The sequence below is a fragment of the Phalacrocorax carbo genome, chromosome 2, assembly GCF_963921805.1.
Source record: "Phalacrocorax carbo chromosome 2, bPhaCar2.1, whole genome shotgun sequence".
NCBI lineage: Eukaryota > Metazoa > Chordata > Aves > Suliformes > Phalacrocoracidae > Phalacrocorax > Phalacrocorax carbo.
Window position 1 is genome coordinate 42,714,928 of NC_087514.1, and position 67,984 is coordinate 42,782,911.

The window sequence follows — 67,984 nt, forward strand, 5'->3', positions numbered from 1 at the left end:
CAGCATAACCAATCAATATTTAATTTCATATAAGAGTACCTGAAGGGAGGGTAGGTGCAGAGGTGGTTCTGTTATCAGGTTTTACTCATAAGTAACTCAACAACATTTCCCATTTTAATGCATGCCAAATACCTCAAAATGTTCCTGCACACCGTGCCAAAGAAACACAGTCAAGAGCCACATGGTAAAGGCAAGATTTAGGTGTTTGTGGAGTTGGCACATGATGTCAAATCTCACCTGGACAGGAGAGGCTGACACACATGGGTTACCACCCCATAGCCCTTTGCCCACCTGTATCTATTTAGTAAAGCAAATCTATTTCTGTGACCAACAGCTCACCAGAGAGTAGTACAGCTGACATCCATCATAAGTTCAAACATCCCAGTACCAATTTACTGCTGGGTCTGGTGGGAGCATCCTTACACACACAGCTGTGACAGAGCTTCAGTTCATACATGTGGATTAACACTGAGATGGCTCTGCAGTTCTGCTGCCAGTCCTGAGAGCACCAACGTTTCTAAAAACAGGCTGATGTGGGAATACTCTGACACAAAGCAAAATATCATCCCTTACTCAACTATCCCCAAAAGTGCTATTTCAAACCTTAACTCCCCATTCTTGGAGAACACATGCGTGTACTTACTTACTGCCTAGTAAAACCAGGCCTACTGACTATTTTGAATGACTCCATGAGTGAAGATGACCATGTTTGTAGGTGTCCACAGCAGTAGCTTCTTGGGGTCCGTTGTGCCAGCCTCAGGGTTCTTTGGTCTCTTCAAATCCAGCATGTGTTTAAGAACTTTATAGTGCTTAATCCTGGGCTCACAGGAGCCCAGAATACTCCACTTACTATGTTAAGCAACTGACAGTCGGGACCCTGAGTGCCTCTGTTATTCATTTGGAACAAAAGGCTGTGCTTTTCCGGGACTTTATGCTTTGCTAGCCTGGAATTAGCACTTTGCCAGCCCCTAAAGCCCAAATCTGAGCTCATCCAAACTTTGGGAAAGATGGATCTGGCTCTAAGCCCTGTATTTCAAGGCCATCTTTAACCTAGTGTTAGCAAAGAGGGGTTTTTTTATGCTAATTCCCCACTTTCTCGTCAACTAATGGAACAAAAAAGAGGAAAAACTATCTGGGGATATTATTTTCCCTTTCTTTTGGAAATATATAGATGATGAACCAATCAGGCTATGAATGATAAACAACTGCTTTAAATAGATAAGAAGCAAATAGGCAAAGAGACAATAAGGTTATTAAGGGATAATACTGGGAAACTGAGTGACAGATGATTATCTGAACTTCATTTAATTTCAAATTTAGCATTTCTTTTATGTTCACTCCTATAATTTTTATTTTCCCTTTTGTTCACATACACTTTCTGCAGCAAAAAAAAGGGGGATAGGTTCAGAATTTGTCATCATCTAAAGCAAAAATTAAACAACTGGCCAAAAACTTAGTGCTTTGCCACAGGTCTCCAGGGTCACATGCAGAGGCTTTCATGCAGATTGTTACCTCTGTTCTCTGTTCTTGCTTTTCGGACAGAAGCCAGCACTGGCTGATACAGGACTGGTTTAGTGCAGTTGGTAAGTTCTGCCCTGTCTGCCTACCCCTGAGACCTGAGCTGACTCTGTTCCCTGCTGCCCTGGAGCATGGGCAGAGATGACATGTGGCTTTCTACCCCAATCATGCAGGCATCACTTCAGAAACTTTTGTTAAAACAAACATAAAGATAAAAAGTCTCACTTTTTTTTTTAATTAATAAGGAGAAACTTATTTGTGAGGCGTATCGGTTCATTTTGTTGTTCATTTCCCTCAGAACAAACAGGAAATTTGATTAACTGAGATAGTCTTGACTTCATAGGCCTGATGAGTGATGTCCTCTTTTACTCAGGTACATGGGAAGGGCTAAATGCTCTTCTGAACAGTCTTGCTACTTTCTGTGGCACCTGGGGAGATGGAGGGAGAGGACTGGTTGTGCACCAAAATCATCTCATGGAAGGAGCAGCAATGCCCCACTCCTGTGGAAGCTATTTTTAAACTGCTGACCTGCAGCTCGATAGTTCTGTCATATACTGCTCCCAACAGAGCTGACATCAAACCTTCACCAAACTGCACTCGGTCCTCTCTCCTTTTCTCTTGGAGCCCCAAAAACCATCTGGTAGCTTCCATTTTTTTACCCTTTGCTCTAAATCTTACCACCTTAAGCAAAAAGAAATCCTCATCCTCTCTTCTTCTCTATCCACACCTTATTCTATACTGTTTGGCTATTCAGGGATGAGTAACTTACCTCCTCTTTGAATAACGCGTCAGCAATTTTCCTATGCATGGTTTCATTCATTTGGCAGTTTTACAGCTGCTAATGCTACTGTGGATAGCATCCTTTTAAATAATGCCTGAAAATATTGTAATTTTACCATCAGAAAGTAGCAAAGTTATATGGTTCTATTGGTTTGTCCATGAATATGCCATTCCTGAACCAAAAAGGGTCACTAATTAGTTTAAAGTATTTTTTTAATCCCTACTAGAAGGAAAAAAATCTACTTTTTTACTAAATTAAGGCCAACAGTTCCTGCAATAGTATCTCTGATTTTATGTGCACAGGGCACACAAAATGATATAATAAGCAGAACTATAATGCTGATGTTTTTCATCAAAAGAATAATTCAGTATAGAATGACATCAGCATTCTAACTAATATTTCTTCATTGGTTTTAGGCAAAACATCAAAGAAATGTTGTGAGCTGATTTTTCATATATTTAGTTGAGGTCCCCAAGAAACATTTTATGACTTTCCAGATCAGACATTAGCTAGTAGGAAACGTTGGGTAGGAACTGGTAAACTCAAGTCATTGCCCAGTGACATGGAAAACTACTTTTCCTTTGTGGAAAATCCAGACTTTTAATATCCCTTATAGGGATTCAACCAATCAGGCTCTAAAGAACTTCATCAAGGTTTTATTGACATTAACCTAAAAACTCAGGACTTCCTTAATTTGGGGGGGCAGGGGCTGCTGGTTTTTATGCACTCAGCAGAGATATTTTCCTAAACATTATTTGATTTTTTTTTTAAACTGTGTAAATGTTCTCAAATTCAGCTAAATTCTACAGGGCTGTAGACAAATAGTCCCTGTTGTAATACTGAAGAACACGGATAAAAGCAGGAGAGAGAGCCTTTTGGGAACACTGCTGCAAATCAGGGGAAATACATGTATCTTACCACGTGTTTAACTCCATGGATTTACGTACTGAATGAATTCCAACAAAATCCCACCTCTGAAGATAAGGAGATAATACAGACCCTTTCTAGTCATAAGTTTCTTTATCCCAATATATCCTGGGAGTAACATTTATAAGAAAATCCCCTGGCATTTATTTCACTGAAACAGTTTCACAGAGTTAGTTCATGAAAAATACAAAGCGGGCTAAACATAACCTCTTTTGCCTTCTAGAAAGTGTAGTAGTTATGTTCTTTAGGGGACCTTTTTCATTTACACCAAGTTCTTTGGAAATCAGAGCAAGAGAAAGAGAGTTCCCATGTCCTCAAAGTGGAACTGTTGGGTTTCAACTGAAATCCAATTTCAGTCTAGAATTTAATCTGGATTTGAGCTTGTATCTCTCGACAATAAGGAAAATAAATGGACTACCACCCTACAACGATGTCTTTTAGAACCCATCAAGTGAGCACCAAAGTAAAGCAGAACAGCTGCTTCAGCAGTAACAAGATAAAACAAAAAAAAATCTGTTGTGAAGAATACAGCAAACCTAAAAAAAAAAATAAAGAAAAAAAAGCTGATGTGAACAGCCTGCTGTTCATTATCCTCTTGAGAAATATCTTCAGAGCCTCATACAGCCTGAGATATTGAAGAATCAGTAATGCTTTGACATGCCTCTACAGTAGACTGCTTAGGAAAAAAGCACTGTTCTTGCTGCCAGTGAAGCTCGGAATTACATTTCCAATTATTCATTTTGCCTAACAGAGAACAATAAGGTAAAAGCTTATTAGTATAAAGGTTGTGCAGAACTAGTATCTAGTGTAAAACTAAATCACATAACTACCTAATGTGCACTACACTACTATTTGTGCTACAGTGCTATTTGTATCAAATACAGCTCCAGTTGTGCAAAGAAAACCAATCCATCTACTCTCTATAGTTAATTAATATAGAAAAAAGGATAATCTGCACATTTTGGTATGCATTTTACTTTCACCTAAAATGTCTTTGTAAAATAAGCATATGCCTGAGCTGATATGAAAAACAAGTTTGCATTAATTTGTATTTGATAGCTATGTTCTAAAGGATAGAACCAATGTACAGAACAGGAGCACTGCTCATACACATCTTAACGTGGCTGGGAGCAACGGGGATGATGGTGACAGTAGCATAGAGCAGAGGGAAGGTTACTGAGGCTGCATGGTGGGTTTTTGTACACATAAAATGTGTTCAGTGGTCTTTAAAAATACCTCAGCCCAAAACAAGGAAAAGATATGTTCCTAAGCATATATACAGCAAGTATTTCAGAAAGTAGATAAACAGTCATGCTTATATATCGTTAGGTACATGCACAACCTTTTCCCTGAACTCCTAAGACAGTTATTGTATTTCCTTCCAGTATTCACTCCCATTCTTTCTAAAGGCAAATAGAAAAGCCAAAACTAATGAAATCACCCTCATAAATGTAATAAGTGGAAAACTTCACTGTACAAATCCATGGTTCATCCACATCAGGAACATAACACACAGTTCTGATCTCCTCATCTTTAGGAAATACACAGAGCAGAACTGGAAAACTTTCAGAGAAGGGTAGGAAGAGAAATCAAGTTATAGACCGGTTTCTGTGTGAAGAACTGCTTCATAAGCCAATGTGTTTCAGTTTGGGAAAGAGAAGACTCATGGAGAGTACAAGAGAGAGCTGCAAAATCATTAGCGATGTGGAAAGGGTGGATAGGATTCAATACTTCACTGCCTCTTTTCATACCAGAACTACAAATGAAGCTACTAGGAGACAGCTTAAAAAAGGAGATGGGGAAGTTGCTGGTCACACACGTATGGAGTGTTGCATCTGTAGAGCTCCTCAAGACATGACTCTGCGAATGCTAAAAACTGGCAAAGTTTCCGGGGGAGCTGCTCATATGAGAGTAGTCCTGTGCTATGGGACATACAGAAACCAAGCCAGCTCAGGAGGCGCCTGTGCTGAAGTAAGTAAAGGCTAAGAAAATATAAGAGGGAAGCATTACAAATGCTTGGCCTGTTCTTGCACTTTCCTAGACAGTGATGTAACTGGGTACTTATGGACACGGTAGGATACTGGATGTGGAACAAAACAGATTGCTGGTCTAAGCCAGGATGGCTCATTTTATTAGGATGAGAAGGGAGAAGGAATTTTTCAACAGGAGAAAAATATTACAAAATTCGCTTGGTTTATGATCATGAGTTCTTGTGTTTCACATTACCAAAGAGAAAATGCATCAATCTCCACCCAGATTTCTCCTTTTTTTTTTTTTTTCTGCCATCAAAATGTCACTAGTATTCAGGTTAAAGACAATTCTAGTTCAGAAAAGCAGCATTTCACAACTACACCTTGTCTTCAGCTCCCACTGATTTCCAGGGCTCAGCAGTCATGAAATTCTGACTGCAAGATTGCAGAGGTAGGAAGGCAATCAAGTTATGTTCTACAGTTGTACTAGAAAAAGAATAATTATTTTTCCTAGATAAAAAATTGCCACAAAATAGGAGTTACTTCATCAGGAAGCTCTACAAACCTCAGGTTTTTTCTGGCTACCCTCCTTCAAAGAACATGTCATGATCCTGCACATTAACAAGCCCAAGTCCGAGCCTTTCTCAAAACCATTCTCCACAGCTGACTCCTTTCTGTCAAAGGGGCAGCTAAGGAGCACACAGGACTCTGCATGTCCCAGCCTATAAGACAGAAATAACACTTCAGATCAATGAAGTTCATATCCTTCAGGGGTTTAGTTCAATGCAAGGAAGTATTTATAAGCTTTCTGCATTTTTCATCTTTCAATAAATGCTACAAAGATTATATTGTTTAATGTTTAAGTAGTAAAACCTTACTTAAGCCCTTTCAATTTCACAATTGTATGAAAGGATTGTGTGGAGTATTAACTACTTGGAAAAATAAATCATAAATACTCTTGCTAACAAGATAGCCATCAGCTACCTGGATGTAGTGCCAGTGGGTTGGCATAAATTGGAGTTGTCGGTGGGCTGGGGAGAAAGAAACAAGAGAAATAGTCAGGCTCAGTTCTAATTACTTCATTATTAAAATAACTGCAAAGGGAGACCAGTATGAGTCATTTTCTTTGGGGCCAAATTTTTCTTACTTTCAGTCACGTTGAGGAATACCATGCCGCACGCATGGTTCTGCAGAAATCAATGCTATTCTCATCAAATATTATTCAGTGTTAGTCAGAATATCTGCAGATGGCTTGTAGAGTTTGGGAATGAATTTTGAAACTAGCCTGGGATGAGGAAATACATCTTGGCATGAACAGAAGCCTTTTCTCCTTCCAGTCCTGAGATCAGAGCGGGCTGATATCCCTTTGCTATCTTTGCCCCTTCTTTCTAAACTTGCCTGACTTTATCTCCTGACTTTGCATACAATATAGATCATCTGTCACATAGAGCAATCCCTCCTCCTGCCTTGAAAAAGTTATTTTGACACACCTGATTTTAAGAAATTGGAGGGGAGGGGAAGGGGGAAGCTAATCACTTTTTAAGGGAAACTTGATATCTGTAGATTGTTAAGCATTTGGCACTCCTAAGGAGGTTGGAGGGAAAAAAAAATACTGGCGAGTTGATTTAGCATCAAAGTTTGTTGGAGTTCCTGTTTATGCTAGAGACAGGGAGACTACTTCTCCAGGTATGAGCTGAAGTAATTACAGATTCAATAGAAAATCACATAGCATTTACCAATAGGAAAAGGTCAATGTGGCAAAAGAGTTATGTCAAAAAGGTCTGATTTCCTCTTGAAGACAACAACATTGATAGAGATCAGTGCTGGAATGATGTGTCCACTTCTGGGATCGATGTTCTCCTGAGGCATTAGGAAAATAGAGGGACTACAAGAACTATTTCAAAGTTGGAAAAAATCCTTTACTGTGAGACACCAGACAAGACAAATCTTAATAGCTCGTTTGAAAAAGTACATTTAGAAAACATCTGATTACAGTGCATAAATACTGCCCTGGAAAGAAAACATCAGCTAGGAAAGGCTGTGTAATCCTGCAGAAGAAGGATTAGAAGGATCAAGAGATGAATCCTAAGCAAAACTAATTTAAATTAAAAATTAGGCATCACTGCTTAATCGTGTAAAAAGAGGTTAATTACTGGAAAAAGCTATGAAAAGTACCTGATCATTCTCCATCTCTGGGTACCCTTAGAACATGCATCTAAAGCCAAGATGTTGGTGTCATAACAGGGTAATCAGATGGAGTTGAACAACCTATGATAACAAGAGGACAAGACTAGCCTTAATAGCCAATTCTGGCTTAAAATCAGCAGAAAATAACATGATTCAAAATTTAGAAGGCTGAAAAATGTGGTAAAGAATTATTCTGCAGACTGGATGGAATCTGCTCTCACCTAATGCAAGTGTTGCTATTGGAGTACCACAGTACTCAGGAGCAAAATCTTAGACTTAGGAGCAACCTGCTGTACTAATACCACTCAGAAAAAAGCAAGCAAACATGCTTTGGTTATCTTGGTGCTTGAACAAAATGTAAACAAGTTCCCAGATATTTTGCAGCACTCACATTCAGAATAACAAATGAAAAATTAAAGAACTTGCATCTTAAAGTCCTTTCAAAATCCTTTCAGTGATGCATCTGGGCTGATGGATCGTGATGGGATGATGCACACAGAAATGAAAAAGGAGTTTAAATTGAACCTGAGTCTTTCTAAAAACGCAGGAATTGAAGGACAAAATTTAAATAGATAGTTTTACCCACATGTGACAAGACGCACAATGGAAAGTCATTTCACAAACCCCAGATTTAACACTTGAGGTTTCTAATGAGAAATAAAGAGTGGTGGAAAACGGCAAATGAAATGCTGGAAATGTAGGCTGGTATTTATGTCACTTGATAATCAATGACACATATTCTCCATTGTATGCTGCTTTCTTCATTTAAACCCACTACCTTAATTTCTGAAATAAGGAAACTAACACTTCCAATTTAAATGGGCAGTTCTAAGGAGCTCTGCCGGTGAAGTGTCAACCATACAGCAGAACAATTTAATCAAACTTAACCAGTTTTCATCTTTACCTATATGTCAGCAAAACAAAAGTCCTGCAATTTAAATATAGGATTTTGGTTTTCATGCTAAATAGCATAGTTCTTTTTCACAGTGCTAATGTGGTTCATTAAGGCAAAATGGAAAGAGAGCTAAGAAGGCAGCTGAACAAGGCTCCTCTCCTTATGTAAAATTCAATTTTAACAATACATTATATATGCACTATTTTAATGGAATTTACTAAATGGAAGAGCCTCAAGAAGATACTTATTAGACCTTAGCATTGATTTATATGATGATTATCTGAAAATAATATTTTCTATGCTGGTGGCAGCTTGAAATGTCATAAATGTGACCTTTTCGTTATTCCTAAAAGTAATCCTTTCCGATATCAGTGGTAAAAGGACATTAGGTGTTTTTCATCTTCATTTATATTATTCCTCATTAAAGAAATGTTATTTTCACTCTTCATCATATGACAATAAAAAGAGGACGCCTTTGATTTTCAGAGCAGCAGAGGGAGGGCTTGGACTTGAAAGAGAAACCAACATTTCTATTTGGTATTTTGCAATGATAAGGACTTATCAAGTTGGTTTTAGCCACATTTATTTATCAGCTGCAAAGGCTCTGTCTTTTTAAAAGCCAGGTAGTATGAACTCATTCTTGGGTACATGAGATTCAAATAAAAGCATAAGAACTTATTACTTGTTTTATTTCCTCTCTCACTATGAAAGTAATGTTAAATATCTTTATGTATATTGAATAAAGATGATGGTAAAAAGCATTAACAGGACACAGGGATATATGCGCTATTTCTTCAGGGAGCAGTATACAACAGACAGCAACAGATCAAATTCACACGCAGCCGCACCACCTCACCCACGTACCACATTTTGGCAGGAGAAAGTAACTGTAATGTCTGTAACGTTACAACACGGAATTAGATTGGATTTTCTGGCATATTTGGCAGAAACTACTAAAGTCCGTGAAAACTGAACATAGGTTGGATGAAAACTAAAATCCTCGTGATTTAGAGAAGGCAGATACGCTCCTGGGCCATGGAACTCCTCAGAAGAATAACAATGACCGTTCAAAATGCTATAATCTGTTGGTGACTCCTTACTGCCTTGTGCCTGCAAGCTGCTGTGTGCAGGTCATATCACTTGGCCACTGTTTCCTTCTGAGCTTCCTACTAAATTTTTTGGAGTATCCTCTGCCATTTCAGCAGTCCGACTTAGCCAGAAGGTTCCTTGGTGTTGGCTCGTCATTGGCTTGTTTCACTCAGCAGCCTGAGTGAGTTGTGGCTTTTGTACCTTTGTCAGTGGCCCGTTTACTCCAGCACTTCTGTGCGCCAGCAGGGGTGAAGAACTGCTTTCTTCCCTGTGTCTATACATGAGACAGGCAGGGTTATGTTTAAAACTTCCAGGACAACATTTTGTTTAAAGGCCTACACATGATGAATAAACATAGGTTCTCATCCCTTGAAAGTCACCTTTAAAAATAAGAATAATAAACAGAGATTTCTATTATTAGGCAAGACTTACCAAGATAACGTGCTGCCTAGCTTGCTATTGACTCTGAAACCTAGGTTACTTTCCAAAGATTGGTTCCGTATGGACCAATTTGCTATAGAGAAAATTGCTTTTCAGTTTAAGAAGTACATATAACACTATGACATGCCATCTGAAATGGAGGAAAGCTATCCTTTGTGCAAGTAATCCTATCTTACCAAATCTGTCTTCCAATAAACCAAGATGGAGGGAGTGATGGATGAGAAATAATCTACTCCTAAAATAACCTTAGTCTGAGTGAGCCTCTGCAAACTGCAGCTCCAAATTATTTATCAGAGTTTACAGAGTTTGTCTCGGATTTGACAAATGTAGACACAACTTAGGCAAAACTCTGACTGCTTTAACTGAAATCTATAATCACATACATTTATTCTTTGCTTCATCTGTTTTGCATCCTGCTGCCTCGCTGCTGTTTCTGCTAAAACAAAAAAAGCTAATATTTCCATTAAAAATTTGTGTTATGAGAAGTCGGTACTGTCCTTGAATAGTAAAAGGCATCATTGTCTAATCAATGGAAATAAAATTTCATATCCATGATGCTACCAACAGCTTCTTAGACATAGCTCTCTTGTTTTCATAAACAATTCCTGTGACAGGCAGTTAACATTTTCTGATCATTATCTGCTGTTACCTACATTTTAAAAACTTGTTTACCAATTTGATTTGGAAACTTCAAGAAAATGAACTAAATTTTTTTCCCTATCAACACAGAGCATGAGGAGTCATCTGTAATAGAACCACTAAATCTGCCACACGACAGAGTAAAACTCAAGCAACAGAAGGCTATAGCTGACTTTAAAATATATGTAAATACCTATTTAAATATGAAGAATTGTTTCACTGGTTTATACATGTATATTTATATGACAAATATGCAACTGTAATTTAGCTGAACTAATTTTGCAAAGGTCACCCTTGAAAGGTTTAGTAATCTGAAGCAGGTCTTCAGGTGAAGATCATCTCCCCCATATTTTTAGAGGAAATTAGAGAAAATTGACAAAGTAAAACCAGAAAAGTTCAGACTATGTAGGAACACAATGAAGAAGTAAATGGCATATGGAAAAAAATACAACTAGGCTGAGAAGGAAGCTATTTGGGTAACATGGCAGCAGCAGGAAATGGCATAGATGAATGCATTCATCCCCAAACCACATAAAGAGCACTGCCCTCACAGGAATGAGACTGACTAGCTTGGTCAATGCAAGTGCTTCGAGATGCTTGGATGGGAAGTGTATAGATACAAAAAAAACTGAGTGAAACTGTACTGAATTTTAAAAGAAATCAAACTTCTATTGATTCTTTCAAGATAAATTTGGCTTTGCCAATAGCAACAGAATTAACAAGGCTTATCTTCAGTATATAGATATTTATGGACTTACAGATACATTCTCACTGAAATATACTGTGCGTTAAAACATCAAAATAGGAGGTGGAGTGACCTTCCCTAAACATCCTTATTGCACTGATATACTGTTCCCCATTGCATAATTAAATCAACTGGGTGAAACTAAATCAAGCAATAGGGGTGCCACCACTTACCTCATACGCAGCTTAATTTTGGGGAACAGTCTAAGCACTTCATTATGTTAAAACATTTTCCTGAAAAGTACATCAGATGTTAGCTCAGTTTAATGTCACTGTTCACAATCATGCGTCTATCTTCTTCTTTTCTGACTGCTTTTCTTTATAATAAAGCAGTTATAAATCACTGTCTGTAATGGAATTAAATCAAATGATGCATAGCAACTAAAAAGATCAGTGCCATAAAAACTGGCAGACTGGAAAAACATTAACATGAGTACATGACACACAGACAAGGAAAAGTAGTTTTGAACTTCATCTAGAATATAAAATATGGTATCGCTGTAGATACATTAATTTAGACCAGCCAAGATATTGGCAGTAAATTTCTAAAGGGTGACACATTGTCCTCCTTGGCCACAAAATTACTCCTCATGGGACTGAGACATGGGATCTTAATTCTTAGGTAAAGATTAAGTAAGATTAGGCAAGGAGGTGGTTGTGACCAGGCGGGGAAAGGTGGAGCACCAAAAATCTCTCGTGATTTCATGGGTTATTTTATTAAAGAGAGAGTTAAATGCTGGTATTTTGGGGCCACTCAAGAAGCCCAGATTACCCAGCAGAGTAAATTACCTGTCACCCTTTCCTCCTACTCAGAAAACATGGAACAAAACTGAAGAGTAACCTGGAGGGTAAACATTAGCATGGGTATTAATGAGATGAGTTTCTTTCCTGTAACATATTGTAATTGCTTTTTATTTTAAGTTGATGATAAAGAAGCAATGATCCATAAAAGTAGCAATTATTTAATACTTAGGTCACTGCACTTCAGATACTACTCCTCTGCAACTTTCATACGTTCTAATTTATAACGCAGATAACTGCACAACAGATACTAATCACAACTCAAAGTGAAGAGTTTCTTTTCACAAGATCAAGGAGGGAGTACATGATTAAAACTGAACTCTCTCTGTTTCAAATAGGCCTCCTAGAACTGAATATCATACAGCCACATATAAACTACCCATAAACCCATACAGAAATGAAGAGTTTTACAGAATTACATTAAATCTGTGTTTGTAAAATGCATTTGAAAATACCAGATTCAGTGTGATTTTTCTTTCAGAAAGGCTTGCAGGAAAGTTCTCACCCTGTAAAAATATATGCACTACTCATTTCTCTGTCTGCATCAGTGGACATTACTGAATTCTGCATGCTCATAATGGTAAGCTTGTGCAGAAGCTCCAAGTCATAATTTAATTAAACTTTTAACTGAAGACATTATTAAGAGGTAAAGTCACCACCTTTCTTTGAACTTTGTATTGCTCCATACTACTTGCATTTAATTTAGCATTTTATTGCAATGTTTGATAAAACTCATTAATCCATATCTGATAAATTAAAAATGTACTCATCCTTTAAAAACTTAAAACTTACATCTCTCTCCATTATTCTCAACTCATTTTGCTGAGTATTTGCAATGTTTCACATTACAGTTCCCTTTTTTGAATGAATACGTAGTAATACAATGACTGTATTGTACAGCAAAATATTCTCATAAATAAACTAACGCTACCTTTTGTTTTCATTTTTCTCCTTACTAGCTTAAAAACTATGATAATCCTTAAAGGGTCTCCCAGTCACCAGTTTTCCATTAGCATTCTGTCGTCTAACTTTTTGATGGAAAACTCTGGAGGTGTAAAATAGAAAATATTCACTCCTGTGAATGTTAGCAGAGAAGGCAGGTAGCTTATGGGAGAAAGTAAGATATGATTTTGACTCAAAACACTGAGATTCAGAAGCAATCAGCAGGGTTCATCACAGCTAAACAGCCAAACCAAGCCCAAAGCACCAGCCTTGGATTTCAAACATTGGATTATGTCCACACAGAGCACATTTTTAGTAAAATGGGTTTCTCAGGCTCAAGTACACATTCAGACTACGCAAAAAAAAAAAATATATATTAGAGCAACCACTTCTCCCCTCCAAAGCTCCTTTCAACTGCCCGTGACAGAGGATAACACAAACATGGATGTCAGAATAAACCTGATGACGGGTGGAAGTATTTCGCCATAAAATAAAACAACTGGCAAAACTGGAAAACATGATGTGCCTTATACTTTCTCCTGCCTCTGTTTTCTGTTGCTGCAGCTCCATTCTTCATAAGAGCTAATCAGAGGAGATGTTAATTTGGTCATGGCCCACCACATGCAAAGAAAGGGAGCTCCCGCTTGGACATAGAGAACCTGGAGGCCATCAAACATCCAGAAGACAATTCTGCAGACAAGAAAAACCACTGGAACTTATCTGTCTAGCAGACCACCACAAGCACTTCATTTTTGAAAACTTGGAAATTACATTGATGAAGTATTTGGTCTGGCATTTTTCCTTATGAGCTCTAACTTTGAGCTTTACATATATAGTTACAGTTTATTGATTCATAGCTATAATTTACTAATTTATACTTTACTTCACACACCCCTTCAGTAGGTTTACATGCATTCAGCTTGTGTTGGTGTCATGGTTTCAGATGGGATAGAGTTAATTTTCTTCACTGTAGCAGGTATAGTGCTGTGTTTCGGATTCAGTACGAGAATAATGTTGATAACACATCGATGTTTTAGCTGTTGCTAAGCAGTGCTTATACTAGTCAAGGATTTTTCCAGTCTCCCATGCTCTGCCAGGGGCACAAGAAGCCAGGAGGGGAGGGGGCACAGCCAAGACAGCTGATCCAAACAGACCAAAGGGATATTCCATATCATCTGACATCATGCCCAATATATTAACTGTGGGGAGCTGGCTGGGGGAAGCAGCAATCACGGCTCAGGGACTGGCGGCAGCGTTTGGCAGGTGGTCAGAAGTTGCATCACTTGTTATTACTATTACTATTACTATTACTATTACTATTACTATTACTATTACTATTACTATTACTGGGGTTTCTTATTATTAAACAATTCTTAGCTCAACCCACGAGTTTTCTTACTTTGGCCCTTCCAATTCTCTCCCCCATCCCTCTGGGGTGGGGGGAGTAAGCGAGCCGCTGCATGGTGCTTAGTTGCTGACTGGGGCTAAACCACAATAGTTGGGCATCCCATCTGCAACTGTGGTCCTGAGTTCATACACGGTCTTAACAAAAGAAGAACCAGAGGCTCAGCTGCTGAGCAGTCAGAGCCTCCACTGTTGTCCTAACAAAAACAGAAACTATCGTGGAGAAAAAAAACTCGACATCTCAGACATATTTAGAAGGCAACCAGCCTGCGATTCTTCAGTGATGAAACCTGACATGGGTGCCTTGGGGACCCCTCCATCCCCTGCAGGTATTCCTGTAAGTTTCTGCACTGCCTAAACAGGGGTCAAAACAATGGGCTAAGGTTCAAAATGACAGTCAGCTCTTACGTATGGGAATTACTTTATACACCCCATCTTCAAAGGGAAGCAAAGCAGCTGTGTGACAACATGCAGCTCTATCCTCAAGTGCTGAAACCAAGAGCTGAACAACCAGACAGGTGACAACAGTCACCCTTGCCCAGAAGCACCCTGACCTCCTTGAAAGCCTCCCACTTCCTTCTGTTGGATAACGGTGGTATTTTGATCAGTTGACCAGGCAACACAGATGCCAATTATTTTTGCCACATTATTCAGTTTGCTATAATTTTAAAGATGTTCATTAATATTTATTTTTGCAGTCTTTCGAATAACAAGCTTGCCGCTTTTCAAAACTAAGGCAACGTTAAAAGAAACAGCAGGAAAACACCAGTACAGAAAGCTCCTCCAACTTCTGGCATCACTCTGTTGGCACACACGTTATATCCAGTTTTAGCACAAAGTATACACCAGACCAATCCTAAATATTCTGGAAATTGCAGCCTAGTTTAATCATAAAAAGCAAGATGATTAGACAAATAAGTCATTTTATTTATTGCCACAAGAAAATGGCTGAGCACTTTAGTCAACTTTGTAGGACAGAAAATTTGCTGCTGCATTTTTGGACAGTAGTCCTCATCTCAGTAAATTATTTATCTCTCATCATCGTGTCCCATGATGAAACTCTACCTCATCCCAAAGATCTGGGTGAGGTGACAAGGCAGTTACTAGGTTGCTCTCAGAAGCAGGTGGAGAGTCTGCCTCAGCCACTGACTAGCACTGCTGTCTGTAGGGAAAGGGGGAATACACAAAAGAAACGTCAGAAGAAGATAATCAGCTTGAGGAATGTTTTATGACATAAACTAGCCTAATCTCATAAAATCTTAACAACTGTGACTTTCCCCATTCTACCTCATCCAAAACTTAATTTTTCTTCTCTGTGAATTATTTGCTTACAGTACTCGTTCTCTATACCCAGTGTTGATGAATTTGAAAAAGTTGAAGTACAACTTATTTATTAATGTTTAAAATATATTAGTATAATACTGTACTATTAGTATATTACTATTGTGATATTTGCATTATTTTCTATTCTATGTCTTTTTTTTTCTGAAAAGACACACCAGTTTGTTGACTCAGATGTGTCTGAATCCAGCTGATTAAATCCTAGGGTACCTGTGTAGACAAGGGACACTCCAAAGGTAGTTCAAATCACCACGTTAAAAGTCTAAAATATCTGATATTTTAATCCTGTCCTAGAGCTACAAATACTATACCTGATACTTTGAATGAACTCAGTCAAAAGCTATGAAATAGCATCACTTGCTTTGTCTAGCAAAATGCTGCCAAGCCAGGTTCTATCAGGTCGTAACTGATAGCATTTACATTAAATTAGAGGGAAGTGGTGAATTCACCACTTTGAGGTGACACAGAAAGCTTTTGGCAGAACTAAAAAAGACATGACAGCGCTGGTTAGCTGTGTGACAATGTCGTTCTGACCACTTTCATACTAAGAACAAACCCTATATTATACCTCCACTTTAGCAGTGGTTGCCACTGTGATTTTATAAGCTTTCAGACTGACAAAGAAAAAGCTAGGTGTCATGATAGCAAGGCCTTATAACATCCAAAATGCGAGATATATCTTTGGAAGGTGGGAAAGGAGTCAACCACAAAGCAATCTCCTCCAATACATTTATGCCATCACAAAATAATCAGAATATTTACCACATCTGTCATTTTCCTTTACTATCCACTGTCACCGCACCTACATTTTCACTCAACTCTTCCGCTTCCAAAATCATTCAGGATCTTCCCAGCCTCTGCATAAATTCAATCTTCATGTTAAACCTGGACCTCAGTCATATTCACAGCTTCAACCTTCAGGAAATATTTTCACCAGTTCTGCACAAGAAAAGCAATAAGGGCTCAGCTGGCTGAGGTGATTTTTTAGTTTCTGGAGTGTTCAATTATGCAGCAGGAGAAATGAAATTACTTTCAAGTATAAAGCAAGCAGCTTTAAAGAAAAGGAATGTAGATGGGTAAACTGAGACAGGAAAGGTCAGAGTTCAGTTTCCAGGTTTTTTAATAGAAATACAAAGTGCAGAGAGGTACAAACAATGGCTAGTGGAACAGGTCAAATATGTGTAAAATGAAGAAATGTGGTGATAATGTTTCTTATTTCCTTTTCAAACACTCTTAGGATATTTTCTTATGTTAGCATCTTCTTCCCTGTCCTAGCTAGATAACTCAATTAATTAGACCTCCAGCTTTCCTTCCTAAGGAAAACACCTTCTGGAACGTAACTGAAGCCCCAATTCATGTAAAGCAACTGAAAATCATTTACACTGAAAGAAAAATGGTGGGCCTTTCACAGGGTGCTTGTGAGAACCCTGTGCTTTATGCACCTTTCCCACTCCATTTTTTGCATGAACGTCATCTCTTCCGTATTTGCAATTCCGCAGGGTTTACCACTGTGCCTCTAGCTAATCTAGAGTGAACTCTACCATAAATGAGCATGAAGTTGCTTTTGCAGCTGAGGAATTTAGCCCACCATTAGACCAAGGTATGTTGTAAGAGAACAGAAGGCTCCATGCTGCTCGCACACGGGCTGTGCGCGACAGCCACAGCAGGCTGTAAGGCAGGCAGATTCCCGGTGTGGGCAAGGAAATTTCCAGCAGAGGTGTAACGAAATAAAGTATGACTCTCATTGCTATCCGGACCACCTCTGGGGAATCCCACCAGCGCAAGGCCAGGAGAGGGAGAGCACACATGGCCCTTTGCTGCTCCCTTCGTGGCCTGGAGAGGCACGAGAGAGGTCGTGCTCAGGCCACAGTGGGAGCGGAAGGGAGACAGCTCAGTGCTCGGCCGTAAAACACTCCCTGTTGGGCTGCTGGAAATCACAGCAACCACCAACACCGTTTTAAATTACATTCTGAACTGCCCAAAATATGGAAGTTTCAAGTCACCTCTGCCTGCCCCCTGAGGAGCACAGCAAGGAATCCAGATAGCCTGTACCCTGTCTGCATGTAATGCATCAGGCTCTCCTTACAGCTCCAGTCTGCAAAAACAACTTGTTTTGAATGTTGCGCTAAAGTGTGAACACAGCACTCCCCAACTGGGCAATAAAATACTAGCAATGAAAATGTGAGGCTGGAACTGGGGAAAAAGCTCCAAAATTCTGCTGTATGAATGTGAATAATGGGAATAGTTGAAGCTTGCACTCCAGATATATTATTTAGACTCTGCTTGTTTGTTTTTCTTAATATGACTGAAATGATCAAAATCTCTCATTTACAATTTTCAGCTAATCCTTCCACATATGCATTAGACACTGCAATCCTTTTCATAGATGGAATCTAATACTTCCTTTGTAATTCATGGCTGAGTTTTCTTAATTAAAAAAATGAGGATAAATCACTCCACTCATGTGGAGCAGTTATTGTCTTAAATAATAATCACTGTGCCTGGATTCCATCACAACGTATTTTGCTACTGAGCACCCTGTTTTCTTCTTATTTTATTGGAAATACCCCTCCCATGGCCTCTGTGGAAATGAGCAACATAATGCTTTTATAACGAATACGGATTTTGTACAGTTTGTTCAACTTACACTGCAGAACATTCTTCTTACTGCAGTTCAGGACTGATCTCAAAAATCCTTGAGAGCACATATTCGTGTGCCTGTGAGAAACAGAGAAGTGTGTAATAAAGTGAATCTCCGTGTTCCTCCACACAACAGTATAAACCTCTCCACTTTGTTCTTACCTTGTCTGATACAATCGCAGGTAAACAAATGCACCAAAAATTGTGTTTGTGGTATGCTTATACCGCATGCATGTCACACTCTCTATCTCACTCAGAGAAAGTAGCGTGAAACCTTCTCCCCCATTAGAAAGCTGCACGGCATCAGCCACGAGACAGGGACAGTAGCTGCCAGTGTTCCTTCAGTGCAAACGTCTCCTTGTCGCCACTAGATCAGCGCATGGTTTTGCCTTCTAAAAAAGGTATAATTTGTTCAAGGGCAAAAATATTATTAGGAAGACCCAGCTTTGCCTGAGATGAAAAGTTAAGCATTCCAGTTTTCCATACAAGATTGTCTTCAGCAGCCGTGAGCAGAAATATCTGCATCACTGATATCTTTCTTATTTCTTCATACCCTAAATTATACACTTAGATGTATATTAAGGGATATACAGAGACATGGGAAGCACTGGAACACCTCTGTCCTGTAAAGGCACGCTTTGGGCAATGCCATACCAACCTTCCCTTGAGCTTCTCTCTGTATTACAGTTCCTCTCTGCCTACATTAGACATAATTTAATAAAGATATTTTAAAAGTAGAAGTGCATACCTTATATCTATAGATTAATAACTCATGTCTCTGACTTACTTTGATGATAAGGTTGGTATAGGAGAGTTGACCTGCAATGCCTTTCTCGGCTCTGACATCAGTTATATATGTTTCCAGTAAAAATTAAGCCCATTTAGACTGAGCTAAATGGAACCTGACTGTTTGGTCTTAAGAAATGCTGTGACCTTTTGCACTGAGCTGAAAAAAATAACCAACATGCTGGTTTATATTCCCTATTCCTCATTTCAATTCTGTCAGAAAGGCTCTGTGTTGCGAGAAGGGTTGCTTGGGGTGCTAACAGCATGTTTATTTCACATTTCTATAAATCCATCTTCATTTAATGATTTTGTAGCAGCTCAGTTAGCATCATGAGTATAGCTTGGAAAGGAAAACTGGTCCTGCAGTAGAGATACTGATGTGAAATCCAAGAGAGAAAGATTTAGTTTCTAACTCAGCTGCCCGCTTTCGGCAAGACTTTGTAAAGTCATTCAAATTGTGTTCTCAATCAGTAAAAATGAAGATTATTTCATTTCGGCTTCACCTTGTTCTAGCTTAAGTCTGGGAAGTCTGGACAAGCCGTAGGAGAACAGGGCCCTCGGGGCTGCAAGCACTACTGTAATACAAACAAGTTTCTTTTGGCTGATATATTTTGATGACAGATAAAAGGCATTCGGTATCTGTGGTAATTTTGGATTATATAAATGCCAAAGTTTTTATCAACATCAGGACATTTTTATTATGAAGTTAGTAGGGAGCAACAAGTTATCATCTTTACTGCTGTGAAAAGTGTTCTCTTTCTTTTTATGCCTCCCTATTTCTTTCTCAGCCCTCTGTTGCTGAGGAAACATTATCCTCCACTCCTACAGTGAGTAATTTTCCTGATGTAGTTTTTGCTGTATTTTGTCAAAATTTTCCAAATTCTCTCCTGTTTTCATCCTCTCTCTGCAAAGAATACTTTCGCATACGAAACTGAACTCAGACTGGGAATTAAGGAGCTTTCTTCTGCTGACAGTGGGAAAGTGAGCTCTTCAAGAAGTATTTTCTTAATTACTCCTTCCTTGTATTACTATTTATTGTCTTTCATGGCATCGTTCATGAGGAAGGAAAGGACTCTGTGTAGCAGGCACTGCTACACCTAGTGGGAAATGGGTAAAATGAGAGTCTGGCTGGGACCTTCTCCCCCCTTCCCACCCTGCCAGGCCCTGGGGACCCTCATAAACCCTGCATCCATAAGGATGCAGGACGAGGACCAGCAATAGAGAGGAACCAGCCAAAACTCAGACCACAAAGGATATGGAGAAGCAGATGAACCAAAGAGTCAGGGATATCTGTAGCACTTCCAACAGCCACAGCTGGATTTCTTCTGCCCAGTGCTGGCTGTGCACAGATACCTCTCCTCTCTCTCTTACAGCATCCTTGCACCTGTGCATTTCACACCTGATCTCTTTCCATCTTTTCCTCCTCCCTGGTCCCCACCAGCAGCCATAAGACTTATACAGTGTAAAAATAAACCTCCCCATTACTCCCCTTCTACACAGAATTTACATGCCTTTTATTTGGTCCTTTTATATGCTTTATTCTTACTTCAGCATTTGTCTTTTCCTGTTATAGTCTGTATTTTATCTAAAGGGACTACCTGTACCTCTGTACACAGTGAGATTCTGACACTGGCTTGGTTTTCATCACGACCAGATAAAACACAAGAAGTGACATTAGGCAGAGTAATGAAGGACGTGGCAGCCTGAGAGGCTGAGTGGGCAGGCTGAGCATGGACGCTCGTGTGCAGAACGATGAAAGCAGGAGTCAGGCAGCCCAGGGACGTGGGATGTACACTGCAGGAGGAATAATCAGGAGGCTACTGGGCTATCTGTCCCATCACGCCATGCTGACTATTAGAGTGCAAACCAATAAATGATGGCAGAGCTGAGGGTCAGTAATCGACCCAGAGGACTAATCTGACGATGTCCATCAGAAAAAGCTCTGCTTGTAGAGAGCATCCTTATGACAAAAGAGGCACCAAATGTGTCACCTCTGGAGTTAGTCAGCGCTTTCCTAACCATCTTCAGAACAAACTTTATAGCATTCCTGCTGATTCAGTGGTGTGGCAATCTGCTCGTTGCTCCAAATGCAGATTCCTCACATGCTAACATAAATACAACCACTGGGATGATTTTTAAAACATCTACCTCTTCTCTTGAGGGTTCACTTACGAAGTTGGCCAATATTACTACGTAAATGGAGAGCCTGATTCTGTTCTCATGTACACTGATCATACACAAGAGCTACGTCTTTCAGTGGATCTCTGACAATCCAGACCTTCATTTGAGCATCCTTAATCTGAGTCAGATAGCTGATGTAAAGACTAACAGGTGGCAGAAAGCACAATTTCCATACAATAATAGTACTGGATTTTGTGTTAGTTCTGGCTGTATCTCAGTTACCAGACAAGTGTGTGACATCGATGTACTGCAGCATTAGGAAAGGCAAATGAGATCTGAGGAGGTATAAATTGAGGTGTCTTCCTCCTCCAGGGGAGATAATTATGCATTAATGCCCTAATGAAATTTCAGCTGACGTACTGTGTACTGTTCCCATCGCTCGTGCCCAGAAATTATGAACTCCAAGTATAGCAAATGCAGAGAAAAACATTTACATGAAAAGGCCCCATCTCAAGACAGAAAGCTGAAGAGCACAGCTTGTTCACTTCAGCAAAATGAGGTCTAGGGAGGAAAATAACCTTAACCCAGAAATACACTAGGAAGGGGAAAAATGCTCTTTAAACTGAAGGACAATGCTGAAAGGGGGTTGGTTCCAACTCAAACTATTCTATCACTCTATGAAAGAAGAACAAATAAATATAAACCAGCTAGAAATCGAAGCTGGAAGCAGAAGGTGGCTTCTGACAAAGACATGCAGCTTAACACAGCTGTGGCTGAGCCCTCTACAAACAAGAGGCGTCAGGGCTCAGTGCAACTGCCCCACATCTGTTCCCCAGGACATCAAATGGAGCAGAGCAGCGAGCTGCCCCAGCTCCCTGGTTTGGCAACCTTGCAGAAGCGCTTGGAGTTTTGCCTCTGCCTGGTTCCTTCCTATTTGCGTTTTCCTGGTCACCAGCATTGTGAAAATAAGGCAAATCTACCCATACTTGTGAAATTTCGATACTTTCAAGTCAAAACCCTTGTCTTCTCGCTCGCCCTAGTAAAACCTGCTTCCACCAAAGGCAGCGTTTTACACCGGGGGCCCAGTGAGCAAGGTAGAAGGCACACAGCCGGCACTTCTCAGCACCAGCGCTTGGGCTTTTGCCAGGGTGGCAGGGAGAGAAGGGGACCGAAAAAATTTTTAAAAATAAGAAAAAAAGAAAAAAAGCACACCTAAACCCAAAACCCCCAAACCCAGCTCCGCTCCCCGGCGCTGTGCAACGCTCTGGAGGGGAACGGCGCCCACCGCCCCGGGGAGCGCGGCTGCCGCCAGCCCCGGGGCCACTCTCCGCTCCCCCCCACCCCAGCCCTCCCCTGTTGCGTGATTCACGGCGGTGTCTCATCCACCCCCGCCCGCCCCCGCTGAAAACTTCCCCCGGCAACTTTCCCGGTGCCGGTCCCCGGCTCCCCCCGACGGCAAGGGCACCCCCCCCACACACCCCCCGCCCAAGCCCCGTCGGAGTCTCTGACGGCGGGGTGGGGGGGCGGGGGGGGATGTCGTAGGTGCTGCGTCAGCGGGAGCCCGACGGCGATTGGAAGAAGCCGCGCTCTCCCCGCGTTCACGAATTATAAAGTGCGGTCGCCGCCGCCCGCACCCGCTCCCGCACCGCTCCGCTGCGGCGCGCCCGGCCCCGGCCTCGGCAGCAGGCGCTCGGCTCGGCTCGGCGCGGCGCCCCCCGCACCGTCAGGAACCGCAGGCTGTGAGTTCCTCCCGCCCCCCCACCCCACTCCGCGCCCCCGCCGGGGTTTCTCCTCCAGAGGCTGCTCGGCCTCGCTATAAATAACAGCGGCTCCGACGCCGAGGCTCCAGCAAGGCGCAGCTCACTCCCCAGCCACTCCCGGGAGCCCCGAGGGGAGACGGTGTGTGAGTGAAGTGCGCTGCCTGCGGGGTGGGGGGGGACCGGCGGGGGCCGGGGGCGGCTCTGTCGGGGCAGGAGCCCGTCGTCGGGGCGGCTACTCGGGGCGCTCCGACGGCAACCCCTTCCCGGGAGGGGCCGCCGTCCCGTCCGTGCGGTTCGTCTCCCCGAGGCGCGGGCTTTGCGGGAAGGGCGGGATAAAGTGTTTTGGGGCGAGCGCTTTCACCGGACGGGAGCTTCTGGGCGCTTCATCGTTGGGGTCCGCTCCTGCCGCGGACGCAGAGCCCTTGCCTTGCAGCTGCCAAGCGCCTGCTTACCTTAAGCGCCCGCGTACCTCGCAAGCGCAACCGCCCCGGCTCTACAAAGCGTGTGAGGTACGGGAGGTGCGTGCGCCCCAGAACTTGATTTTAAACAGTTTCGTGCCGCTTTTTCCTGCCCCGAAGCGGGGGGGGGGGGGGGGGAAGGGGGGGGAAGGCAGTACCGGGGCTGGGAGCGGGGCGGGGAGGCGGCTGCCGGCTGATCTCTCTCCTTCTTGCAGCCCCATGGCGATGCTCCTGAGACTCGGCTGCTCGCTGCTGGCCCTCAGCACCTGCCTGCTGCCCCGGGCGCGGGCGGACTGCGGCCGCGACTGCGCCGCCTGCGCCTACCGCCTGGGACCCCGCGCCGCCATCCACCCCCTGGTAAGCGGGAGCGGGGCCGGGGGGACCCTGCCCCGCCTCAACTCTGGGAGGGAGGAAAGGGGGAGGGGGGCAAAGGAGCGAAAGAACACAAATTAATAGTGCGGGAAGCGGCCGGGGTCGCTTGGAAGACCCGTTGTTGGGGGGGGGGGGGGGGGAGGGAGGAGCGGGTCCCGGAGCGCAGGGGAGGGGGCGACACAAAGCCAGCGCCCCCCGAGGAGACCCCCCTCCCGGCCCTCCCGCTGCCCGTCGGCGAGCGGCGGCTCTCGGGGCGGGGACGAGGGACGGGGCACCCCGCGCCGGGCGGGCCCGCGGGGAGCGAGGGAAAAGCCGAGTGAAAACGTAAAGGGCAAAGGAAATCTGGCCGGAGAGGGGAGCTCTGCAGGGAAAGGTGGTCGGCAGGGCGGGGGGAAACCGGGAGGGACAGGGGTGGAGGGTCCCGACCCATGGTAGGGTGAGCTCTCTACAGGCAGGATGGCTGTCGAGCTGGAAAGGGGCAGATCTGCCTGAAATCTCACCAAAAAAAGTGGTTTTCAAGCCTGGTTTGAGTAGCAATACCTCCCGCTGCTCTTCCTCTGCTCTTCCTTCCTAACACGGTGCTGCACAGTGTTAGGAATGTGCCTGAGAAAGAGCCCTTTGACATTGTCTCCTAAGAAAAATCATGTTAAGAAAACTCCAGAATGCGGGGGTGGGGTGGGGGTGGGTGGGTGGGTGGGAGTGGCAGGGGGGGTTGGTGTATCTGTAATTTTAATTATATTGAAATTATTTAAAAGTATAGTCACAGAGGTAACTCAGCTTGAAATTTAAGGATTGGGGTCAGTGGAAGTCTGGGGTCCCCCAGCCCTCCCTGAAGAAGGTGGGAACTCAGGCTGCCGAGTCCTTTGCCAGTGGCACCTGTGGTTCCTGACCTCAGATAGATGCGTATGGAGGCATCATGCTCTCAGCACACCTAAATGATCTGAAAAGTTTCGTTCCTAAGATGTCATCGATTATTTGGCAGCACACAAAAGGAAGGACTGGACCCTATTCTTATGCAGAATTAGGAAACACTGAGTACTGCTTACTCCAAAAGCAAGGACTCACTCTTAACCACAGCAGGTTCATAAGAGCAGCATTCTCACGATGGCTGGCAAACAGGTTTTTGCTTACATTAGCTTTCATTCAAACTTTAGCTTTACTGTCAACTAGGGGAAAAAGCGGTAGTTTGCCCTTTTGGAGGGAGGGAGGGAGGGAGGGATACATGCTTTTCAGAGTACATGTTGTGGGTGTCTATATTGATATTGTCTCTTGTACACGTTCAGTAATTATTCAGGAAAGAATCAAAGTTTAATTCCGTAACATCACTTATTATTTGAAATGGGAAAATAAAGCAATGTGCTGTACCACATATTCCTCATACAGGTACAAATAGCTTTAAGCAACAAATGTTTCTAATAATATAACTGATTTTATCACATTGTATCTGTAAGATACAAAATTTATCACATCGTATGTGGTCATTCACACCTATGAGGTAGCACATGTTGATTTGGCCATAGAGGGCCATTTAAAATACTTGAGAAGAGAAGAGGAAGGGAAAGACCTATTCTTGCTTTGATTTAGAGCAATTTCAGTGTCAGACTGAAGCTGAGATCACATTCTCTTTATGGCGCAACTACAATAGATAACAAGCATGTAGTGCCAGTTAAATAAGTTGTTGCTGCAAAATACATAAATCCCTTTAAATTTTTTATTATATCAAAAAAATATTAATTTATTAGAATAAAATTGGGCTTAACAGACAGGTAAGGCCAGAGGTAGAGAGCTGGTCAGTTAGCTATTAGAGGAAACTCTACTGGGGTTTAATTTCACACTTTTAACGCATATCAAGATCCTCAGAAAACATCATCTAGAGGCAGAGTGAGTATCTCTCTTACTGAAAACACTGATCATTTCTTGTTTAATTATTGTGTATAAAAAACATGGGCAAGAAAAATACCCCACTGGATTCACTTTTTTTCCAGCTGAAGAGTGTGGCTTCACAAGAAGTAAACTCCTCTGACACAACAGAGATAGTAGTAGCTAGTATGTGTGTTATTATCTTTACATGACAGGCTACAAGATATGCATACAGGTACTGAAAACTTTTTATGTCTTAGCCTGAAAATTTTTCATTACAGTCAGAAGCAACACAGCTTAGGAATTTTTCCGCTCTTTCTGACTGTCACTACTTTGTCTGTCAAATTAGCAAAACCAGAAGTTTGATCCTGCCTAAGAGAGCCTGTATTTCTACATCTGAGTTGATACTCATTTGAAAGATCTCTTCCACAAAGAGAAACTGATGATAACAGACAGAAATGTAGTTTTAGAGCTGTGCAGTGTGTTGGAGATACCGAGCAGTTCAATACAGCTGGCTTCTTTGCAAAGACAATGCCATGTAACTCCTTCCTAAAAATTCTGTATGTCACTTTTAATTACGAAGATTGAATAGACTTCTACACTTTCATTATGAAGCAAACCACAATTGGTTCTTAGCTTCCCAGTAGTAAATAAAAAAAAAAAACCCAAACCATAACAACGCACCTGAGCGTAAGGCAGGTGGAGGAACTGTACATGTGGCTTCCTTTGAAACAGAAACATAGGGGCACCTTGACCTGCAGGACCCTTGATCCATCTTGTCCTGTATTCTCTCTCTTAGTGTCCTTCAGAGAGGGGTGAAGAAGTTCAGAACAGACAGTTAGGAAATCAGCTGTTCACAAAGGGCAGTCCTTCTAAGCCACTCACAATAAGAGGCTCACTCATGGTCTTTTAAAAACAAGAAAAGCTAAGACAAGGTGGCGGTGAGGTGCTTGTTACTATTGAATCCTTTTCAGTAAACCGCATCCATTTTTCAGGCATGTACACTAGAGTGTGAAGGAAAGTTGCCTTCTGCCAAAGCCTGGGAGACCTGCAAGGAGCTTCTGCAGCTGGCAAAGCTGGATCTTTCTGAGGACGGCAACATTGCTCCAGGAGACAAGAAAGAGCTGGATGAGAACCATTTGCTTGCAAAGAAGTATGGAGGCTTCATGAAAAGATACGGGGGGTTCATGAAGAAAATGGATGAGCTCTATCGGGTAGAACCAGAGGACGAAGCTAATGGAGGAGAAATCCTGGCTAAGAGGTATGGAGGGTTTATGAAGAAAGACTCGGACGACGATGCCCTTGCTAATTCCTCTGATCTGCTGAAGGAGCTTCTAGGAACAGGGGATAACCCTGAAGCAGGGCATTACCGAGAGATAAATGAAAACGATGGGGACGTCAGCAAAAGATATGGAGGTTTCATGAGAAGCATAAAGCGCAGCCCCGAGTTGGAAGATGAAGCCAAAGAGCTGCAAAAGAGATACGGTGGTTTCATGAGAAGAGTGGGCAGGCCAGAATGGTGGCTGGATTACCAGAAACGATACGGTGGGTTTCTTAAGCGCTTCGCCGACTCCATTCTCCCTTCAGAAGAAGATGGGGAAACTTATTCCAAAGAGATCCCAGAGATGGAAAAGAGATATGGTGGATTTATGAGATTTTAATACCTTTCCCTTTATCCCTTTCGTCCTAAACAAGAAAGACTGCCTTATTGGTCATAACTTATTGTAACGTGTTGCTTGTACTGTACAGTTTTTTACTGTCCTTGGTTAATGATGCGACCTGCAATCTGTTGTTTCGGGTTCTGTGTTCTTTCGAGTCAAATAACTAATTTCTGGTTTAGTCAAGTTTCAGTCTGTATCGTAGTTTCCATGCTAGAACTATTTTGATTACTGTATCCATTTTCTTTAAAGAGGAAGTACATCTACAGTAGAGTTGCTTAACTGTATATACAATAAATTCTTCATCCTAACTGCATAAATTCTGAAATGCTATTTATTTTCTCTCAGTCATTTAATCAAACATCATCTCAATTTTTCTTTAACCAGTCAGAGTAATGCCAAACTCTTTTCTGTAATTACAGAATTTGTACTGCACACACAACAGCTGAAACAAATTTTTGTCTTTAGTTTTCTCAGTTTCTTACCATACTAGAATAATAAATATACTCTAAAGCGGATATAACTGCATTTGCTCTAACTGCTCTCATTTTAACTAGTTAGCAGAATCAATGTTTAAAGCCTAAATTTATAATTCATAGTGTTCAGCCAATTCACATGAAAAAAAAAAAAAACAGAAGCATGTTTGACTTAAAGCACTAAAAACATTTCTTCAGTGCACAACACAATGCCACGTTCGATTAGTTACACCTTTTATATCCATCCAATATAGGATTGTACAGTTGGCCTTAAAGTTATAAACACTAACTAAAAAATGAGTAAGGCCATTTGTACAAAATAAACATGACCCAAAACTGCATAACAAACTTCAAAATCCTAATTTTACAGAGCACCTGCCAAATGGTTTTCCATGGAACAGCTTTGTGTTTGATTCTTCAGCTGGTATAAATCAGTTTGACACTCCTGAAATATTGGAAACTGCTGATCAGTCTTTTCTATTTCAAACAAAGGCAGTATGAGTAAACCTGAGAACAAAAAGAAAACCCCATACTAACACTATAGATCCTTTGGCATTTACATAGGTGGCAGCTACATCAAAGGCCAGCTCCCATCATAGTGTAGACTTCGTTCCATAATTCTGAGTGTCCCCTTAGTTTCCTCCAGCAGGTGTCTGTGAGCACATTTCCCCCACCTGCTGCTACTAGCTACTAGTTATTTCCCACTTGAATTAACATGACAAAAATGGCTTTGGCCACAGGCACTAACAATAATTCCACAACAGATGACCAAGACTTACAAAACTACAACTACAGTATTTAAAGCTTCTACAGCCCAGATCCTTGAAGCGGTTTAGATACCTGATTGTTGCTTAAATAGTTTATGGGAGCTAGATGTCCAAAGCCATCTGTGGCTCTGCATTCAGTATCTGTATTTCAGTTTTGCACAGTACTACCTGTTGACACAAAGGGGAAAATAAGCGTATGACTTTTCTTTAACTTCAAGTCAATGGGATCTTCTAGGTACTCAGGACTTTTAAAAATTAAGGTGTGTTTAAATATGCACTTAAAAGCCTCATCACATACAATTAGTTGTGATGATTTTTGGCTTGGCCCTTAGAGGATGACGCAGGTGGTCTGAAGTGGCCAAAATCCTGCTGAAGGGTTGACAAACTGCAAGGCGTTCCTTTTGCTTCAGTAAAAAGCAGGGAACCTATTTTCCGCTTCCTGCTGTACAGAATTGGTGGTACCAAATTTTAAAAGGTGGAACATACAGATGCCTGTAGAAGTTCCATGGCATTTTCATCATTCAGTTGTGTTCCCTATCACCTTTCTAGAGAGTTCTTCAAGACGCCACCAGCCACAGGAAAAGTCTTCTACCCTTTCTTTCCCCCCATAGCACCTGCCCACTAGCAGCTGGAGGATATCCGTCGGGCTCCTGGAACACATTACCCTGAGTGGTTTCATCCACAACGACCTCGGGCTGTGCATACAGAGCCTCCTCTGCAGCACAGAGCCACACATGGGATGCAGGCATCAGCAACAGGTTTGCTTCAAGCATACATTTCAGAAAGAACTAAAACGACAGTGCAGTTTCATCCTTAATCTTTCACTTCAACATTTATTCACTTCTTTTCCCTAAAACTTACTTAGCTTTAATCTAGTCGGAGAGGCCCTTGCCAGCCTTCTAACTAAAACAAGCATTGTTGTACTTGATGATGCAAAAGGTTTACCAGTTGTTGTCACCCGTCTTTCACAGTTCACAAAAATTGGTGATTTAATGAGAAATAAAACTCCCAAAGCTCTAGAGTCCTTGTATGTGTCTTGCAGAATGAAGTGTTTTGATCTACTAAACCTTCCATTTATATAAATTTATATAGTAAAAAAAGTACTTGATACAAACATCTAACTGGAATGTATGCATGCAACCCAAAGCAGCAGTGAGGGCAAGCAAAGTGGAGGAGTAAGTCTCTTCCAAGGTTGAACAGGCAGGTGGCAATGCACATGGAAGGGGGACGCGACTTTGATTCTCTGAATAAAATAGGAAAGCTGAATAGTCCTCTTGCCTTCCCTTGTAATTGAAAACCTCTCCAGACACTTTCATGCTTTAATAATTATAATTTAAAAGATGTGAAATTAGAATAAAATCCAATTTCTTCTGTTGTCATGGAATTTCTTAGCTTATGACTTTCAGATGTGCCATCACTTAGGGGCTCTCTAACACTAAAGTGTTCCAACATTCTCAGTAATTAACATTTCATATGAAATCAGCTCAAAATGTGTCACTGAATCAAGCAAGGTTTGCTGAAGTCCACTTTGCTAAATCACAAATCAAAACTAAGGTTGAAGATGGGGTCTACTGGGCTGAGAGATGAAAAAGGATATCTTGGTCTTGGTCCAAGTTTGGAAAGGGTCCCCTAGTTTTTCTCTTACAATACATTCCTAGAACTGTCACTTCACTGGAAGATTATTGAAACAGCTGTGTTGCTTTATATAAATAAAAGCAGAAAGGAGGAAAGCCTGGTGCCTAGAAATAAAATTAATTGCAAGAGTATTCTCAAGGAAGAAATGTCATCCTGAGACCAAAAAACAGATTCTACATTTCCTTTCCCTGGCTTTTATCATTGCCTTGGCATTTTTACATGGTGATCAATATTCCAGAGTATGGACAAATATAGTATCATTGGTCTGAATACAGAGTAAGTATAACAAAAACTGAACACGAGCAATGAAAGGTGGAAGGGTCAGTCCCAGAGACTAATGCCTCTGCCTGAGGAACAAAAGGAAGAAAAAGATTAGTCTAGCTGAGGTTGAGGCAAGGATGAGTTGGGCTTTTTAATAGGAATTAATTAGAGGAAGGAAGAGAAGGGGGAAAAAAGAGGATTTCCTGAATCAAACGGAGTTATCATACAGGAGTAGATCACAAGGGAGAGAGAGAAGCTGATGAATACAATGATTTCTGAATACAAACCGCATGCAGCTGGAGCTTTGCCTGAAAGCCTAAGCTGAAATCTTGGGATAATGAGGAAAGGTCATAGCACCATTCCCACATCGCAGATGAACTTGGCATATTCTGTGAGCTGAAATATGCAGAGCACAACTTTGAACTTCCTGGAGGTTTTTTCTGGTAAATGATTATGCAGTATGATACATAATAAATATAAATAACTACAAAAATATTATTACAATAATTATTTTGTAATTATTTCTAAATAATTATAATAATTTACTTTATAATTTTTATAACCTTATCATAAATACAAGTAATTATAACATCAATGTTGTTAGCTGTTTCAGATAATCTTTCTCAAAATAGAATCTTTATAAGAACAGAAACATGTTCTAATTTAATATACTGAAATAAGCATTATTAAACTGTGTTCAACATAGACTCTAAATGCACCAGCTCATTTTAATTGTGAAGGGAACTTAATAAACAAGAACCGAAGTTTTCAATGTACGGTGTATAAGGGCTTCTCTGATATTAAGGATGGTTTTGGAGGCCTACATATAAGCCAAAATGACACATTCATAGCACAACTCCACAGTTGTTTTATATATCTCAGTGCCACAGGAAGTTTTCTTTACAGCCTTCTCCCTCAAGCACTACAGAGCTTAGCTGGACACACAGAGCAAGATTCCTCCTAATGCCAAAAGGAGCATTCCACAATTTGGAACTCAAAAGGCAAATGAATGGTTAAGTTCCCTGACCCTAGGTTGCTTTCAGACTGAAGGAATTCCTGGCATGGGTTAGCTGGCCCCAAAACCCATCTCATTTACAGTGATGTTCTGGGACAACCCCACAGAGCATACCACGCTTCTGGTCTTTTGAAACACTGAAGTGAAATCTAAAAAGTCACACGGAGAATAGTGAAACCACTTTCCTACCAGAGTCTTGAAACTTTCATGCTTCTCTTCAGTTCCCACCAAGATGGGTGATTCAAGCACCACCAAAGAGATCCCTCTACCTGTATAAGCTTTGCGGTCTGGTCTCTTTCTCCAAGAGCAGCTGCTTTGGCAATGCACAGACTTCATCTCGTCCACCTCCTACCGTCTCTTGTAGAGGTGCGTCAGGGGAGGTTTAGATTGGATATTAGAAAAAATGTCTTCACTGAAGGAGTGGTCAGGCATTGCAACAGGCTGCCCAGAGAGGTGGTGGAGTCACCATCCCTCGAGGTATTTGACACATGTGTAGACATGGCAGTTCACGGCATGGTTTAGGAGACATGGTATTGTTGGGTTGGCGGTTAGACTTGACGATCCTAGAGGTATTTTCCAACCTTAATAATTCTATGATTCTAAGATTCTAATCCCTCTGACAGCTTCCACTCACAGCCTCGGCTGCAATTTCACCACCCACAACACTGAAGTTTGCTTTCTGACACAAACTGTGAAAGACAAATGTATACATCAAACTGGAGAAAGACTGAGACCTCCAGTCCTAACTATGGGGGTTAGGTGGCTATTTTTAGGTTTTCTGCTTTTAATGTTTCAATCATAATCCTTTGCTTCCCACAGTATTAAAAATAGTTACACATATCAACAGGAATGCACTGATTAATACATCATATCTGTATCATTACTGTACATCATCATATCCTGACTAATATTGCAGTTACAGACCACAACTCCACCCACCTGATAAGGGTAGGGAGCTATCATGAACATAGCTGTAAGCAAGGAACAGGGTAGCAAAGATAGCTGTAAATCATTAATCTGAGCATTCAATTACTAATCCCATCAGCCTCATTTAAAGCATTTAAGCTGACAGTTGCGTATCCAATTAACTGTTGCTATAGAAAATGAAAATGCTTAGAGGTATTTGACAGACAAATCTTTACTGGCCCAGCAGGGATTTAGACTGAATTTATTTAATTAGATTTTGACTTTACCTAAATTGAGCATTTACTATAAGCCTTGCTGAAACCATGGAATGAAATCTCTCAAGGTTAAATAGTCATCACAAAAGCACATCGCTCTGCTAAATGATTTGTTAAAAGCACTGCACTGCACTGCTTCCTCAAGGAGAAGGCTGGCATATCCCCTTCTACGCAGATTACAAATGCTAAACCTTTCCATAGCTATCCATGTCTGCAGGTATACAAGGGCATACGTGACCTTTGCCTCTTGCATTTCTGCCATTGTTTTCTTTCTCACCAGTCTTCTCCAGCCCTGCAGTGACTGTTTGCAAAAGATCCTATAAACTCTGTATTTTCCTACTAAATTTAAATGTATGCATCAACCTGCAATCCAAGCCCACAGTGAGATCTGTGTACAGACCTCTGATCAGAGCTCATCTCGATTCCAATCCATATAAAATTACAGGACACTGAGTTATGAAAACTATTCCTATGCTCCTATGAGAATCTGCATCTTAATTCTTAGACAATGCCTCTGGAAAATATTCTAAAACTCTTATTTTGGTAATGCTTTTTCTTTCTCTCATGAGCAGAAGGCAATGGCAGCAGCAGTATAAATAATAGGTGAATTTCTCTCATAAAAGCGGTTGAGGCAGATAAGCCACATAAGCCGTTCTTAGAACATATACACCAGCATTTTTCAATCATGACCTGCAGTATAAATGGGTTTTACAGTGTGACTTTCACATTTCTCTACATTTCCATCTTCATTTCTGCAAATAACTCGCTGACAAGGGTGGGAAATGGGGCTGAAATTTCAACTCCACCACATTTCTCCATCTTAAAAAATATTCCGTAGAAGAATATCTTTTTTATTTTATTTTTTGTTAATACCGCATAGCTGTCAAGCTATGACAGCTAATGACACAGTTAATGAGACAAAGTAATTCTCAGAAAGTGCTTAACTCATTCTTTGCCCATCAGCCAGAAAAAAAGCTGTCAGCTTCCATCTGAACAGAAGCAGTAGAAATTAGTTGAAGAACTGCCATGGGAGCCCATGCATGCTTAAACTCTGCTTACCAAGCTGTGGATCAGTAGACTCGAGATATGGGAGCTGTTTCACTCCCAGGTATCCATCATACTGAGTTTCTCTGTAGTAACTGAGACCAAAATTATTTAAACAGGTTAGATTAAGAGGTTCAGAAGCAATAGCTTCTCCTTCTAAATTGTTCAGTGACCCCTTAGACTCAGGGAGTTTTGCCAGTGCTGCATAAAATGAATCTGTTCACAGCATCATGACCATTCACAACATGTAGCGCCTGCAAATGGCTTTTAAACATACCAACCTTCACTGCCCCAGCACCAATCCTCTGGGCCCTCAGAAAGCCAAAGTCAATGGTGAGGCCTGGCCAAAAAAGATGGCAGCATGCCAACATATCTACTCCTCTACCCTCTTTGTGGAAATGTGAGTACCATCATCATGCAGTTTTCTCAATATCTTAATGAAAAGAGTGATTAAAGCAGTAACTAACCTTAACCTGAAGCAAAATAAATCGGCATAGCAGTCAGTAAAGAGAAATGCTCAGAGGAAATTATTTTTTTAATAATATCCTTCACTGTTGAAGTCACCTCCCCTTCCAGTTCCTGCACAGCTTTGAGATCTTCTGTGTTTCTCTGGCACTGTTCATACTCTCCAGCTGTTCTGATCTCCTGGTTGTACTGCTTCCTGGCATCAGTATTCTCTGTTTGGTGATTTTCAGACTATTTGATTGTTAAAGTTCATTAGATGCATCATGTCATGCCTTAAGAAAGCTCCAACTACTATAAAACAACGGTTTGTCTGCCTAAGTGCCCATTCGTCCATCAGCAGATGCCCTTTGCCTTCTGCCGTGTACTATCTCACTACTCTTTGAGTCCAGAGTCCCTGATCTCTCAATTAAAGTCCTTCCTGAGCAGGAATACCATCTTTCCTTTTCCCTACCCATCACTGCCAGGCTCTATAGTGGCACAGTGACACTAGGTACTGTTCAGTCAGGCTCAGTGAGATCAGAAAACTCAACTCTGTCGTCCTCAGTGCTATTGTCATTAATGTAATAACTCATTTTTTCAGTATACAAAAAGAAAGGCAAATTGATTAAGAGTATGTTCAAGTGCCATTATACCCACATGCAGATAAACAACCAGTCCTAGTGAAATAGCCCAATTGCTTCAAGCTAAGAAGAGTTAAAGGGAGAAAGGAATATATAGTTCCATAGTCATAAATAATTTCAGTCTTTTCAATTAACTGGGGGACAAGGAATACTGTTTGATAGAAAGAACTGGTCAGAAAAGACTTTGTGTGTCTAACTTACAGAAGGCATCATTCTCCTCCCCAGCTCCTCCTCCTGGGGAATATGGACATTTCACCCAGGGAAGCAAAGATGGTTTTCTTTTTGACCTGCCTATATACAAGAGAAAACTTTATCATTATGTCCTCTGTTCATTTGCCTAAATGTGCCTCCAAGATGCCTGGCTTTTTCCTTGTGAAGAGCACAGTCAGCAGTAGCTTTTTTCCAAAGGACACACAAATTCTAGGGGTTCTGCAGCTTAAATCCTTAAGTGTCTTTAGGCAAAATGACACTGGGCTCTGTGCTTTGTGCCCTCTTCCTCAGGAACAGTACCATCAGCTGTGTGTTTTCCTTGGACTGAAGCAGCAGAGAAGCATTGGTGCCCTGGGTGACTTACACCAGCTATGACTGCACTGTCACAAACACCACATCTGGATACTGCCGGATCACAAGGAGCACAAACCTGGTGCTGGCTAGGCGTATACTCCAAGCACCTTCTCGGTCGTGGAGTGGTGTTGCCCTTTGACCAGCATCATGATTACCAATGGACAGCATATTAAGCATCTGCAGGGTTAGATGCAGATGCAGATGAGCAACAGCTTTGAAGATGTCCGTGGCATGCACAGGCCTGCTGAGGTGTCCCTACATAGCTATAGAGGTCTGAGCCGCAACACCTCTGCAGGCTTATTGTAGGATTCAATAGCTGAGGATTTTCTTTACAATATTAAAAGTCTTAAATGCCTATGAGAAATACAAATCCTCCCATAGCTGCAGTTGCCTCTAGTTGTCCTGTCTCCTGGACTGCTACAGCCATCTGATACAGCAATTCATAATTTTCACTTCAACACTTGGACTGGAAATTAAATCAATTTGGCTAACTGTGTGATGAAGTATATTGAATCAATTAGGAGAAACAACATAGGAAAGGACATCCTCTCTTCTCCCTGTTGTTCCTTGGAAATAAAGCAACACATGCTCTGACTCAGGATACAAGTTTTGGGAGCTGGAACTCCTTTTCAACCTCTTCCTTCATATCCCTGATCAACTTCATCTTGAGGTAGAAATGACAGGTTCACTGCAGAGTGTATTCCCTCCTCGGTGTTCTGCTGTAGTCCTGAGGTTTGCCCAAAGCTGTTAGAAACAATATGCACAGATCCAAGGGATACAATAAGTTTGTGCTGAGGATTTAACTTCCTTCTGATGAACTAATAAAACCACTACTTTGATTTTGTTTAGGTTAAGCCTTACCTATCTGGTGAGATTTCAGACTGACACCTTTGACCTCTATGGATCAAAAGAATGTTTTGACACAGATAATTTGAGTTTTCCCTGCCCTTCTGGAAGCTGAAATTATTAAAGAAGGGCAGGAGAGTTAAGGTTGTCGCATATCCTGTGTAATAAGACATTCCCGTATTTCATCTCGTGCCCCATATTGGATTACTCCTAAAAGTCAATAATGTGACTAAATTCAGTATCACAGGCAGACGCTATAAATGTCTTGTCCAGGCCCTTATAAACCTGGACTTTTTTCTTTTAATAATATCGGGTCACTACCATCACTGAATACTAGTGACCTGCAGAGAGCTCCTTTTCCTTGCCAGTCCTTACCGGTGCTGAATATTTCACCTTTTGTAGGCATTAGGCACATCCGGATTATTTTTGTCTCTCCAAATATATGAATACAAATGTTTTTACCACATGACCTGCACAACTGCATTAACTGTTAGCACTGATATGATATCAGACTACTTCTGAATGTCTGAAATAAAATTCTTCTGAAAATTCAGCAGAGATCTAAAGTACTATTAGATGCTGCATAAATTAGTCAGAAAATATTTAAAAACCACTTAATTTGTCTGTATTTATCAAAGCATTTTTTTGGCACATCTCTTTGCAGGATGTGAACGGCTTATATTATGTTTTAAAAAGACAAACACAAGCCATTCAGCTAACCAGTAATATAATTATTTGTTCAGCACTTTATTAAAGCCATCTCATTCTACTAAACCCATTCTTTTCTTTTTGGCAGTAGAGTTTACATACTGGTAATACATGAATGCCTTATTAATATATTGATACAAACTTAATAGCTGTTTATAAAAAGCTCTGGGATGCAAGAATTACTAGCAATTAAAAACTTATATTTAAAGTATATACTGCAGCTCAGAGGTCACAATACATTTTAATATCATTCGCCTCACCACTTCGCAAGTAAGCTTCTTCACATTCTCAGTAACAAGAATATGTTGGTCTATGTGTAACCACTGAAAATATTTGAATGGTCCAGCTGGTTTGAGAACAGGAGGTAATTCTCTAATCTTCACTACCAATCAAGAGGCCAATAAAATGAGTTACACTTGCATTGACTGTTCACGGCCTAAAGCAGTTTTGACAATTAGGTGTAAAACAACAAACATATACTTACTGAAATATTATGTCATCTTTATCACCTTGTCAACTGCAAGTGTGCCAGAGGATTTACACCACGAAAAAATCACAGCCAAGTCTACATGGGTAGATTTTAGCAGGTGTGTTTGAGCAATTCTTATGTAGTCAAAAGAGCGGGATAGTGAATTATTGTGATAGACTTGCTTGATAGGCTTAATTTGATCTGCTTGCTGTAACTTCTCGCAACATGGAGTATATACAAAGTACACAAGAGATGCACAAAAATGCTGGTGGACTGTCAGTTTTAGGTATTCTTAGCTGTGTGGTTATTTCTGTTCTTGTTAGCGGGGTACCTTTAACTTTTAAATTGACCTATTTGTGCATTTGCCCTGTTTCACATATTTAATAGCTTCATTATAATTAAAATTAACGCCAGCCATCTGAAGGTTTGTTACTGGAAGGTCAATAATAAAAACACCTCTCACAGAACTGTGTGCATGGCTTCTCTGGCTGTAGCATTATTTTTTTTTCAGTGTAGTCAAACCTTGTAGACAATTTCATAACTGTGTTTTTACTATCACTTACGAAATGGAGCTTTCAGTACAAGCTGTTCAAAGTTCAATGCAGAGAAAGGTAAGTTTGGGGCTAGTTACTGTGCATACAGCAGCCAGAAGAAAATGTTTCTGTCTGACAACAAAATTCAACATTTAGAAACACTGGGACAAAACTGGGACAAAAAGCCACACACACACATGATTTCCAAATGCTAAACAAGGCTCAACGGGAGCCATCAAATCTAGCTGGTGGTGAGCAGAATGTGACCTATCCTAAATACACTGTGTAGCCCCCAAGTCCTTTGTCACTTACTATGTCTGCTCTCTCTCTAAAGCTAGCAATGAGCTGTAACCCTCCACTACCATACTGAAGCCTCTCATTTAGGTATATAAATTATTAATCATCATTCTCATCTTGGTTATTTATGGAATTATAGCTAGCTGCTCCTTAGGGCAGTTCAGCGTAAGCTGGGAAAATAGCTGTTTACATACTTGCATACCCATGCGCTTTGGAAACAGGCTCCTCCTGTTATCTTACAGATTGGAAGGTTCTGGTGGCAACACCATTCCTTACAAATGTGGTTTACCTTGAAATGTTGTCCTAATAAACAAGCACCTCCTCTGGTTTGTTCCACAACCAGGAAGCCATCGCAGAATCACGCCACCTTCTCCTTCCCATAATCTGCTGCTTTTCATAGGATCATAGAATGGCTTGGGTTGGAAGGGACATTTAGAGATCATCTAGTCCAACCCCCCTGCCAGGGACATCTTTAACTAGACCAGGTTGCTGACAGCACCATCCAACCTGGCCTTGAACGTCTTTAGGGAGATTTTTTTTTTGCCATGTAATTACTGATAACAGTGTAAGACACTTGGACTTACCTTCCCCACCAATTTTCCATAGGTTGGCACCTTGTTTGGAACCATGGTTCATTGAGGCTTTGAGACCTGCCTTCAGCCTCAGTGGGTATATTTCAGCTTCACCTTTTGCTGGGATCTAAACAGAATATGCCAGAGTTAATTGTGCATGGAAGTACATAACTTACATACAATTATTGTTAGCACTGACAGTGGTAGAATTTTCCACCACATTTCGTGGTGTAAATTGCATCGAATTATATGAACTACCATTGTATTTCAGCTGAAATGAAAAATCCCCCATGATTCCTCGTGGACAACAATGTGAATTGTGTTTACGACAAAGATGTGTGGTCCAGAGCGCACCGTGATTTTATTCAAATTCTTTCCTTCTATGACTGGCTGATAAACAAGACAAGACCTTTGGTATTGCTTATTTAAAATGCAAAGTGCAGGAAATAAGTAGTGCTCTCTTCATCTGCCTTTTTACGTAAACAGTGTGTGGAAGATGTCACGGTGGTCGAGGCAAGCTGAGAACATAACATGCAAAGCAGAGTCTTAGGAGCCTAAGTGGGAAAACAGGTTTCTGTTGAGTCTCGGAAAAAAAGTACTGACACTACGGTGGTGCGGGGCTGCAGTTTTAAGACTGGGTAATGTATGTATGGAAAACTGAGGAACCACAAGTGTCATTTTAAAGATGTGAAACGATGATAATAAGGCGATTTCCATGTTGCACAGGGAGACATTTATGATCGGCATCTCCCTTTTTATTCGCATTCCAGCAAGCAGGCAAGCTGGAGAACAGTAACTTATGATACCAAGCGGGTAGCGTTTAACTTCCTAACTCCAGTAAGGCAGCAGCAGAGGGAGGAAAGGGCGCTTGCTTTCCGAGCGCTGGGCCAGGCCGTCCCTCAGGTCCCACGCGAGGTGCCAGCCCGGGGCGGCTGCCTCGGGCGGGTCGGGCGCGGGAGGGACGGGCGAAGCTCGGTTTCACGACGCGGGAGCAGAGGCTGCCGCCCAGCAGAGGGACGGCTTCGGGAAGCCGCCCGGGACCGACACCCGGTCCCCACAGCCGGGCGGCCTCCCCGACCCCCTCACGCACAGGCCCGCCAACTCCGGCTCCGCGGCTCCCCGGGCCGCCGCGGCCACCGCCGCGGCCACCTCCCCTGCCGCCTCCCCTGCCCCCGCCCCCGCCCCCGCCCGGAGCCAACCCCCGGGGGCCGGGCTAGGCCAGGCCGGGCCGGGCGGCCGGCCGTGCCGCGGCGGGCAGGCGGCTGAGGGGCAGCCGGCACCGGCGGTGAGGGCGGGAGCTCCGGCCGGGCCGGGCCGGGCCGGCCGGCGGAGGGAAGGCGAGCGGGAGGGAGGGCTGAGGCCGGCTGGGAGCCGGGCCGGCGGCGGGTGCCGAGGGGCGCACGGCCGCGGGGAGGCGGGAGTCCCTGGCCGGGGAGCGCAGCCCGGCTGCCGGGCGGCGGGAGGGCGGGAGGCAGCGGGCTGGGCCCGGCGGGGTGGTGGTGGTTGGCGCACCTCCGCCTTGTCGTTCCCCTCCGAAACACGGCAAAAGAAGAGGTGTGGGCTACGTGCAGGGTGAAATCGCAGGGTTCGTAAGGCGCAGGGCCACGCTTGTGAGCGGGGTTGGTAATTTCCTTGCAAGTGAGAACACGCTCTGTGGCTTCGGGCCCCCGGCACGGGGAGGTTTGGGCGGCGTGGATGCGTTCCTGCTGCCTGCTCTCCGGCACAGCAGGTACATCTTCTGCTGAGGCGGATGCCTCCCTTCCTGAGGCTGGCACCACGCCAGGGTTTTCGGTGCTTTTTTTTTTTTGTTCAGCTAATGTCACCTTCCTAATGAAAACTAAGTACTGTATAGCTACTGCCACATAAAATATATGTTACTAAACCTCTATAAAAACCCACGTGGTAGCTGAGCGCTCTGGGACAAAACAGCAGGCGTGTAGGATCTAACAGAAGATACTTGCTTTAATCTTACCATTAAGAAGCTGGCAGCTTTCACAAAACAAGTCTTTAGTTACATTTTGTAGCTGCACGAAAGAACAATGTGAACGAAATAGCTGTTTGAAAGTTGGTCTCTTTTTTTAGTCAATGTCTCAGTATTCTAACATGTTGTATTTCTGGGTTTGTGTAACAGAGGAGCAGTGTTTGTGCCTGAAAAGATCATGTTCAACTTCAGAAGCATCCTGAAGATACTACAGTTCCTGAAATTATTAATTTTTTTATTTTTTGAGAATTTAATCTTACTCGTATTTCCTCCACGCAAAAAAACTTTTGCTGGGGAAATAGTGCTTATTACTGGCTCCGCAAATGGGATTGGAAGGCAGATTGCCTTAAACTTTGCTCCTTTGGGAGCAACCTTGGTTCTTTGGGACATTGATGATGAAGGTAACAAAGAAACAAGCAGATTAGCCCAAAAAAATGGAGCTAAAATAGTGTTTGTCTACCACTGTGACTGCAGCAATAGGGAGGAGGTCTATGAACAGGCAGACAAGGTAAGGTACAGCTTCTGGCTTCTGATTTGGTTTCTTGCTTCTGATTTTTTTGCTTCTTTTTAATAGTATATGCTGATTAATTTTGGGGTTTTTTTTAGAAACTACTATTCACTAAAGGGAAATAATCATGTAGAGCAGTGATTTTCTCTTTTTGACAAGTAGCTTCTAGATGGAACTGAAACGATGTTCACAATGAAGTAACTGGGTTTAATCTGTTCTGTCAAGATTTCTAGTCTACACTATTTCTAGTCTTCATTATGAGATGGTAACTTCTTTTAGATTAAGGGTAAAACATACAGCAGATGTTAGCTCCATGTATTAGCTTGTTTAAGCTTTAAAACTTCTTTAAGGTGTCAAGAAATAAAAAAAATTTTAAAAACCTAGTGGAAGTTATAAGGGAAGGGTCTTTTTCTTTGACCCTTTGTTTATAAAACTGTAGTTCTGTAAGGCTGATGCGGGGTGTAATGGTTTCAGAAATACCATCAGGACATGGCTGGTCTTCAGTCAAATTGATGATTCAGCTTCAGTTTATTTTTTGGTCAAGCCAGTTGGAAAGTAAGGAAGAGAAGGACTCCATTTTAAATGAGACTCTTTAGCTGTGCTGACCTACGTTTTATAAACTACTTTTTTTTTTCTATTATCGGAGTCCATAAATTGGACATGAACATTATTAATTTTTACTTGTCCTTTAACTACATCCTGCCTGAAACTATTTCCCAGTATAACTTCACTTATAATCCAGTTAGCCATTCTGCCGTTACGTCCAAGGACAAATTCTTCTTTTGTTAAATTCTCAGTGTATGTACATATATACATGACTCTCAAGTCACAGCTTTGACATTCTGTGTCTGAAGGCATACATCAGAGAAATTAGCTAAAATATTTCTTTACACGTGAATGTTGATAGATTGGTTTGGAAAAGCCTTGAAGTGTAACATTCACTTTCTGTGAGTTGTTGAGGGGGGTGGGGGGCTCTTTGTTTTGTGCTGTTGCTTTTAATTTTAACCAAAACAGTTAAATTTTTTCTGAACATGGCTATGAAAGTTTGAAGTAAGTATTTTTTCCTCAAGAAATGTTCCCAAGGGAAAACACTTGTAAAGGTTAAGTTGGATTCAGTATCTGTAAGTATCTGGAACTGCAATTCTCATGCTTGCAGTCAATAAGCTATTATTTTTCCCGTACTTGTTAGCAGCATTTGGGGCACAGCCAACTAACAGTGCACAGAAAAAATTCCATTGCTTGGACAGTGCAGGCAAGGATATATCATATTATAATAGTATGTCTGCAGAGATGAGCAAGTTGTTGAATGTTCTGTGCTGACCCAACATGCAGTGTTCAAGGAGGACGATCTTTGCCAGTTACTTGGGCGGTACAGGTGATGTGATCCTCACTGTCTTAAGACATTGATTACCACTCCTGCAATTTTGGAGTAAGAATCCCAGTAATTTCAACAATCTTAATATCTGTTCTCACTTCCCAGCAAGATGAAAAATCATTCTGAGCAACTTGTGTTCAGTACTTCATATGCAACACTTGATCTTTATTTGCAGTGATACTATAAATCAAATGGCAGTTCTTCTAGAATCTTCTTTTTGCAAGAAAAAAACTCACTTTAGAATTTACCAAGATCAAATGTCTTTAAAAAATAACATTTTAAATTGTCATTAAATCCCTATTCCCACGAATGCTATCTGCTTCTTGCAAAGACATGCACCAAAATGATTAGGTTAAGCTTTTGTAAGTAATTTCTGTTAGACCTTCCTATTGATGCTGAACGTTTTGAAATTATTTGTTTGATCTTAGTTTAGCAGAGTCTCAAAATGTTTGTTTTGTGCACTCAAGTAATTCTCAATCTCCAAACCCATTAACCGAATCAGCCACAGGGCTCCAGCCTGCTGTGCCCGTATCAGCAGAGAGTATTCTGAAGTGCACAGACTGACCTACAAGCAGAAACTCAAAGAGCTGTTTCAAATTCAGGAATTGGTGTTAAGGCGTTAAATTATTGTTAGCTCTACCAACATTTTTGTAGGTATCTGCATTAATTGAACAATCATGTAGGAGCCTGAAGTTCTTCTAGAGCAAGAGTTCCTCAGCCAGGGGCTTCGTCTACTCTTAGAAATCCCTGCAACTTTTTAATTTGTAATATGAAAAGTCTTGAGCTTGGACACAGTAGATAAAGCACTAGCAGAAAAGTTAAATTAGTTGCTTTGATGTGGGATATTCATGGCAGAAAAAGCTAGGTTTTTTCCCATAGTGGAAGCTTTCTTTCTAGGAAGCAAATCAGGTCATCAAAGTCGATGAAGAAGAGGTTTTAGAATAAACTGGTGAAGTGGCACTGATCAGGCAGTGTCCACCTGGGAATTCTGGAGGAAATCAGAGATGGATCTGATGAGCTAGAAATGTGGGAGGGGGTGTTTTGCTGTAACAGGTGTCCAAGGAACAAAGAGTAGCAAATATGCCCGTTTTAAAGAGCACCTGAGAGGACACAGTGAAACTACAAACCTGTCCTATAGAAAATTAGTAGAAACGATAATAAGGAGAAGAATTAATAGGCACCTAGAGAAATACATAATGAAGTCATGTGGACTGCCACAGTAGTTGGAAGGTACAAGTGGGGAGACAGCACAGATATATCCTGCAAAGGAAGAGCTGGGTAACCCTGCCGTACTCAGCAGTGTCTAGATTTGCATTCATTTGTGCAGAGGGAAAGGAGATGGTATGTGAGCCCTGCTTGTCTATGACAAGGAGAAAGCCTGACATAGCTGGAGGAGTATCAACTGAGTCTTCACTGAACACTGAAGTTCCATGAAAAAGCCAAAGCAAGGTCAAATGTTGGAGCATCAGATCCAAGAACCTATCTCCAAATTGCCAGACAGCAGCGTATCTGGGATTTTTATGGTTTTGCAATCATGCTGTCATTTTTGAGACACCAAATAACTGTTTGCCTCTAGCACAGAAATCTCTGCAGTGAGCCTGATTCTTAATACTATAAGTAAATCTTGGCAATCTGCTTTGATATAAATCCAAATAATGGAATAAAATCTTTTTATAAAATCCCAAATGAAGTTAATGGTAATTTTGGCCTTCTCTCCAAGTGATGTTATCTATCAGTTTCATGGTACATGCTCCTGTACTCAGAGGATTGCTATCCCCCAGGGATCTGCAGTGAATTCTTTTCTGTTCAGTAGAAATTAGCTGAAGAGGGGGATGAACAGGCTTGGCTGAGGAATACTCACAATACCAGAAATAGGGGACAAGAAATGTTCAGGCTGCAATGAAAGCATGCTCACAGCGCACACTAAAGCTTTGTGACTGATTACCTTAGGCTCCAGTGGAAACCAAAAGTATTCTGGAGTTCAGGGAGCAATTAGACAAATTCTTGGGGGAAAAAAATCATTGGGATATATTAACTATGAAGATATAGATACCTTATCTGTCTCAGGAAGATCCTAAGCTGCAGAGTGTAAAAAGTTGAGGAGTACACTGGAGGAGACCTTAGAGTCCTAGTCCTTTTTTCACTGCTTTCCCCTATGAGACAAGGGGCTATGGCGCTAGACGGGCCTTTGATCTGGTGCAGTACAACAGTTCATACGTACTTATGTTTCCAGTAGAAATATAAATAATTGCAAATGTCACCACCCATTTTCATAAATAAAGCACAAGAGGCAAGCATACCTTCTAAAGCTTTCTGTTTATTCTTTTTTTTTTTTATTCAGGTTAGAAAAGAAGTTGGGGACGTTACTATTCTAATCAATAATGCTGGCATGCTGCTTGGGGAAAAGTTTTGTGACCTTTCAGATGCAGATTTTGAAAAGATGTTAAGACTCAACTTCTTCTCTCAAGTCTGGGTAATGTATTTTATTTTTTTTCTCTCCTGGGTGACCGAAAGGTACAGGCAAGTATTTTAGTGTGAGAATCACCGTGGTGGCACCTGCCTAGGGAACCCAGTTTGGAATAAGGATGGGAAGAGCCTTGAATGAGGGAAGATACTGTTGGCTTTTTTTTTTAATCATCCTGTAACTGGAGAGGCACCAAATCGACAGTCTCCCCGCTGTGTCTCAGTAACGTTAACAGAAACCTGCCTGGGCTCTCTGGTAAATCAAACATTTGTGCCATTCTGTCATGAAACATGCTCTATTTGTGAAACAGCTGTGGCTGAAGGTAGTGCTGGCATGATGGCATGTGACTTTCCTGCTCCTGATGTTTGCTGGCATCAGAAGACTTTGTCTAATAGACTTGTAGCATTCAGGGAGGCACAACGAGGGTTTAGTGGTAGACTCGGCAGTGTTAGGTTTACGGTTGGACTCAATGATCTTAAAGGTCTTTTCCAACCTAAATGATTCTGTGATTCTATGCTGCACGTGTTGGTGTCAGTCCTCATGTTATGCTTTCCATTCCTAGTCACCATGCGCTTAATATACATAGAAAACTAATCTGGATAGTTTGTATTATCTTTGCTGTGTTTTCATACCTCTGAAAGTGTTTGCTGTTATTTGGGCTCTCAGTTGACCTTTAGGAGGTTTTGTTGCAAGGGAGCATTAGTCTTGCCCCTTCTTGCATTTGTTGTTATATGCCTGAATGAGCTTCCTGCAATCATGGGAAAATGTAGCATTGCAACTCCCTTGCTAAACAGCATTTCCCAAAGGAAAATCACTGCAGATAGAAGTTCTCTAAGCATTTCCCAGCCCACAGTGCATCATTCTTCCAAATACTTGGGGCAAAGAGACAGGGAGAGATGTTCCTCCTGACAGGTCTGAAGAGACAGGGCAGGAGGACAGGGACCGTTGGCCCTCTGTCAAAAAAACATGTACTAGGCACACACATCTGGAGTCAAATAGACATTGCAGCACTTCTCAGCTATTGAAAACATTTTGTTACTGCTCTTGTCTTCCCCCTCGTAAAACACTAACTTCCTTCTTATATAGTTGGTATCACCCATAGTGATGGTTTGGGGTGCCGAAGTTGTCGGGCAGTTCAGTTTGTAACAAATAGGGCCCATCAACAGCTGAGCTCCCCTTCATGTGTTGGCTTCTAGCTCCCTCTTGTGTACCAAACCTTTGGTAATAGAAGATTCAAACCGCGAGGAACCAGGAGGCAGAGAAAATACAAACTTTGCTGCTTTTAATAACACAATTTTAATGCTGACAGGTCTTCAAAGAGAGGGCAGTCATTCAAGGAAACACTGTCTCTCGTTTATACATTCTTACAGAGATAGGTCACTTGGGCTTCTTGTATAATGAAGGCCCAGAAAGCAAATCGGGTTGTAAGGCTTAATTAGGAATGCAATATTTTTGGCATGTCTAGTTGTAAAGTGTTTTTTTTAATATGTCTCAGACTTGCAAGGCCTTTCTTCCAGCCATGATGACCTGTAACCGTGGACACCTGGTTAGCATAGCCAGTGCAGCAGGATTGTTGGGAGCCTACAGAATGTCAGGTTAGTATCATCAAGTGCCATTACAAATTAGATCTACATGCTAATAACTTTTCTTGGAGATCTCATAAATGCTTGGCTTAAGCAGTTTATACTGACATATTGAACGCTCAGGAAGAGCCTGCAGGTACGGAAGGAGGTGGTAGTGTATTGAAGAGGATGATGGCGGCACGTTGCCTGCATGGCACAGGGAGCTAGCTCACTGCAGATTTTACTCTGTCACTGCAGCCTGTCTTATCTGCACAGGAGGAGGACAGTACACTCATACATGTGCAGTGAGTGGGAGGGAGCCCTGCATACAGGTTGTCTAACACTTTCTTATGCCAGGTTTTCTGTAGATGAATGTTCAGAGTCCTGAGACATCTGAGAGTTATACCGAGAACTATATATTTAGTTGGAAAATGCTTTTCAGGTCCAGAAGGTATTTGGGCAAAATTGTCATTAAAAATTCAAATTAACTGTGTCAGCTCCATATTCTCAGCTGTTTCCCTCAGGAGAGCTGTCTGCTAGAGTCCTGACTATTTCATCAGCCTGGATCTGCTGCCTAGTCTCTCCTCAAGCCTCTCTGACATCCTGACTGTATATCTTAGGTTGCCCTATGAGAATGTGAACTTCAGTGTAATAAGTATCTCTTGTTTCTTCTGCTGATTGACAGTGTTACCATAGTGTTTATTTGCCACCCGTTATTGTTGGGTCAGATTCAGTATTGATAATAGGTCACAACCAACTTTCATCATTTAACTGTAAGGCTTATGAGAGTGGACCTGCCCATCCATGTACTATAACTTTTTACACCTTTGCTTTTACCCCTACACTTTTAGGTTGTGTGGTTCCATCATCCATTATGGGTGAATCCCTGAAGAATAACAGACTGTCTCTGTTGCCAGTTTTGAAGTTACTCTTTTAGCAAAACCGGATTTTGTTGTATCTATTTTCACACACATTTGAAAAAGCCTTAGGAAACCACATGTACATTCTTATATTAAAATAAGGTCCTTACAGTTGCAAAATTGTAGAATAATTTAGGTAGGAAGGAATCTGTGGGCATCATTTGGTCCATACCCCCAAATAAAAGCAGGCCCAACTTAGATCAGGTTGCACAGGCCCTTGTGAGGGTAAATTTTTATTACCAATTAGAGAGTTCCATACATTCATCAAGCAATAAAAATCAGACAAGATTCAGTCTTCCTGGGCAAACAAAATAGTATTGTAGTTGCAGGGTAAATCAGAAGTAGTAATAGGTTGAAGCAGCATTTATAAGTAGGGTATTTAGATTTTACCACTGGGAATAGTTCTTACTGAAATGTAAGCTGTGATATTAAAGGGTGAAGACATTCTGAATTGAAAGAATGCCTGGCTTGTATCTGGGTATCTGGAAATGTACATAAAATGTTGAATAAGCTCATCTTCCTATATCTCTCTATAGTAAAAAAAAAAAAAGTCCTCTGGAAAGGATTAATCTTATCCTTAGACAACTGTGCATCAATCATGGGAAAAGCCAGTAACCTTCAGAGTTAGCATCACCAACGTGCACAGCATCCTTAAGATACTAATTACAAGACTGCTAATTATATAACTCGGTAATATCAGGGCTTACATAGTTTTACAAAGCATTAAATTCTCTATATAACACTGTGGTGCTTTTGACATATTTTGGATATTTCTTTTCTTCACTTTTCAGGTTATGCTGGAAGTAAGTATGCCGTCATTGGAATGATGGAAGCCTTAGATTCGGAACTGTATCATGCAGGAAAACAAGGCATTAAAACCACCATAATTTGCCCCTATTTTATTAATACTAAATTATCTAAAGGTTTTCAAACCCAGTAAGTAAAACTTAGATTGTGTACTGTTTCATTTGTAAAAAAATAATCACTACTCGCTAGACATACCATATTCAGCCTTTAGCTATTATAAGGTTGATTTGCTGCTCAATTCAGTATTTTGGCTCTGTTGGCGCAAACGGCTATGTCTCCTGACATAAATCCAAGCTTTGCATACAATTAATAACTGACATGCAACAGGGACTGCATAATAACCTCGCAGTTAAGGAATGGTTAGGGATGCACAGCAATATTTAATACAACCTTATCTGTCAGTAGAATGGGCACTGTTGAGTTTCTTGCCCCCAGTACCTTTGGCACAGTGATTACAGTTATGGCTGTCAGGATACCCATGACCTATCATTATTAACTGTATTAGCAGGTACTATATTTATCTGAGTGACAGTAGCTGTGGTGGTAGTATCTAGTGGGTTGCTGTGTTGTTGCAGTGATGGTAGAGGCTGCAGGCACCGAATTAGCCATTGCAGAAAAGCAATACCCCGGTGGTCTTGGATTTTCAGTGCACGGTTCCTGCTTCCACCATCCATCGTCCATATGTAGTACCATATATTATGCAGAGCACAGCCTTTCTCCTGGCTGGAAACAGGCCTGGACCTGGTCTATTTAGCTGTCACCTCAACATCTACAGTAGAAAAGGAGGAGCTGTGTGGAGGGCAGAACTATTATGTGTAGAACAGCATACAGTATGGCTTAGCTTGGCAGTTTTCAATGCCACAACCACTGTGAGCATTAACTTCATTAGGGTCAGAGCAGGGCTTGCACAAAAGTCATTAAAATTCACAACATCACCAAAGTGTTTTTGGTTTATTTTGATGATAGCAGAAACAAAGAGGACTGGAGACTCCCTTTTGAAACTACTTGAGAGGAAGGGGGAAAATTCTTAAATTATTTAATTAAATTATTTCTGTGTTAGAATACATCTCAAAAGTAAAGTTTTATAATTTCTCATCTCAAAATTAAACTTTTAATGCTTTGTTTCTTGTTTCACCAGAAACCACCTCCTTCTTCCTGTTTATGATGCAGAGTATGTAGCCAACAAGATCATGGATGCAATTCAAAAGGAAAAGTTTTATCTAATCATGCCTCTGTCTATACGCTTTTTTCCTTTCAAAATGTAAGAATGTGACTCACCTAGCACTGCCGTCTTTCTTTTGCCATATGCCTGCAAAATCAGCAGGCAAGTTTAGTAAAAACAGTCCTTTAGTTAGTATTCCCACAGTCAATCCAGTTATATGGACCAAGTTATGAAGTGGTTTTAATTTTTAATAATCTAGGTGAATAGCATTTCTCTGGCCACTTCTGCCTCCAATATACATCTTAAACTATAGCTGGGTATAGAAATTTCAAAAATTTTCCTGGGGTGGTACACAGAGAGGAAAGCCTGGACTAGAACTGTCTGTTTCCAGTAACTGCCTCCACCGCTGGCTGGGCTTTCACAAAATGGCTTGGTCTGTCATTCATTTCCTCCGTTTATAACATGGGAGCGCCAAGTGTGTTATTGCCAGATGTTAGACGTATTGAGCACACATAATATATTTATCATTTATTTATCGAGTACATTTTTGTAAAAAAATGTAAGGCTAACTCGGTGTTTGTCTCGTCAGTTTCCTTCCTAGAAAGATGGTACTGCTCTTTGAATCTTACGTTAACATCACCAACAGCATGGATAAAGCCTTCGGTCGGAAGAAAAAGGATTGAAACCAAACTATTCTGAAGACCTCGAGTGCCATCTCTTTGAAAATTTTCAGTAAAAAATAATTTTTAATCACGTTTATTCTTTGACAGAAAATTTGCTTCTTGTATGATATTTGACATTGGTCAGCATGCAATTTAATCTTTCGTAACTGTCTTTTAATTGCTGATTTTTAGTCACAGCCCTCTCATTTCATAATGGCACGCTGCTTTTATCTAAGCTCTCAATAAACATCAGTAACACCAGGCAGGGATGTCTGACTTCATTTCATGCTCTGAATTCTTCAATTTCTGAGCAAAATCTCAAAGCATGAGAAAAGCACGCTACTGTTCATGCAGAAAGAAAAAAAACCACAAAGCATTTAATGTATTTCCCTTTCAGGGCCAAAGCAGCACTGCAGTTCGCACAAAGCAGACATGAAGAAGGGCGCTGTGGGATGATGTGCTCTGGCTGGTGAGCTGCGTGGGGAGCCTGTGTCCTGAAGAGCAGTGTACTGCAACAAGCACTGATAAAGCACATGCAGTGCTGTGCCGCTTACCGTGCTCCTCATTAGTCACCACACACTTTTCCAGATACAGTTCCACAGGAAATGTGTGCCTTCGTTTTAATCTGTGGCTAGAGGCTGATACAGGATCATTTATCAAAGGCTGTGGCTTAGAAAGAGCATTTGTAAAACTGAAGTGGTGGCAAAAAAATCATGTGCCTACTCAGAAATGAAAGATGATGAAGCCCAACATCAGACGAAGCAGACAGAAAAAAAATCCTTTATAGAAATTACTTATATGGTCATTAATTGCTTTTATAAATTTTGTAGACTGTTCCTACAACAGAAGAGTCAGAGTTTATAGACATGGGCTCTGCGGTGAGCATCTGCTGTAGGCAGCCGCATGGTGAACACTGGGGAAGTCCATAGGTATCTGACTCTCTTCTCTGACCCTGTGGGCACCGATGTGGCTTTGAAGCACCCTGCTGAGCCCAGATAATTAGGTTAAGGTGTTAAGGAATTAAAGACAACCTTGAACAGTCATCTATTGCCCACATTTGTCACCATATTTCTATTGTACTTAACTAACCCCATACTTACAAGCTCCCTTCCAGCTACAAATGCCTGTAAGAGTGCACACTTCAATTAAAAACCTGTTTTTTTAAATCCCAGTGTTTTCAAAGTGCACATACAGTCAGTAAAGTCTTTAATGTAGATATTACTATCTACTATACTATAGATATTACTGGGAAAATTTTAGCCAAGAAGGCAAAAGCTATCTAAAGTTTGGCTCTATGGAAAGCAAGGTTAATTGCTTTCTATTTTGAAAAACTCTCTAGGTGGTCAGTAATTAAAATATGCTTTTCTTCCTACTTACTGAGCCAGGAATGAAGTCTAAATTGCTCCCTGCAAATAACAATCCTTTTCTCAACTGTAAACAAGTATGTTAAATATTGGGATTCCCTTATTCCACATGAATATTGCGATTTGGCTCCAGGTTAACAATTGTTTTTAAGTATGGTTACAGGAGACCATACAAACTGGCATGACGTTATATTTGTGAATGTATTGTGGGCCTGAATATGCTTAAGACATAATTTCATTGCTTGTGCTATAGAGCTTATGAACAGAGCTCACGAGGCCAAAAGACATACATTTCAACATGCTTTGTAAAATGAGGCTCCCATTTGAAGTAGTTACCTGTTAGTGACGTTAAGATTTGGTGGACTCGGCATCCTTAAAAATCGGGTATGTCGGGATGAAATATTTGCAGCCAAAGAGCACATTCTAGGGGCTCTGACTTTGGCACCCTGGGTATTTTTAGTTTCTTTCACTAAAATATGCCAACCTTATTGCCAGCATTTGCAGTTGTAAGTTTACAATCTATATACACAGGACTTGAGAAGATTAAGAATAATATAAAGGAAACAATGTTTTATTTTCTAAGCCATGTTTCACATAGTCTGCGTAGCCACCCTGCAGAGCCTTGTTGCATATTGCTGCAGGCTCAGCCAAGGGCACTCTCTGACTCCGTTCTTCTGGCTAATCTACTTGTCTCAGGAAGGAATTTGTAAAGCTTATACTTTCTAAGCCTCACAGTGATCTGTTAGATCTTCTTATCAGCCCTAGAAATCAGGAACTCGTTCTTTTCTTTGAAAATACCAGGAAAATATTTTTTATTTTTACAGAAAAGCGTGATGGATCCTGTAACGGAATTCTAAAACTGTAAGCCGAGACCTTCCTATTTAAGTGCAGAAGCAGCGATTGGATGCTGTTTCTGTTTTTAATATGAAATTATCTTTTGTGTTTTGAAACAGTGTGCCACTTAAGAAGCACCTCAGAGTTACTGACAACTAACTCCTGAGAAATATGTGCTTTCCTTCTCTGAGGCTTTCATCTTACTCATAATTCCTCCACACAAAAATGATGTTGCAGGGCAAATTCTGTTACTTCTGAAGCTGCAAATGGGACTGGAAGGCAGTTTGTCTTCATTTTTTTCTCCACTGGGAGCAATCCTGGTTCTCTGTAAAACCACTGAAGAAGAGACAAGCAGTTTAGCAGGATTAGCCACGGGCTGAATCTACCTGTGTTGCTGCATCAATAGAGAGATAATCCGTGGTGTCAGATAAAACATGGGTTCTTGCTCTTTTTTATATGCATTAGTACAACATACCCTTTCAGACCATATTTTGCTTATAGACGAAGTTGTAGAATCAGGTATCTTATAAAGACCATTAATCATACTTGACTGTAAGCATTCTGAGGAAAGAAACATATGCATGATGCTGGGTCACCTTGTAATCTAACGGACATCTTTAAATAAATCTTAGTGGCAACCACATGCAACTTTAATTTCTCAGCAATCTCTGTAACCTCTTGGACACTTCAGTGCCACTCTGTGACACTCCCTGAGCACCTAAGCGAGGGCTCAGGTGGTTTTCGTGGTACACGGCACCCTGTGACTCGTTAACTGCCAGACCAAGAAGAAGAGAGAGGCTCACTGTGGGGAAGATTCTCATTAATTTCACTTAGTGTTGAAACACATACTACAGGCATCTTGCTTACTAGATACTAGGAGTTCCTAGTGTCACCTTATTCTCCTGCTTTACCAAGCAGTAATTCTGAAAATGGGGAATCTATTACAAGACAGGTTAGAGTGGGAGAAGGAAAGGAAATTATTTTAGTAGGACGGCTTTTAGAAAAAGGCACACCAAGATACTCAAAGCCAATTTGAAGCTAGTTTTATGTACTAGCTCATAATGAAAAGTATATTTTTAAATTCTGTAGTGTTTGAAGGAAGTCTTACTCATGTCTAGCGTGTATCTTCTTAGCCTCCGCGTGGAATGATGTTAGTTCACAGTTTGCACAAGCAATGGGACAACTGTGGAGGAATAGACTTGGAGCTGGAAGTCAGGAAATTCCCTGTTCCTCTGTCACTACCTTTGCCTTTGACCAAAAGGCTGAATCCCGCCGTTCCAATAGCCTCATTTGTACCCTGGGAGGCACAAAGAATAGTGAAAATGGCATAAAGTATGTATAAATGTACTGTCCCTGTTTTTCACTGTTACAAGGCGTGGACAAGGTGGCTTCATGTCTGTACAATTTTCAGGCTAACTAGAAACAGAGTCTTAATCTCTTTACTTTTATACCTAGAAAAACATCATTACTTTATATATTAGCTTATGATTTTCAATACCTCATGAGGTAGAAAGGCCTAAATCATCCCAAAGCGCTCAGTTATTAGCAGATCAAAATTCTACCTTGATTACTATTATGGATTTTTCTAGTTCCTTTTTTCAGTCAATACAGGGCCTCTGTTCAATACTTCAGATACTTCAGGAGGCCACAGACTGCTAATAAAGACTGACTGCTTTAATTTAAAAAATAATGAATACAGATTTAATTGCCATTTACCATTGCACAGAGCGGTTGCTGAAGCCAAGTAAATGATAAGGCGGCCATCCATTTCATTAACCAACCTCAGCTGGCAGCTCTGCCTGAGGTAGCAGTGATTTAAATAGTCATGAGGCACTGCTCAATGCTTTCATAAACTCCGTGCTTCCCGAGTGTTCATTGATCAAATGTATTGTCTCGGTGGAAGTGGCATTCTAGTGATTGCTCTGTCACCTGCTCCACTGCTTCTTTCTCAGGCTTGTGGTTAACAAAAACACATTAATATTTTCAACATGCATTTTGGGTGCCGTTTAAGTCACCATTCACCTGATCTCTTACTGCTCTCTGGTTTAGATGAATCATACCCAGGAATGCCTTCTCTGTTGTGTTCTCATTAAATGGAGTTTAGGTAGCTTGTGTCTACAGGTGTGTACGACGTAGATGTCTACTTTGGGTCAGCTGAATTCCCCAGATAGCAGGGCAGCCATCCTATCTAATGGAGGGAAGATTCAGAAATCTCAAATGGTATGTTTTTCACTGCATCGTTGCAGTAGTTTGTCACTTGAAGCATTGCTTTTCATCCCACCGAGCCACGGGCTGATGATTAAAGGTACTTCTTCAGAAAATTGTCCTATACAACTAGTAGTTCAGACATGCAAGGAAAACACATTTTCTGTTCCAATATCTGCATTTGTAATCTCCGAAGCACCAAAAAAATAGTAGAAGTGACAGGCATAACGTATATGTAAATATACTGCCCCTATTTTTCACTCATGGGAGACAAAAAGAAAATGTAGGGACAGAAACTGCTTCTTTATTCCTCCATTTCCCAATTGCTTAATCAAAAGACCCACAAATCATAAAAATTCTTAATTGAAAATTATCTTTTCACTGTCAGCATTTTAAAATTATTAGCATTTTTAATTACACATTTATGGCCTTATGAATAAATTTTTTTAGGAACAGGAAAATCATCAGTTCTATATGAAGAAATCACTCAATAAATAACTTAGACTGTTAAATTATTTACTTTTTACCAAACTCAGCTCCTTCAGGAAAAAGCATTTGTAAAGTAGCAGCAATGGTGAGCCCAGTACAAACAACTGTGACGTTGACACACAAACAGACAAAGCATCCAGGAATAAAATTCAAATATCTTCCATTATCTAACCTGTCTTACCTGGTAATTAAGAACTATGCAAGTTTTGTGAAATACTTCCATGTTCTAAGACACTAAGAGCTCTGCAGATGCTGTCGGTGTTGCCCACGGGTTAGTTCTAAGCATCTGCCTATATTGCAAGTATTTTTATTTATTTTACTCTTCCTTTTGACCATACAGTCAGCCAAGTTGCATCGATGAGCCTTGCTAAGGCTAAGCCTTCAGGGCAATTCATCACCAGAAGAGTGTATCCAAAATAGATGTTATGAATTTTGTTCTAAAACCTTCTGGTTTTTATTTCAGCAGGGAAGACCGAATGTAATTTTCAGCTGTATTATGTTTTAAAGTGCTTCCTGACTTTCTGACATGACAGAATGTATACAAGATTCAACTGTCCTATAACGAATGATACAAGGGACTTGAGCCTAGTGTTGAAGGAGAGCACATATATAATTAAAGGAAATCAGGTAAATATGAAAGGGGGGTAAATATGAATGGTAGGGTTGTATCTCCTAGCTCATGTGTATCAGAAAGTAGTTTCCCCAGAAGATGTAAATTTCTTGAAAATCTTTGAGCCACACAAACTAAATTTTAAGAAGTATGCTAAAATGATCTTCAAAGCATTAGTTAACTCTTCTTTTCTCACTTTTTTTAGGTTTTCCATAGTTAATAGAAACACAAATTTCATGCCCATATATATTATCCTACATTTACATACATAAAGATACTTTCTATTCTGTAACAGAGTGGGCTAAGCAGGGCTGGCTCAAGAGTCAGCAGTGTTGCCTGTCTGCCTGGGATGATATGCTAGGAGGTAACAGGAAATAAGGAATAAGATAGAAACTACTCCAGAATAAGAAACGAGTTTGAAAGAAGCCAGAGAGTGTGATAGCCCTGAAAAGGTCTTTGAAAGCTACTTAAAGTCTGACAGCAAATAAACTTAAAGTAGGAAACCAGGCTAGACCTGATGTCTACTTTGTTATCTAAAGTCCTTCGTTATCTCTAGCTTACGTTTCCCTGGAAGCTGAAGGAATAGCAGTGCCTTAACTGCTGAACTAGTAAATCTGAGAGTGCCCACATAAATTAACATCTGTCAGTTAGAGAAGAACCATGATTCTAACCATGCCTTCGAATGCAGGAGGTGAGCGCCCACACTGTGGGCCCGTGCGGGAGTGGAAATGGGAAGAAAATTGTTTTCCTCCAGTATTTAAGCCATGTTACATAGGACCATGCTTCCCTTATATGGATATATTTACCACCTGGTAAACTGGTGGAGTTTCTTTACTACATATCGTTCTTTAACTTACATATAGTTTCTTGATAGCTGATTGCTTGCTATGCGAAGGCTTTACAGTGACTTTCTAATTAATGAAAATTTTTTTACAATGAATTTTTTTTTTACAATCTCCTTTCCAGAGAAGGCACAGACTTTTACATGAGAGTCAGAAGCCACTGCAATAACTAAAGTAAGAATCAGGAAGAGAAATATAATTTATTTTATATGAGAAACAAGTTTGTTAGATATCAGCAGATGCAATAGACAGAATTCCTACATAGGGAACAACCTGAACAGCTGGGGAATCGTGGTACACTTAGTACAATGTAAAACTTAGGTGTTTTCAACCACACGTAACTGCAACAGATGCATTGTTGGGATAAAGTCTCACCACACGCACTTTGTAAATGAAAGGCATGTTTCCAGCATGGAGATGGCATCATATCTAAATAAATTAATGCTAATTAATTAGTTTTAGTAGTTTGTATTCCGCCAAATGCAAAATAGCTTTAAAATAGCTCCTCCGTTATTATTCCAACATAGATGTATTCAGATACTTATTAACATAACCTGTTAAAATATCTAAATGGAAAGTGCAGAAGATTAATATTAGGAGAATTTGATAATACTACCCTTGCAGCATTGTGTTTCTCTTGTACTATTAATAGGAAATGTCATCACAAGGAAGAAGCATTTAATATTAACTAGCATTGCGTGCAAAAGGGAGAGGTGGCACATACTTAGCTCTTAAGTGCATAAGCACCCTTTTTGTGCTAGTATTTTTATGTTTCAATGAAATATTTTTGCTTCTGGTTTGTTTGCTTTCTTATTAGAGAATTAGCCTTCGTGGTTTTCAAGCACAACTTAAAAATTAACTCGGAGACACTTCAATACCTGGGATTCTTCTTTGAGGCTTTTGTATTACCCATATTTCCTCCAGACAGAAAGAGCACTGCTGCAGAAGCAGAGCTGCAGATGGGATTAAAATGCAGTTTGCCTCAAGCCTAGTGCTCTAGGTCACTGGCAAAGACAGTAAAAAGAGGCACTTAGGTTAGCCAGAGAAAATGAGGCATAAGGAATGTTTGCCTACCGGCATGGCTGCAGGAGTAGGGAGGAGAGCCACACAGGTAAGGTGGGACTTCTTGCTTACATGTTGTTATACCCTAGAAGAGTAAATCTTCTAAGATTATGTTTTGTTAAATTGTGACATTTGTTAAAAGGGGACTAAAAAACAGGACTACGTTCTTTCTAATTCAAGAAGGAAGTTGTAGACAATGCTTAAACTGTGTCTGTAATAAATAGTCTAACGTGCCTTTGGAAACTGCTTCATCTAAGCTTGCCTGTAAAACAGATTAGCTGCTTTGGTCAAAGATCAGATTTAGATGTAAAAATTGAAGTTTTCCCCTTTGGTTGGCTTTCTGAGACTCAAAATTTTCAAGCGGTACCAAGAAAGAATAAAAAGCAGGAAGCTTACTTCTGTTTTTGTCCTTTATGTTTAGACAAATGCATATCAGCAGCAGTGCCTGGTAACCCTGTGGTTTTGGGGATGTGGCTACAAACAAAGACAGCATTAGTGTCTCAGTGTAGCTGCTGCCTTACACCTGGGTGACACAGCAAGGGTAAAACTCTGCTTGTGGTATTTACCGCAGCAACAGCACAATCTGCCTCCACTTGGCTCTTCAACTGCACTTTCTCCTCAGCATTGCTGGCTGGGACCTAAATGTTGCTAAAATGTAACAGTAAAATAATATTCCACTGATTGCAAACACGAGAAGATCTATTAAATGAAGCCTGTTTACTACAGGAAAAGACTTCAAAGACTCTTTCTTATAAGGAATACTTGTTTCCAGATATATTTATTTCAGCCTGTCATACTCAGAAAGAACTAACCAATTTTCCTAAAACTGTAAGCCTCAACAAAAGCAACAAAAAGCAATAAAATAGAAAGCTACATGGAAAAAATCATTTTATCACCTGTGCCAAACCAGCCACAAACTCTCAGGTATGGGAGATCATTTTCCTTTGCTTCCCTGAGATACGTCTTTAAGCAAAGGACAGCAAGCAATTACAGTCACGTGTCATGATTTTGGTAGAAAGTGCTAAGAATTTGGCAGAAAGAGGATTTATCCTGAGTGGATGTTGGCAGAATAGATTACTATTTTTGGATTACAAACAGGTATCTAAGGAAGGAAAGGCATGGAAAGCTACAAAAAGATGCCCAACAGTTTACACCTCTTTCCTCCTCCCTAAAAAAAAAAACCTTCTGCATGAGTTCAGAGGATTCAGGCTCTTCCTGAAGTATGCTGAGATCTGGAGCACAGTGGAGGCTGCTGGAGAGCTTCAGGTTGGCCAGGTAACTCCCCCATCCCACACCAATGGCAGTATTTTCTGTCAATGTTCACAGTCAAACACGGACACACAGTCACAATTCCCCCCTTTACGTTACAGCATGTGAAATTGCTCAGAATTCCCCAGGTAATAGCAAAGATACCTACAATGTATATCACATCAAATAATAGAGGGCTGCCTCTCAGTTTTCCTGACTTGCTGGACATGGGGCTACCAGGCACGTGCGAGGCATCATTGCTCCCCACGCCTGGGTACCTCCCACAGTTACAAAGAGGTCAGGCAAAGGCTGATGTCCACATCATGGCTTCTTCTTCCCAGAACATCTGGGTCTTTGGCCTGCCACAGTGCCAGTCTTCCCATGGGTGACTCTGGTCCAAGAAGCAAAACATTCTTAGCATTTCCCTTGGGTTTAAGATTTATTTAAAAATGCATTCTACTGTTTAAAAAAAAAGGCAACCCAGCCTTAGCCAGCGTCAACCACCTGGACAGTCTTGTTTCATTCAGCAGCTCCCAATGTACTCTGGAATGTGCTGGAGACCATGCCTGTGATACCAGCGACCTCCTGCCTCCCCACAAATGTGGGGGGAAAAAAATCTGGAGCTTGCAGTCATTTTGTCATATGTATCAGAGAGGTCTTGGATGACACTGGATGAGATCTTGCTTTCATCATGGACTATCATAGAAGTACTCTCCAGAGCTTAAACAGCAGAAGGAATATTCCTAATGACACTCATTTAAATTCAAAGTACATTACATAGAATTGTGGCACACTTTGAAGATCTAACTGTGCAGCACTTGCTTATTTATGCTAAAATGTATTTGCTCATCTGAATGATCCCGTAGCAGCAAGTACATGATCTGTCTCACTTAATTTTGGTTATCTGGAAGCAAGGCAGCAGACCCAAGCTACTCATTCCATTGCCTGATTGGTTTCTGAGAGTATGAATCACTTTGCAGTAATTTATTTCTAACAGCGGATGAGGAAGTTTGGATGGATTTCCTATCCTGAGATGTCCTTTTAATTGTTTAAAAATGGGGTAAAGGAATTCCACCCTACGTTCTTAGTGGTATGAATTCAAATATTTGGACTTTTAATATTCGTCACAAAACAGACAGGAAGGATATAGCTAATTTATATCCAAGTTTAAACTGTTATTAATTACGTGTATACCATAACAATATATCACGTCAAAACACCACAATGTTGTTGATATGTTGGATTATTCCTTCTTTCTTCACTTTGTAGATTAGCAATTATTTATAACTAACAATTTTGTACTAATTGGTCGAGCTGGAAACAATAGATTCTGAGTTGAATGCAGCAGGCAGTTAAAACTCCAGATGTCTTTCCTATGACTATTGAATTACCTACAGGTGTTCAAATTAGTATTTTAGGTAAACAACCTTCCTCTGGTAAAATCTGCCTCACATCACCCATTCTCTGTGGAGATCAATGCTGAGTGAAAAAATTTTATTCTTTATGGGATATTATCCTCAGAAATGTTGTTTGGGTCAGGAATGAGTAGTTCCCATTTCAGCTTTAGTGAGTGTGGTTTGGCTAAAAGGATTGCTTCCCGTTTCTTATTCACAACTTCAGAAAAGCAAACATCATGAAAAATACTGATCAAGACCTGAAGTTTGGATTTAAATTCTGAATTTTTTTTATCTCTTTATTATCACGCAAATTGCTAGGGTACCATATAAACACCTATGTTAACTAAAAATGCTGTTTTTCACTTATGAAAACTAAGCGGCCATAGAACAGAAAACAAAAGTCTTTGTATAGATAAATAACCACCTAAGAGGTAGGGACAAGCAGTAAGAGCAAAGAGTTGATTTCCAGAGTGGCGGTGGGCTGCTTGGGGAACACCAGAGAGAGCTGTGCAGGGGACTCCGCTCATTTCGTGCATTTGTTTCTGATGTGGAATAGAGTGTTAAGAGTGAAGTAACAAAATCAACTGTTGATATTAAGGATAATTTAATCATTTAGTTCACTCCTTCCTTTGCTCAGCACCTTTGTGTCCCAGGCATCCACAGTGCAGAAGTACTCGTTAGCTACCAGCTAAACTAAAGCAAACCAACTGCTTTTGGGTTTTTTTTTTTCCAAAGACTAAAACTAGCTGAAGTTTTCAAGTTAGTTCACTGAAGGCATGAGTCCCCAGGGATAGTGTAGACAGCACCATGGCCAGAATATAAGAGAAAAGAGCAACTCAATGACTCATTACAACTTCAAAAGCAATTTAAAGGTGATTAATCAGGCAGGGAGAGCTTGGGAGACCCTCGCTGTGGCCTGCCTCCATTTACAGCACAACATCGCAGCACTGAAGAGCAGAGGGCTCAGATTTGGTGGTGGGTTGCCTGCTGTCCCTGCATTGCTCTGACTTGCTTGCTGGAGCGATGGCCAAGCTGTGCCCATTCTGGCTTTTTGGTCTTAGACACAAAGATCCTAAAGTCTGTACTCACCATACCTACCCAGCTACACACTGAAGGGGAAGAAGCAGGAGGGGTTAAAACTTGAAATGTGCGGATTATTTAGCCAGTGAGATCAACTGCTGCTAGATCAACAGGTCATCATGCATTTCAGTGATCCCCAATTTTCTTGTGGGCAAGAAGGAGGAAACATATTATGCTCCCTTTGATCCTAGCACTGGGACGTAGACCTAACTCACTCAGTTCTATGTGCCTACAGGCAGGTGCCTGTACGCTAAACTTCAGGGCATGCTGTGGCACAACGGTCTTGGCAGTAACTCCACATCACACACATACATGTACACCAAGGGTGTCATTTCACCTGGTTGCAACTTGCTACCCCGGTTTCTCTCCCACGCACTGTCCCGCTTGCCATACAGAACTGTGTTGGCTGGATCTTCCTTCAGCCCACCAGGTGCTCCCAAAATCAGAGAGGGCAGGAGAGACCACAGCCCTGCCCTAAGCCTAAACCTGCCCCAAACCATCCATCTGGCACTGGGGAATTAACAGCACCTGACTGTTAGTTAAGAGAACTAACGCTCCTCCCGTTCCTGACGGGGACGGCGCCGCACACCTGCGGCCCCATGCTGCCAGCCCTCACCCCAAGCAGGGCCATACACCCCAACACCAGACCAGCGAGGGGTCTTGCCTGTGCCCAGCACCTGCCGTGTCAGCCATGCTGCTGCAGGGCCACCACCACCACCCGTGGGCTCCCCGGCAGGCCCACGCAGCCCGGTTCCCTGGTAGACCCAGGGCAGCCCGGTTCCCTGCTTGGCCCACGGCGGCCTGCAGACGGCAGCCAGGCCCAGCAGATCCTCCCTGCATCCCCTGCTGTGGTTGGAGGAGACCTGCTGTGTTCGCCTCAACTCACAAACTGCTCTATTAACCCTGCCTTAATCAACGGTAGTCACTTTATATTACTTATAAACACAATCATTGTATATTAATGGCTATTTAATTCCATTAAACTGGCAGCTTCCAGTCAAGACATTTAATCTATTAAAGTAACACCACACAGGTACTTAACTTTTTTTTCCCCTAGCATATAATTCCTAGGACGCATCGATTATTTGGAAAGAAGAAGAAAATATTTAGAGACTTGTCAAACCCAACGCACACAGCCCTCGGCCGCAGCACTCATTCCCTGAAGGAGGAAGGGGGATCACCCCAGGAGAGCAGAGGGCAGCAGGTGGAAAGAAGGCTCAGAGCCGTGCTGGTGCTGCTGTAGGAGGCAGGAGCGGTGCCGGGAAGCGCCCGCAGCCCCAGCACCGGAGGGGAAAGCCCTGGCAAGGAGAGGCAGCGCTCCATCTCTCATGTCTCCTATGTCTGAGTCATGCTGTCCTGCATTTGTGAAAGGCAGTTTCACAGCCACTTCACTTGCTTCTCAAGTCCTGTAGACAAAACTTAAAAGGCAAAAGGCCAACTTGTTCTTAATTTTTTAGGTTTTTTTCCAGTTGCTGGTGATTTCTATTTCCCTGAGGCATGCTTTTTTATGGCGAGAACATTCACCACTGAAAGACATCAAGGGGTCCATCCTCTTTTCACTCCCTTCTTCTATTCCCTGCCTTCACAAGCCCCCAAAATAAGTTCACCTTTCAATGGCACAATAGAGTTGTACAGAAAGAAAGCCATTTAAAGGAAATAGATGCACGTAACACTGTTATAAAACTGTAATATCCTAAATCCAGCTGATACCTTTAAGAACTTTCGTGGCTGTAGCATGCCATATAAGCACTGTGCACAAGGGAGTGCCCTCTACTGAGTAACAACTGTATATTGAAAGCAATATGTTTTCATGACTATTTCAAAGTTTACGTGAAATTTTCATGGTTTTGAGCTGAAAGTATTTTTTGCTTTTTTAGAAAACTGTCCTGTGTATCAGAAAAATCATGTACACCTTCTAATGCATCCTGGAGTCATTCACATGCCTGGGACACTTCTTGTATTCCTTCTTTAAGGTTTTTGACAACAGCCATAATAATAACTTAATTAATTGCAAGCCTGGCAGTAAGAAAAGACTGGGCACAAGAGTGAAAGTGGGAAAGCAAATTTTTATAAAACTGCAGCAAGATATTTAAAAAGAGATGTCCAGAACACTGCTGGCTCCAGAAGATTAGACATAGAACAGAGCCAAATTTGGAAACCATTGGTGACCTGAAACAACAGTAGCCAATGAGGTTGCCCGATGTTTATAGGGGGAAGAGAAGGATGAGCACAGAAAAATCCAGAAGAGTTGGGAATGGACAGCCATAGCTCCCTGCACATCAGCTATGCTAAGGGTGATGAAGATGCAGTTATGAGCACCTAACAGAAATAGTGTCCTCCAGGGCATGATAAAGAGGCAAATAAATCACTGGTCTAATTTACAGTGGAAAGTCAATATTTAGGGTCTACTGCAGGAGACAGTTTCTATCGTTCTCATTCCGATGCGGGTTTCCTTTGGCATTATGTATCTGAGATGTCCTGAATGGACGTTTTCACCTGCTGTAAACATGAGGACATCCAGGATGTACAGCAGTGTCAAATAATAGTGCTGTCCCCGTGGTCCAGCTCTAGCACTCAGGAAGGCTGAGTTCTTCCTTCTCATGAAGCAGATGAATCTCCATGTGGAGAACAGCTACTCAGCAAATAACCTCAGAAACAAATGAAAAAAATCTGTCCTTGTGCAGACATGCAGTGTAAAAACCATAGGTGCTTTTGTGCACCTGCCTGAGAGGGTCAGACACTGTGAGACAGATGCAGTCATCCACAGGCTCCGTCACTTGCTGGTTCTGCAAAGCCTGCACAGCATGTGGGTATGTTTTACTGGCATATCCAAACCGGAGTGACCATGCGGATAACCTGGAACTAATGTGTAGCTCTCTGGGGCAGAGACACCCACTGCATGGCTACATACTTTTGTAATATAATCTTTGTATGCTCCCTGTATGCTTCGGTCTTGCAGAATAAATGCTTTCTCCCAGTCAAGTTTAGATTCAGTTTGAACACCCCATCAAATGACATTGCAGTTCTTCATGCTTTTACTTCAATTTCCATTGGAAGGCAGAAGTATTTCACAGCCTGTTACAACTCCTGATGTGTAACATATCATAAGAAAGAAAAAGAGCTTCTCCAGGAACTCTGGCATCCTTTTGAGTTACCTAGACAGATGATATCCCAGGCTGATATGGTCCAGGTGTCACCTGGCTGTCCCAGTGGTACTGCTCGTCAGCCACGAGCTTCAGCTTTTAACACGTGGTAGTTAATGAATTTGTTGAGAACTGTCAGACATAATTGCATGTATTCCTCACGCAGCCTATGAAAAGACCAAAGTAAAGGAGACTGAAGGCAGGTAACGAGTCTGAAGTACCACTGAGATTTTGAGCCCTCTTTGTGTATGTGAGTGTGCGAATTAAGTCTGCCTTCCCAGAAAAGTCTCCGTATTCCTGCAGGAAACTGAACACGGAGAGTTGCCTTCAGCTGGCCCAGATTAGGCATGCTTTTACAGAAGTAGAACCCTGAATATTTATACATAGCACGAGATAGTAAACATTTGAACAAGTCAGTTACTGTGGGAAAAAGTCCTATAAATTTCACCAGGCTCTGGAAGAAGGGTTATTTATTCATTGTTAAAGTCTCGCAATGTCTGCAGCTGTTCTTACAGATTTTATTGAGAGGGAACTCTGTAAGACTGGATAATCGATACTGAAATAATTTGCTTTGAAATAAGGAAACTTGAATGTGAATCTCTGCACTTTTTTGGAATCCCCGTTTCTTATTTTATCAGGTGCACATTTTCATTTTCTACTTTAGACGTAGAGTACGCTGTCAGAAAGATCACGCTTGAAGTTCAAGTGGAAAAATGCAAGCACACTCTTACTTAAGTACTTAAGAATGTGTCTTTCCTCTTCATGGTCTCTTTCTTGTCTCTGCCAAATATTGATTAGCAATTATCGATTACTACAAACCCGGTGAAAATGTGCGATAAAATAGATGGTTAAGCCCACGGTCATTTTCAATCTGAGTCACAATGAAAAGGTGTTTTCAAATCTTGTTATGCTTGAGGTGAATAGGATTCCTATAGAAACACATGCTTCGTATATATTTTTCCAGTCCCATGCATGCATATATTTAGTGCAAGAATTTCCATGAGTCTCAAGCAGAATTCTCTGGCAAAGTGCCCTCCGAGGGAGGAATCAACAATTCCCTGTTTCTGAAGCCTCTGTTACTGACTGTTCTCTCAACTACAGGGCTCAACTGAAGTGAGGGTCCTTCTTCATCTGCAACCCAAAAAGGTCAGATACATCGTGAAGAACAGTGTCAGAAATGTAACTGAAGCATCATCAAATTTTTTACTAGAGAGGATGGTATTATGGTAATATCGAAATAGCATATTGCAAGAACTGTACATTAACATAGAAAATGTGAATTTAACAGGGGATTTTAGATACAGTTAAGGGGGTTTTAGATACCATTGGTAAGGGGAACACAATATTTTTAGGGCTAACTAAAAATGTCTCCTCAGTTTAGCACCTTCAAAAGCAAAGCTAAACTCTTTCGTTTACTTTGCAATCTTACATTACTCTGTTGAAGATTTACTCAATGAAAAAAGATCGAAAGCAAATGTCTCTGAAGATCTTAAATGCCAACAATTTAGCAATTTCTATGATCACATCTACCCTGTATTCTTGGTCATGTGGATTCATCTGCTTTTGTTGCCTCCTGTGCAACATCACAAACATAAAATGAAAACGAAAGTGAGACATAAAGAAAAACTGTGAAGTATAATTTAACCATTTTGATTTTAGTTTGAATTGCTAAGGATGAGCAAGGAGAAGGTGACTCCTATATTTTTAGGGGCTAACAGAAATTCTGTATTTGCCACCTCAGTTTTGCACCAAGGAAAACAATAATGCTCATTTTCAACCACTTTGGGATTTCCAACCACCTGGATAACATAATTATTCAGAAAAGGAAGGACTGAAACTAGATAGCTTTAAAACATTGGTAGTAGTAATTTAAACTTCTTCTACGGTCATTATCAGAATTAATGATTTATTTAGGTTTAGTCCTTGTTTAGGTAATATTTTCTCTATGATACTGAAGATTTTCAGGATGTTATTCCTGACATCTGCTAAACAAAATAATGCTGTGAAAATTGCTCTTTATTCTTCCACAAATACAGTTCTATTCATTATTTTTTAAAAAGCACATAAGTCACATTGAGTCGCACACTAAATATAGCTGGACTTTTAGCTCTTCCTCATAAAACAGTAAAAGAAAGTTATTTTAGTATATATTTACACATTGCATGTAAATCAGTAAAATAATTACTTTCACACAAGGTTATTTTTAACTAATCTCTGTGTAATCTCTGTAAACCGTGCACTCTATTTGTCAGTAAATAGTTGAGAGCTTCTCCTGTTTGTAATTTCTTGCCTTCTGTTTGATGATGTATGGGGCTGTGGAGGGTGTTAGATAACTGCCTTTAAAGAATAGGCCATGAAAATATTTGAATGCAAACAAGCATATAATTAAATAAAGAATCAAATAAGAAAGAGGGAATATGCTGTTATGGAGCAGGCATCTAGAAACTAGTTTTCTCAACTGATTTAAGTATAAAACAAATAAAAAAACAGATCCTCAGAAATAAACTATTGCATTGAAGCTTCCCCTCTTTAATAATCTTTACCTTTTCTTTTTTAATTAGTATTCTAAAAAAATATTTTTTAATATAATTACTTGTAATTTCTCAAATTAGAGCGTAATAGAAAGAAATCACAAAAAGAATTCCTCGGGTTATGGCATTCAGCTGCAAATTCCACATCAGTGTGCGCAGATATGCACACAGTTATGCACAGGGTCAAATAACAGCCTCACTAATTTCACTTTGAAATACAGAGAACGTTAGTTCCTGTCCCAGAGTATTCTAGATGCATAAAAGTAACTAAAGACAATGCCAATGCAATTCACATTTCATTTCAGAACAGAGAACCAGTTTCCTGGCCAAATTCTGAAATGAATTTGCTGTGTCTTTTATTGATCTCCGAAAATGGTAGCAGGGGATGCCTGGAGAAAAAGCTTCTTGCAAAAGCAAGACCTTGCCTCTGAGAAGGGCAGCGGGCACCTGCTCAGCTGTACCTGCCTTCTGCCAGCACACCTCTCGGCTCCACCATCCCAAACTCAGTCCCACACCTGAGGAAGCTGGAAAATCAAGATGGCATGTAAACGTGGTGGAGTGGGTCGGTATGGGGTAGTAGCTCCTGCAGGCTTCATACCGAGACCTGCTGGGAAAATGTAAGAGGATACAAAGAATAAGAAAAGTGCTAGGAAAGATTCTGTGGTCACTCTGGAATTTCCTTAGAATCTAAAAGAAAATAACCTTCAGTTGAAGGTGGCTAGACTTTATACCTTCTTTATTTTCTAAGGTTCCAGAAGTGTGATCTTCAGCCTGACCTTTGGTGTTCAGTAAATCTCCATATGAGTTAAGCAACTGTAGGTTAAGCTGTGAAGCTATCAGGTGAACTGGAAATGTTTTGGGGAGGAGTGCTACAAAATTATATTTTTGTAGAGGAAAAGTGGTAAATGTCGATTATAATTGGTGCTTGTATGGCACCATCTGCAATGGTCA

The 67,984-nt window shown here is 41.1% G+C and overlaps 2 protein-coding genes across 4 annotated transcripts; both read left to right on the forward strand.

The window, feature by feature from the left end:
- Nucleotides 1-22,830: 22,830 nt before the first annotated feature.
- Nucleotides 22,831-27,813, forward strand: PENK (proenkephalin). Of its 2 annotated transcripts, none has more exons than XM_064445440.1 (3): nucleotides 22,831-22,965; nucleotides 23,660-23,801; nucleotides 26,672-27,813. In XM_064445440.1, exons 2-3 carry the CDS (start codon nucleotides 23,664-23,666, stop codon nucleotides 27,335-27,337), a joined length of 804 nt encoding a protein of 267 aa, XP_064301510.1. In that variant the 5' UTR covers nucleotides 22,831-22,965; nucleotides 23,660-23,663; the 3' UTR covers nucleotides 27,338-27,813. The 2 variants fall into 2 exon arrangements, with proteins under 2 accessions (XP_064301510.1, XP_064301511.1); XM_064445441.1 differs by lacking the exon at nucleotides 22,831-22,965 and adding an exon at nucleotides 22,996-23,125.
- A 12,172-nt stretch (nucleotides 27,814-39,985) lies between these two features.
- LOC104048640 (epidermal retinol dehydrogenase 2) lies at nucleotides 39,986-53,065 on the forward strand. 2 transcript variants are annotated; one of them, XM_064442681.1, is made up of 8 exons: nucleotides 39,986-40,072; nucleotides 40,919-41,276; nucleotides 44,993-45,124; nucleotides 46,611-46,710; nucleotides 48,389-48,533; nucleotides 49,543-49,665; nucleotides 50,156-50,298; nucleotides 50,626-53,065. In XM_064442681.1, exons 2-7 carry the CDS (start codon nucleotides 40,947-40,949, stop codon nucleotides 50,247-50,249), a joined length of 924 nt encoding a protein of 307 aa, XP_064298751.1. In that variant the 5' UTR covers nucleotides 39,986-40,072; nucleotides 40,919-40,946; the 3' UTR covers nucleotides 50,250-50,298; nucleotides 50,626-53,065. The 2 variants fall into 2 exon arrangements, with proteins under 2 accessions (XP_064298751.1, XP_064298750.1); XM_064442680.1 differs by lacking the exon at nucleotides 50,626-53,065 and having other exon boundaries at nucleotides 50,156-50,491.
- The last annotated feature ends 14,919 nt before the right edge of the window (nucleotides 53,066-67,984 follow it).

Bases quoted from the DNA above. Each gene is read 5' to 3' on its own strand.
- PENK (XM_064445440.1), top strand. From the start codon at position 23,664: ATGGCGATGCTCCTGAGACTCGGCTGCTCGCTGCTGGCCCTCAGCACC. The intron at 23,802-26,671 runs GTAAGCGGGAGC...TCCATTTTTCAG, and splicing joins GCGCCGCCATCCACCCCCTG to GCATGTACACTAGAGTGTGA.
- LOC104048640 (XM_064442681.1), top strand. From the start codon at position 40,947: ATGTTCAACTTCAGAAGCATCCTGAAGATACTACAGTTCCTGAAATTA. The intron at 41,277-44,992 runs GTAAGGTACAGC...TTTTTTATTCAG, and splicing joins TCTATGAACAGGCAGACAAG to GTTAGAAAAGAAGTTGGGGA. The intron at 46,711-48,388 runs GTTAGTATCATC...TTCACTTTTCAG, and splicing joins GGGAGCCTACAGAATGTCAG to GTTATGCTGGAAGTAAGTAT.